Source organism: Opisthocomus hoazin, chromosome 18 (genome assembly GCF_030867145.1).
Source record: "Opisthocomus hoazin isolate bOpiHoa1 chromosome 18, bOpiHoa1.hap1, whole genome shotgun sequence".
In the NCBI taxonomy this organism is placed as follows: domain Eukaryota; kingdom Metazoa; phylum Chordata; class Aves; order Opisthocomiformes; family Opisthocomidae; genus Opisthocomus; species Opisthocomus hoazin.
The window spans coordinates 19,158,052-19,224,376 of NC_134431.1; the positions used below are offsets into that span (position 1 = coordinate 19,158,052).

Below are 66,325 nucleotides of genomic sequence, written 5' to 3' on the forward strand. Positions count from 1 at the left end.
TCAGCGCTGCTGCTCTCGCTCCTTCTGGCAGGCACTGCCCTGCGCCTCGTGCTCCGCTCCCCGCTCTCCCTGCCCGTGCTCTCCCTGCCCGTGCTCTCCCTGCCCGTGCTCTCCCTGCCCGTGCTCTCCCTGCCCGTGCTCTCCCTGCCCGTGCTCTCCCTGCCCGTGCTCTCCCTGCCCGTGCTCTCCCTGCCCGTGCTCTCCCTGCCCGTGCTCTCCCTGCCCGTGCTCTCCCTGCCCGTGCTCTCCCTGCCCGTGCTCTCCCTGCCCGTGCTCTCCCTGCCCGTGCTCTCCCTGCCCGTGCTCTCCCTGCCCGTGCTCTCCGCAGGGCCCTGCCCGGAGGTCACGCTGCTGTTTCTCGAGTTCTCTGTGTAGGAAACTGCGCGGGTGAGCGATCAGACACCGGTAAATCTGGAAAAGGATGCTTTTGACGTCTGCCCACGCACAGCACGCCACGAGCCCCTGGTACGTGCGCTCAGCAGCAGCCCTGGGTCAGTGCGAGCCTGGGATCGATCTGGCAGGGCTCGCTGTTGTTATAAAGACTGATGGGTATTAATTAAGCTGCTCTGCGCTGTGGACTGCTGACAATGGAAGCTGCTAAACCAACTGTAAAGCTGGCTCTGGGGATTGTGGGTTTCCGACAATCCCGGGCTGCAGTCCAGTTCCAAAATTTGAGGAGGGTTTGGTTCCTGCAGTTCTGACTAAATCCCTCCAGCTCCTTTCTAGGAGATTTTAGTTTGTGTTTTGGCAAATCCTGTTGCTAGAAATTAGCTTTTGAGGATGGCTCTGGGAGGATTCACCCATCCCAAACCAACCAAGAACATCAGTAACGTAACAAAGGCAGATGCTTCGTTAATGAAGTGTTGCTGGTCGGCATAATTCAGCGAGTTACACTGGACTGGGGAGTTGAGAGAGAGATTCTCTCCTTCCACTTCTCTGAGCAATTTCACCAACAGGAGTGGGCAAAAGCCTCCACCGAGCACGGCTGCTTGCAGAGAGGCAGAGCGAACGCAGCGTGAAGTGACACCGTGCTGGGCCTTCGTTCCCAGCCTCCGGACTGGGCTGGGCTGACCCACAGGCTGGCCGAAGCGTCAGCCCTGCCGCCGTGCCGACCGACTGCGCTGCCGTCGCTGCCGTATTCCCCAGGAAGGTGCCGAGCTTCAGCTGTGGGGGAAGCAGGCTGGACGGCCACAGCCCAGGCGCAGTCGGTGGCTAAAACCCGTTTCGTCTTCCCCCCTTCGTTTTCCCGGGCTTGTTTGAGCAGCCTCATCTAGTTGGAGGCTTGCAGGGTCATTTTCCTACCTGGGTGCTTTCTCCTTTCTCTTGAGCCGCTCTCTTTGGTGACACCAGGGAAGCTGCTTTCTGTCGATGTTCACCGCATCCCTTCGGCAGCGGCCGCTGACTGCTGGAGTGTCCCTGCCGGAGAGCAGCCCGGGTGCTGGTCCAAGGCAGCTCCCTCGCAGGGTGCAAGCCGTGCTGCCAGGGTGAGATTTGTCACCTCGAGGCAGGATGCAGTTTACTTGTATTCTTAATGAGGTGTTCCAATTTCCCCATTGAAGAAGTTGTACAGGCTGAGGTTATTCTTCCTTCTTTCTATTAGCCACAAAACAAGGAAGAAATGTTGTGTTCTGTAGCCTGCAAACCTCTGGACTGTCTCAAAACCCCCATTTGTCATAAAAGTGTGGTGGCGTTCTTCAAATTGTGATGGAAAAATTATCTTGTTTTTTTATTCTTTGATGTTGCTCAGCATTGGAGTCTGAGATGTATGCAGTTCTCCTAAGTTTTCCCTAAGCTTCTGGGGTTCTGAACATCAGAGAAAAAATATCCATGAATTTAATAATATTTAAGAAAAATATAGTATTTGTTTACTTTAATATTACTCTTCTAAGGTTCCTGCTGCTGTTTAACCTGCCATCTCACGAAGCTGCAAGCTCGGGGCAGTTCAGAATGCCAGAGGCCGCTCTGGAGTGTCTTTGCTCTGCAGGGGTTCGTCTTTCCAGGAGCCTTGCCACTTCCCAGCGTTTGTGTTGTGATAATCTCTGCCAGCATTTCTTGCAATGCTTCATTTTAATATATATTCCCTTGTCACTGCAGAACTGAATTCAGCCTTCTGGTAAGTGATATCTAAATCACTGCTGCAAGGAGAGAATGAAATATAGGTGGGTGAGAGAGCCAAAGGATATGACTGAACAAGAGAAGCTCGCACAGCGAGAAGAAATATCTACAGCTGTGTAGAAAATGTGCTGTTCCCTGACAGCTTCTGCTCGCTGCTGGTGGTGCAACACGTGCGTCTCGGGTACCACCACGGCCGGCTGCCTCTCGCCGTGTAACTGCGAGATGATCTGATCTGTGCGTGCCGCCACGTTGTGCATCTGCAGCGACTTGGGTGCTCACTGCGGTGGCACGTCTGATGCCGCTTGGAAATCCACTGCTGCACCTGCTCAGCAGCGATCCTGTAGTGTGTGCATGGCTGGAGCAGGGTCTCCGGACACTTCGGGGTGGACGTGCGTGGTGACTGCTTGGCCTTGTGCATTTGGATGAGGCTCTTTGACAGGGAACAAAAAAGGAGAAAGTGGATAGGTTGTCCCAGGCAGTGACAGCACACTGGGGCAAGCAGCGGAGTCAGCAATAAACCCAGTAAGTGTAAATCACCCTGCAGCACCCGGGGAGGGAGTGAGGAAAGCAGGACTCGCGCTGCTGGTCGGATGTGGGCAGTGGGATGTGCTGGCGAGGGACCGGCTGCCCGGGGCTCGGCTGCGGGACGGACCCCGCTCCCCAGGCTCTGCCCTTCGCAGCCCATGTTGCTCCCCGTCTTCTCCCCGCTGACCAAGCCCTGCGGTCACGGGCAGCTGGGCTGCGTGTTCTGGGGAAGACGATTTTTGACTTCACTCTGCCACTCCAGCCTGCTCAGAGCGGCTGAGCCCATCCCGGGTGCTTGGGACCCAGCTGCTGTCGGCACACCGTGTGCCATCCCCACTGATTGTGTGCTAAATAACACAAGAGCTCCTACAGCGTGGCTGTGGGGGGCTGCTGTGTAGAGTCCGAGCCCTCGGAAGCACGTGCTGAAGGAGCTTCCTGCCTGGCGAGAGCACTTTGCTCTTACTGCAGGAAAACACCTTGTGCAGTACCGAAGAGCAGCCTAAAGCTGTTCTCACTGCCTTCTGTGTTCCCACGGGAAAGCTAGCCCGAAACTCGCTGTGCTGGTAGCAGCTTTCCCCTAACTTCAACCCGAACGTATTGGCTGGTGTTTATTCCTGTGCCAACATCGTCCCTCAGTCCAAGCAGCCTCTGCCTCTGCCTCTCCTCTCCGTCGAGGACGATCATATCTGCTCGTCTTTGTTCCGCCAGGCTGAGCACACCAGCCCCTCTCCGGTCTCCCGGCCGTCTCGGCAGCCCTTTGCTGCATGGTTTCCACCTGAGTCCATCCCTGTCGAACATGGGTGACCAGACCCGAACAAAGTCCCCAGATAAGATCTTCCCAGGGCCCTGCACAATGGAAACTTCCTTGAAGCCCGTCCAAGGCGTCTGCTGAGGGGTGAGATTTTCATCCCTGCGGGATGAGATTTTCCTTTGAACTACGCGTTTCTGCTGCCCTCGGTTTGTTCAGGTAGCATAAGTATTGATATTAAAAATCATATTTATTGGTGGCTTTATACATTTCATTACAACTTCATTTTTTACAGTCAGTTTGTGCCACCCTTTACAGATACAGCTGAAATCAGTTTGAAGCTTGGTCTTAACAAAGTCAACATTTATCAGGTTTCTGCAACTTCTCCGTGTTGCTTTTTATCAAGAAAATCTTTTTCCAGTGTTGCATCGGAAACAGGAATGAGCGTTATCAGGCCCACAACTCCCTGGGGACTGGGAAGAGCAGCTCATTGCCCACCATAAGCCTCCTTGACTCTGTGCCCATGTGCTCCGTGCGCTGCCTGCCCGTACAGGGAGCCCCATCAGCCTCCTGCCAAAAGAAGATGCTTCAGCACCTCTCCCGATTTCCTAAAACGTTGCTTTCCTCATCGCATGGGGATCCCATGGGCCACCATCTCAGAGCACCCTTTTGAAGACCGACTGGGGGGAGAAAAAGCGGCATCTGAGTGATCCAGAGGGAAATGGCAACCGGTCAAGTCAGCGGTGACGTTACCTCGTATAAATCAAGAGAGGTGGCAGCTGGGTGTTGCTTCCAAAGAGCAAGACTGTAGAGGGATGACTGCTCGTGGGATGTGGAGGCTGTCAGGAGAAGGTGTGTCTGGCTGCACACAGTTTTTATATAAGGCCAACTCCTTCCATCTCAGTTGCAGGAAAAAAAGGAAGAACAAGGCAGAATCTCGACAGCTTCCAGAAGAGCCCGAGCAGACGCAAGCGCCCTTCCCAGCTGGCCGCAGCTGATGCAGGTAATCAGATCGCCTGTGCCTCGGAGCCCCGGCTGCGAGGGCTGCGGGGTGGCAGGGAGAGCCTTGCAGCTTGGGAGGGATGCGCGCAGCCTGCCGGGTGCTTTGGTCCACCAAGCTCCTCATCATCCGCCTAAGCCTGTCATTTCATAATTAAATTTATGTTAATAATTATTATTTAGACCTTTATAGTTAGCTTGTTTTTATCACTTGAGCTTTAGTTTGTTGCTTTTGAAAGTTAGAAAGAACAAGAATAATCCTCAGATGCTTCCCTTGGCAAAGACCTATCAAAACTCAGGCAACTTTTCATCATGAGGGTACAGCAAGAACGCTTGCTCAGACACCAGTTCAGGGGAAAAGCAGTTGGGCTTTCTTTTCAGTGAACATGTGGAATGTTTGGGGCAGTCACAAGGGACAAGGAAAGGGCTTTTATTGACCCACACTTGAAGCCCCTCCGCTTGTGTGGACGTGAACAAGGTCCTGCTGCCCCAGGCTCGAGCAGAGCCTGACTTCAGCTCGGTAAAGAGTTGAAGAGGGATTTCTCGCTCGACCTCTTTCCTTGTAAAGACACTGGGATCTCTTCTTAGAGGCTCTTCCCCCACTTTTCACTCGGGTGTCTGTCTTGCCAGCAGCGGAGTCTTCTGGAGCTGACGATGTTGAAGCTTTTTGGAATCGTCTTTTTCTGTGGCCTCCTCTCACCCTCCCAAGAAGTCTTGTCTGGTCTGTCCTGTGCCGTCAGTCCCGCGGCGATGCAGAAAGGTAACGAGAAAACATGAGTTATGTTTATTCTGAAAGCTACGTGGGGCTGTGATGTGGAGTAAAACCTCCTGAGCGTCTTGATCTGCATTTTATAGTTCCTGAGGGCTGCAGACTTCGCGTGGAGCGTCTGACAGCCATTGCTGGTTTTACAGGTCAGGGAAATCTCTGCTCCAGAACTGGGACACGTTTTGCACCAAACAGCCATACAGAATTTCAGGGCTACAGCTGGGTTATTTCTCCTTTTTGTCTCAGTTTCTCACTTCCAGATTGGAGCAGCTGATATTTGGCAAACATCTGCTGTGACGTGTAGCGGCTGTGTTAATATTTGCAATACTCTAGAAAAAAAAAAAAAGAGGCCTGTTTCAAGTTGCTTCTGTTTAAAGAAAACCCAATCAACCACAAACCCAAACAGACCCCTTTACAAATGGGAAACAAGCTGTGAGCTGAAGCACAGCTCCCACTGAGGGGTTTGCTGTTGTCAGTATGATATGTATTGTGTATTGTACTACCCGGACCGCGGTGCTGTGCAGCCTGCGCTGGGTGACCCTGCTTCGGCAGGGGGTTGGGCTGGGGGATCCCCAGAGGTCCCCTCCACCCCTGCCATGCTGGGATCCTGGGATTTCTGGAAGGGCATAATGGCACGGTAGTCTTTAGGTCAGAGGTATGGATTGCTCTCCACCGCTACCCCTCCTGGTTAATTCACTCCGGGCAGCTTTGGTTCAGCGCACGCTGTAAAACATCATCCCCTGTGTGATTCGGTTGCACTGAGGCTGCCGATGCCTTCATCAGGGGTTTTGGGGAGAGGTGGGGCTCTGTGTGGGACGCCTTTGCCAGGACAGGTCTGACCGAGTGGAGAGAGCTGGTTGCTGCAGGTGCCCGTCCTCACGCCGCGATGTTTTCCAGTGCTCTCGGATGCCATACTTCAAAACGGACTTCTCCAGCAGCACCTGCAGGGCCTCGTGGTCCCAAACATCATGGGTGGAGAGGGTCTGCTGAGCTCCCCCACCAGCATCACCGGGTAAGTGGAGAGCGAGGGCTTCTTTGTGAGTGCACCTTGACCAGCAATTCCGAAGGAGCAGAAGCTGAGCTGCAGCTGGCCTGCCTGGCCCAAGTAGTTATCCTCATTTTATTTTGATGCTGAAACTCTGGCCTGACAAATGTTTCCTCTGTGGTAGCAAGGTGGATGGTGAAAGCACTGCAGGTTGTGGGTGGAGAGGCAGAATGATGGCTTTGGTGCTGCTGCTGATGTCTGAGATCCTTGATGGCACTGAGGGAGGGAAGAAAGTGCCACAGAGAGAAAAAACGGACTGCTCTGTAAAGTTGGCTTCCACCCCAGTCTGATTCTAGGTTACCTTCTTTTGGGTTTCAGCTGCAGACTCTGTCTCTCATCCTGGAGCTGGCATCTCTTGCTTATAACACTCCTGCCTCCAGCTGGAGGTGGCCGTGGCCGTGTGGGCGCTGTGGGTTCCTCAGGGCGTGCAGCCGCTCAGCTGCTAGAAGATGCTTTTAATCTGTGCCAGCTTCTGCTGTTGTTTGCAGCCTACACCTCGCCGAGGTTCGGGTCCCCAGGCTGTCCGTGTCGCTGCTGCCAGGAATCGGAGTCCAGATGATCATCACCGCCAAGCTGGAGCTCAGGGGCAACTGGTGAGTGTGGCGCTTCACGGAGGCTGTTAAGGGAAACCCCTGTCTGCAGGCTTCCTCTTGTGTGATGTTTTGAATCTTTTAGGGTTTTTCTTACCTATAGTAAAGTCACAGCAGAACAGGCAGCAAAAGATGGCTTGTGGCATTTGTGATGAGTGGCAGGAGATGGAGGGGAGGTTTGCTGCTCTGGATTTGCCGAGTTTCTCTGGTTAGTGGCTGAGAGATGAAATATCTTCAACCTGTTTACTTTTTTTCAGCTTGGTTGGCCTCCTTTCAGACCTAATTAGTATCTTAGTGGACGTGAGAATCACTGCAAACATTAAATGCACAAACTTTGAGTCGGGCACGGTCCAGGTCGTCATTGAAGACTGCCTCTGCGTTCTCGGGGCCATCAAGATCAACCTCCTGGCTGGGTGAGTGTCTGTAGGTTTACGTCTTCCGTTGCCTGCGATCCTCTGCTCTTTACCCAACGATCCAGACAGTCTGCCAGGACACAGACGGGGCTCAGCTGACGCGGAGCTGGGTCTCAGGGAAAGCAGTTTCCTTCCCGTTGCCAAGGCAGTTGCTTCAGTGGGACTGACAAAAAAATTGGTTCTTGGAAGACGAGGGTTAATTTGTCCTGTTTGTCCGTGGAAATGTCAAGATCTGAAGTGTGAGGTCTGGTACCTCTTCCAGTGCACTTTCAGTGATCTTAGCTTGTGAATTGGTGTCCAAAGGGTGGGAGTAAGAAGGCAGGGAGTGTGCTAGGAGAACGGCACCGTTGCTTGCCCTGGTTTTGTACCGCTACCCGTGCGGCACCAGCACTCTGCCTTTAGCTGCTGCCGCAGCAGGATGCCGGGCTTTTGCTCTGCCCGCTGTGGTCTGTGTAATTCCATGCAGAAGTCCCATCTCTTGCTCAGTCTTATTAAATTCTTGGCAGAAAGAATTTGCTGCCTGTATTGATGAATGCAACAGTAAATTGATCGTGGGGAAATATTTTCTTTTATTGCTTTTGAATTACTCACTTTTCAGGTTCGTTGAATTTCTCCTAATTAATTTTTTCATTATGCATTATATTTCAATCAGTGCAGCAGCTGCTTTGAAAGCGACTGTGTGAGTGAACAGAGGAACACGACTCACCCGCTCTGGGGGTCATATTTTCCGTTTGAGCAGGATTAAAGCGATGGGGAGCAGGAATCGAGCTCCCTGTGGGTAGGGGGGAGCGGGGATGTGCGCGGCTGACCTCGTACAGTTCCTCAGAAGTGTCTATAGGCAGAACCTGAGCATAAATAACAAGATGCAGTACGAGTTCCTGCTGTCTGTGGCTTGCACAGTGTGCTGCTGCATGTTTTAACTCGACAGGCCAGAAATATATTGATTATCAGAAGTAAATGGCTCTGCGCTGCCTGCACACATCCCAGAGTGAGCTATTTAACAGCAGTGTTGAAAAGTTACACACCAGATTTCTCCTCGTTCTTCCACATGTAAATTGTTTGTTTCCCAGAACTAGCATGGACATACCTCATAACAACTCCACCTCCCCTTCACCACGGCACTGACGTAAATACCAGAGGGAGACGACCCAACCTGGGTTACACTGCGAGGGGCTCGCTCCTGTCATGCCATGATGTCTGCACACCCCAAGTGCTGATGCCCTCAGCCCAATCCTGCCCTCGGCGAGGCCAGCAGCCCCTCGCCCTCCCCGCCTTCTGCACAGCCCCTGCTCTTGCCGGGACTCGCTGCAGTGGTGTCCCTGAAGGGACGGCTGGGGACCGGGCAGTGTGTAACACAGGGGCTGGAGATCCTTTGGTCTCCTGCCCTGGAGCTGTGCTTGTAGTGATGGGGAGTTTTTCTCTTTTCTTTCCAGCTTGCTGTCACTATCAGTAGATGACATAGTGCTTACCCAGCTGACAGCGACTCTGCCCGGCTTGGTAAGCCTGAAGGTCGCCCTCCTTTCATGGCTGAAACACAGAAACATCAGGAACTCCACGTTACGAGGTCACCACGAGCTGCACTGTCTCTGTGCTGCTTCCCGGCGTCACGGCGCGTGCCGGTCGGCAGGGTTGGCTGCTGCCAGCCGGGTCCTGCCTGCAGACCGGTGCCCCAAGTGTCCCCCAGATCAGAGCAGTCCCCTTCGGTGCGGTTCCACCGCTCCAGGGACGCTCCCCTGCCCCAGGTCCTTCACAGCATCCCAGCTGCCGCCTGATGCCGCGCAGCCCGTTTTCCCTGGGGATTTAGCTGGAAAGGAGCGGGTCTGGGCAGGCTCCCTGCAGAGGGGTGGCGAGGGGGCTCGAGCGGTCACGTTTCTGTTTTGTGTTGCAGCTGTGTCCAGTAGTTGGTATCGTCATCAACCATGTGAACATCCAGCTCCTGAGCACGCTCAACGGTAGGCTTCTCGCGGAGCATCGGGTGCTGCCTCGTGTTCCCTGCCATCCTGCGGCGGGAGGTCCCTTTCCCAGCTCCAGCCCAGCAGCACCCGGGAGGAGCTGCGCTGGGGCAGGGCTGCGACCGAGCCTGGGATTCGCACCCGAGCAGGCGAAGAGGACTGCTCGCACCTGCGCCTCCGGACGCCATCTTTACACGCCGCCCTCGGGTTTAGCTCCGTGTCTTTGCTGCTCTCTTTGGGCTGTGTTCTAAAGGCAGACCCTACAAAGCTGAATTTGGGGGCACAAACTGAGGCACAGGAAGTTCCGTCTGAACATGAGGAAGAACTTCTTCCCTCTGAGGGTGACGGAGCCCTGGCCCAGGCTGCCCAGGGAGGTTGTGGAGTCTCCTTCTCTGGAGATATTCAAGACCCGCCTGGACGGGGTCCTGTGCAGCCTGCTCTGGGTGACCCTGCTTCGGCAGGGGGGTTGGACTAGATGACCCACAGAGGTCCCTTCCAACCCCTACTATTCTGTGATTCTGTGATTCTGTGATTCTGTGATTCTGTGATTCTGTGGGGGTGTTTTGGCTGTTTTGAGCAGCAGCAAGCATCCCACAGCACTGAACGCTTGGGAACTGGTTGTGGGTGTGAGGTCTGGCGGGGGGCTTGCGGGGTCGGGGGGGTTCGTGTTGCTGCTGCTGTCCTGATGTTGTAACAATATTTTTATCTCCGTGAAGCTGTGATCCCGGTCGGTGCGGCAGGAACCATTCACTACCAGCTGGCCAGCCTCCCGTTCACCTCTGGCTCGTTCCTTGGGATGGATCTAGACGTAAGTTCACACCGGGCAGCGGGACCCTGCGAGCAGGACTGCGGCGTGGTGCCTGTCAGGCTCTGCACCCTCATCCCACGGGAGCAGTCGTCTTCTCCCGGTACAACCCCATGGAGGAGCTGGGCTGACGACGTGTTCTGGAAACGCTAGCTAGACAGCTAGATCCTTACCCGAGTCACCACGAAGTGACTGTGCTTTTCTGCAAGCCCTCTTCTGCTCTGTTGGCAAACTTCTCCCGAGACCGCGTATCTGCTGTGTGTGACTGCTGGGGTGAGCAGCTTTCCTCCTCTTCCTCGCCCTGCCTGCAGCCTGGGCGCTGCTGCTTTTGGCCTTTGCTGTTCAGTCTCCGTGGTGGGTGAGTGCTGAACCAAGCTGATGGATGTAGTTTTTACTTCTGTCTCCCTGGGGGAAAAAACCCAAAGAAAATGGCAAAAACCAAACAGTGCTTTCAAACAGGAGAGCTTAAATAAGAGAAGGTGGCTGGTGAGGAGCAGCTGGGACATAAGCAATAAAGAACAGCCAGGGCTAACGACGAACACTGCAGCCGGTGCCGTCAGCGCTGCTGCTCCTGCTTTAGTGCAGATGCTTCACCCGGGTTGGCCTTTGCCCCCGCTGAGCTCCTCAGTTCAAGAAAGATGAGGAGCTACTGGAGAGAGTCCAGCGGAGGGCTACGAGGATGGTGAGGGGACTGGAGCATCTCCCCTACGAGGAGAGGTTGAGGGAACTGGGCTTGTTCAGCCTGGAGAAGAGAAGGCTGCGAGGGGACCTTAGAAATGCCTACAAATATCTGAAGGGTGGGGGTCAGGAGGACGGGGCCAGACTCTTTTCAGTGGCGCCCAGTGACAGGACAAGGGGCAACAGGCACAAACTGAGGCACAGGAAGTTCTGTCTGAACATGAGGAAGAACTTCTTCCCTCTGAGGGTGACGGAGCACTGGAACAGGCTGCCCAGGGAGGTTGTGGAGTCTCCTTCTCTGGAGATATTCCAGCCCCGCCTGGACGGGGTCCTGTGCAGCCTGCTCTGGGTGACCCTGCTTGGGCAGGGGGGTTGGACTAGATGACCCACAGAGGTCCCTTCCAACCCCTACTATTCTGTGATTCTGTGATTCTGTGAGCCCAGATGGTCGGAGCTGGTCTCCTCAGCAGGCGGGTGGTGTCGGTGCAAGCTTCTGCTGGAGCCCGAGGAAGGCTCACGCCCGGCTGGGACCCCCGGGCTGGCAGCGCCTTCGCCGCTCGTTTGCTCTGGGGGTGAAATCTCAAGGATGAAGTGAAGCAAAAAGTTTGGATGAAGCGAGTTATTGGCTAAGAAGGCCTCAGTTACGCTCTCTGGCCTTTATCAGCTCCTTTCGTCTATGGAATGCGGAGGGAATTGCTCCCTGTCCAAGGCTCTCCCGAAGCTGCTGGCGAGAGGAGGGCTGTGTCAGGCGGCACAGACGCTGCGCTCTCCGTCTCGAGGATCTGGGCATGCCTCGTGGCTTTGAAGGAAGGGTTTAACGCCCGCGTCACCTCTCTTCACAGGGTGCGGTGAAGCGGGTGGGAGGCAGCATCATCCCCCACGACTCGTCCCCTTCCACTTTGCCTCCGCTGCTGGACAACCTTATGGTCATGGGAATGCGGCCGAGCTTTCTGAACTCGGTCCTGTCCCTGCTGCTCCAGATGCCGTCGCAGAACTTCACCTGCACGCCAGGAGCTGTGAGTGCAGCGGCACCGTGTGTCGCGCCGGGGAGGTGATCTGGGACGTGCACCAGCCGGACCTCGGCTTGGCTCAGGGAGCAGCCGGGCTGTGCACGGCATCCCCAGCCTGCACACCCAGCCGCAGCCGGGCTGGGGCCCGTGCACGCGTTCGCCTGCGGGTGCTGCAGCCCCAGCGCTGCGTCCTTACCGCTCATTTCGGAAAGTGATGATAGCACGTGCAACGCTCAGCCGCTCTCGGCTCTGCAGGGGCACCCCCAGGGATCCCTGCTGAAACCAGCTGTGTGCTGGTTATGCCATGGGCTCCTGGGGTTCCGTAAAGTGTTTCAAGAGGTCTTTAAAATGCTGCTGGGAAAAGCAACTTCGTAGATGCAATGCGATTCTCTGGTGCACGCATTTTCTGCACCTCCGATCTGTACCTCCACTGGGAAATGTCAGGGGTCCACACGCTGGAAGACGTTGAGGGTCTCTGGGTTACATCTTCCGCTGCTGGTTGCTCTCACCAGAACGACTGCCTGGGAATTGGCCGGGCAGCTGGGGAGCGGTGGTGGAGGGCTCGGGGTGCTGCTGTAACGTAGGTCTGCGTGCGGCTGGGCTGCCCGTGGCTGCGCTGGGGACCGCGAGTGGATGAGGGCTCGGGGACTGGCCCCGGGACTGCGAAGAAGCTGGCTGGGGACAGGGACACAGGCGGAAGAGGGGTGACCCCAGCAGCATGGGTGTTGCTGAAATTGGCTGGAGCGCCCATCCGGGCTGCTTGTGCTTTTATTCCAACAGTTCTCTGGTGCCAGCCAGCTGCAAGAAGCCATCGCGACCCTTCTTCCTGCTGAGGTGAGTGGCCTTTGCTGGCGCTTTGCTGGTGTCTGTACACCTCGCCAGGTCCGAGGACGTCCAAGTGATGCACCTGGATGTGCCAGCACACTGCTCCAAAAGGTCTCCGGTCTTCTGCTCCCCTCCTCTTGCCCATACTGAGCATGCACCATGGCCGAACCGTGCCAGCACAGCTCGAGGCTGCCCTGCTGCCCGTCCAGGTGATGGGAGCAGGTGAAGGGACCGGAGCTTCGTGCCCAACCCTTGACAGCCTCTGCACGGTGCCTGCTTTCCTGTGTGCCATCGGCTGTAGCCTACCTTCTCCCACTCCCTAAGCAGGGGAACGTCTTCTCTTGCAGCTCACAGCCGTTGGCAGAAAGAGATGATAAATGTCCAGCATCTCCCATTTCCAGGGCACCACGGGCACCCTCTTACAGCCACAGCCCCCTGCCTGTCCACCTTTGCTTACTCAACCCCTCACTGCCCTCAGCAAAGAGTGCCGACTCGTGCTGCTGGACCTATTTGCTCTGTAAATTTGGCTTGTCCGAGGTCTGTGTGACCTTGGGGGAGGTCCCACAGCGTTCCAGGACTGTGGGATTCTGGTCTGGACAGCGTGTGGGGTATGGGTAGCCACCTCCATGCATCCCCAATCCCCACAGTGCTCCACCTGCCTTGGGACCAGTCCACTGAACATTAAGCTAACGTTGTCTGGGAACCCGCTCATCCTCTTGGAAGAAAACAAAGCCACTGTCCAGCTTGCGGTGACGATTCAGGTGTTCATCCAGGGTTCAGATGGGCTCATCCTCAACCTCCTGCTGTTGCAGGCCGTAAGTGTGCATGTGAAGACCTCAAACGGGTGAAGCGTGCAGCCAGCCAAGTGACTGGCAGCCGGGATGGGGACATTTCCACAGGCTCATCCTCTCCCTCTCTGCTTGCAGAACCTCAATCTAGACGTTGGCGTGTCGATTGCTGGAGGCAGACTGGTGCTGGGCTTGTCCCTGGGCAGGTAGGCTCTCCCTGCAGCAGGGGTGATGGGTGCAGACCCTGCTGCACCCCCAGTCCCTTCGCTCCCCTGGGACAGCCCTGGCTCTTCAGCCATACCGGGAAACTCCGGCTGTCCCTGAGCTCAGGGTACAGGTTTAGTTTTCTGGGGAGCAGTGGCCAGCAGAGAGCGGGGCCACAGGAGGGGCTGCAACGCATCAGGGACGCTCCTGAGAGTTTCACAGCTGGCTGACAGCGCAAGGTGGACAGGTATTGGTGACGTTCAGGAGACACTGCAGCAGTGGGACAGTTCCAGGAGACTGGAGGAACAGTCCATGTCAGTTTGATATCAAGGAGAAGCGAGGTAACCTGAATAATTGCAAGACTGTCAGCTTGACTTGGATGCTGGGCATTAGGCTGAAGTGTCTGACATTGGACATGAGTGACACAGGAGCAAAGGGAAGTACTGCCGTTAAGGCCAGTCGAGGTGTGATTAAAGATTGGAAAGCATTTCTAACGGTGAGAGGTTTGAGGATTTCAAGCCATTTAGCTTGTCAAAGAGCTAGATTTAGAAGCAGCACTGGCATATCTTGTATGCGGCGATATAGAGAATAGAAATGCATCAGAGAGCTTTTAATTCAACAGACAAAGATATAACCAGATTCCGCAGAAGTAGAAAAGAGAAATTCAAAGTGGAAATAAAGCATACATGTTAGCTACCGAGAGAGTTGTGCGACTGCAATGACAGATTAGGAGCTGCAGCGCGTTCTCCAGAGCTCGTGATCTTTACATCCGGGCTGGATGACTTTTCTAGAAGCTCTGCTCTCAGCTAGGCGGGAGCTGACTCCTTTCCCAAGATGGATAAATACCCGGGCACAGGAGAGGGAAGGGGAAGCCAGGAGCTAGCATGTACCCCGTTGCAGTGCTGCTTCATCGACAAGCAAATAAAAATTAGGTCAAGCTTTTATTTTCCTATTTTCTTTTCCCTGTTGCAAGCGTGGCAGTGCCTGCTGCTCGTGTTACAGTCCAGTGATCCCTGTACGGATGCCCTGGTGATGCCCCACCGGGATCCCACGCGCTGGGAGGTGGCAGGGGTCTCATGGCAGTGGCCTCTGAGCTCTGCCAGGTGCCTCGGCCTCTGACGTGCCGTTTGCTTTCCTTTCCCTGCAGCATTTCCCTCTCCCTGGAGTCTTCCGATGTTGGCATCAGTGATGTAAGTCTCTGGCAGCAGCCCAGGGTTTGCTGGGCGCGCAGAGCGGCCGAGTGCCGTGCCCGGCGGCTCTGGGGACGGAGGGAGACGCGGTCGCCGCGTGATGCTGTGACGTGTCCTGGCTGTGAAGGATTGCGTCTGCTGGTGGCCTCAGTTGTCACCTGCTCTGCTTTGCAGGACATAGCAATTCCTCTTTTCCTGCCTTTTTTTTTCCTTCTGCCTGTTCTGGTGATGCAAAGGTAAAGCCTCAAGTCTGTTTGTTTATTCACCCTGGCTCGGGCAAAGCTTACACGGAGCTCCAGCAGGAGTTTTACCTGGTAGAAGGTTTCCCAAAGGAAGCAGCAAATGAAAATCAAGGAGGAAAAGTAGATTTGCTTTAAAGAAAAGAGGAACTATTTGTCCTTCTGCTGCGTCAGTGGGCAGCGACTCCCGGTCCTGAGGACTGGCTGTCTCCCAGCCGCGGTGCTGGGCTGTGCTGGCTGCGGTCCTGTGCCCGTCAGCGCCGCTCACGCCTTTGTTCCTTCTCTGGTTCAGATCTCGACCTTGAAGCCGCACATCAGCAGTCTGGTGGTGGAGTTGTTGCTGCCCCTTCTCAACGGTACGGTGACCGGTGACCGGTGACCGGGCGGCTGTAACGTCGGGGTGCTTCGACTGAGGAAGGGAGGGGGATGGGTCTGCCTGACTGAAAGCGGGAGAGCTGGAGCAATTAGAGGGTCTGCAGTCCCAGTTTTGAGGCTGTAGTTGAAAGTCTCATCCTTATTCTTACACCATCCACCCCAGCTTCGGTCCTAGGGGCCCTGGAAATGGTTAGGGCCAGAGAATGTGAGGAAAGCCAAACCGCATCGTGCGTGGCGGTGCTGCGGTCGCCTGTGCCCCCGGAGCAGCGCTGCTCCCTTCGCCCTCCCCGCGAGCAGCTTTAGCGTGGGGTGGGAGCTGGGCTCGCCCCTCCGGCAGTGGGTAAGGACCTTTCTGTCCCCTGCAGCTGCTCTGGGCATCGGCATCCCTCTGCCAAACGTGCTGGGCATCCCCTTACTGAAGGTGCATGTCCGGATACTAGGGGTAAGTGTTCGGAAAGGCGATCTCCTCCCGCGATGCCTCTAGGTCCCTGGGGCTGTTCCTGGCAGCTGGCTCCTGCAGCAGGACCCTGCCAGCGGCGGTTTCACGTGCAAGAGCCATAGATTTTAAGCCTTGGAAGGCCAGAAAGGGTTGCTCTATCTGACCTCCCTCGGGTACAGACAACGCTGCCGAGTGTGCCCACCAGTGTTACCAAGCCAGGTGCGGAACGAGCAGTGTTCAGCCCCTCTGGGGTGGTCGCAGCTCCCCCGTCCAGGCTGCCTCTCTCTGCTGGGGAGCTCTGTGAGAGCAGCTCTGGTGTGGGGCCAAGGGGTCTGGCAAGCCCGTTCGAGTGGCATCGTTCAGTGTCTTGAATTGCACCGAACCCCAGCCCTGTGCATCCCGGAGATGTCCCAGGGGAGCTGGGGCGTTCTCCGACGCTCCCCGAGGGCTGCTGTGCCCTCCCTGTTACGAATCTGGCGCGAGGGTGTTTGCCGGAGGGTTTCTGCTCGCTGTGCGGTGCTGCCGAGCTGCTGCGAACCAGGACCCCTCGAAGGCGGGCAGTAACGTGGCTGCGTCGCTCCTTGCGCTTCTCCAGGGCCTGCTGGCGATTCTCGTGTGAGCTGGGGAGTGCGGGGAGGTCTCTCAGGGCAGAGGAGGAGGAAGAAAGATCAGCGAGGATGGAGCATCCAGACCGGCATTATCTACTTTTCTTTTCTGAACTTGATTCAAGATTCCTGGTAACATTGAAGAGACTTTAAAGTTAATTGGCACATGTGAGTACTGAGATGCTTGCATAAGCCAAAACCCGACGGGCAGCTCTGTGTACAAATATTTATTCAGAGAAATTAGCAGGATTTGGGGATCACCGTTATAGCAGTTGCAAGTGATGCTGCAGCGGAATTGTTAAATTCATTCTGAGGGAAAATTGTTCTTGATATGATGAAAAAGTGAACTTGTTTCTAAGGAAACATCACCATCCACGCTGGGAGGGGTATGAAGTGCCGAGCGGGAGCTCAGGGCACATTCATCATGTAACTCTTTTAATAAACATTCCTACTTTTTTTAGTGCTTGGAATGAGGTTCTGGTTTCTGATCCTTCTCAGGGAGAGGACCTGTCCTGCCTCCTGCTATGGGATCTGGTTCCTTTGTGACAACCGATATTCTGGTTTTCAATTTGAAAACTTTCTCCACTCAAACTTCCTGAGTTAAAAACACTTGGATATCCAGTGGCTACTCCTGGCGAGGGTAACCCGCTGACCAGCTGCTAATCCCCAGGCAGAAGTCAGTGACATCGCCTTTCCAAAGGTCATGAAGCAGTTCCTAGTAGAATCTGAAGGGAGAACACCGGAGCACAACCCTCTGCCTGCAACAGCCCACGGCTGCTCAGACGGGCGTGCAGTCCGCTGGGCTCTCGATGTCCCAGGGAAAAGAATTCAGGCTTTTTTGATTTCAGAAAAACAAACGATTCGGGGTAGAAAATAAATAAATCTGAGGTCTTAAATGGCCTTTCAGACACCTGCCTCTCCCAGCACTAGACGCTGTTACTGGTGCGTTATTCAGTGCTGGCGTCCCCAGGCTGGTGGTGGCATGTCACTGCTAAAGCAGGGGTGACATGCAGCAGCAGCCCAGCACCGGGCAGGTAGCGGGCAGGGCAACACCCTCTGCTGCATTCCAGCCTGAAGGTAGGAATGGTTCAATATCTGCCGGGCCAAAGCCCTGGGCTGCTGCATTCATTTCCAGCATCACCGTGAGACGCTGCAGAGGAATCACCGAGCAGAGCGGAGGATGCGCTGGACCCACGGGCAGTCCCAGTTCACCCAAACCGCCCGGAGCTCTCCCGTGCTGTGCCAGACGGCAAACCTGGCGTTGGGCACTGTCACCCCGCGGGCTGGCATGTCTTGTGTCGCGGCAGGAGGGGTCTGGGTGGGTTGAAGCACCCGGTAACGCTGCAGACTGGTGTTTCGGCGAGTCCAAAGAGCTCCTTTGGTTCCCAGCCCCGTGCAGGCTGACGGTGCCGGTGGGACCGTGCTCTCCAGAGGCCGTTCAGCTGCTGGTAACACAGTCCTTGCCCTGCTCTGGGCAGAAACGATGCTCTCAGCTGGTGACGGGGCTCCCCGCTTGAGCAGCGTGCTGCGGGCAGACCCAGCACCAGCAGAGCCACGCGGGTGAGGAGTCTCTGCGATGCGAGGGGTGAACAAGAGGAACGCCGCGGACTGTCGGGAACTTCAGAGCCCGCGGCTCCAGCTCTCTGATGCCGGTACGGCCACGGCACTGGCAGAGCGGGGTTTCGGGGAGCTCTGTGGCCCGGTGGGCAGGACACACAGCCCCGGTGACCGGCACTGGCAGCCGCACGGCCGGAGCGCTCACAGCTCCTTCGTGCCATCTCAGCGTTACTGCACTGACTGGGCTTGGCTTCTCCATCCACTGAACTGTGTCCAGTTCTGGGCTCCCCAGTTCAAGAAAGATGAAGAGCTACTGGAGAGAGTCCAGCGGAGGGCTACGAGGATGGTGAGGGGACTGGAGCATCTCCCCTACGAGGAGAGGTTGAGGGAACTGGGCTTGTTCAGCCTGGAGAAGGCTGCGAGGGGACCTTATAAATGCCACAAATATCTGAAGGGTGGGTGTCAGGAGGATGGGGCCAAGCTCTTTTCAGTGGTGCCCAGTGACAGGACAAGGGGCAATGGGCACAAACTGAGGCACAGGCAGTTCCGTCTGAACATGAGGAGGAACTTCTTCCCTCTGAGGGTGACGGAGCACTGGAACAGGCTGCCCAGGGAGGCTGTGGAGTCTCCTTCTCTGGAGATATTCAAGACCCACCTGGACGGGGTCCTGTGCAGCCTGCTGTAGGTGACCCTGCTTCGGCAGGGGGGTTGGACTAGATGACCCACAGAGGTCCCTTCCAACCCCTACTATTCTGTGATTCTGTGATTCTGTGATCCACCCTTTTTGCCCGCAGGTTGGCATAAAGAGCTTTGTTTGTACAAGGTTTCGTTCTGGCACCTGAGCAAACACCCTTTGTACAGTGAGCAAAGTTTAGCACCTTTCTTGCACGCTCTTTTGGCCAGCACTTCTGTGTGCATTCTGGTTTGCTGGAGGGGATTAGTTTTGCTGGCATGCTGCAGAGAAATCCGTGGTCTGTCACTGCCCCAGGGGTCTGTCTGGCTTGAGAGAGAAGGGACAGCGGGAAGCGTGTGGCTGGAGAGCTCGCTGTCCCGCAGAGCCGGGGCAGGGACTGTGCAAGCCTGGGACCACGGAAAAGTGGGAAAGTCTTCCTGTGTGCCTGGAAACGGCTTTTCCTCCCAGGGCCCGGCCTCAGTCGCTCTGTTTCTCGCACGGGGCTGAGCAGGAAGGAGCAGAGTAACCTTTTCAAAAGGAAAGAGCAGCATCTCCTCGGTGTAACTCGCTTCCTCTGCAACTCGTAAATCTAGTGCTCTGAATTGCTGGTGGGTTTAGGAGTAAATCCAGAGCAGGAAACTGTGAGTCAGAATTCATAAGAACTGCAACAATCCTGTCCACAGTGGGAAAACCTCTGAAGAGTCATTTTCCAGCGTGCCAGCACCCTGACATGCTGGAAGATCTCTTTATGGGTGAGCAGGGGGAGCGGGGTGCGACTGGCTGGCTGCTTTGCCCGGGCTGTGCACAGCTTCGGGCTCTCCAGCTCTTGCTCCAGGGATGTTCAGGGGAGGTTTATATTGGATATTGGGAAAAATTTCTTTACTGAAAGAGTGGTCAGGCATTGGAAGGGGCTGCCCAGGGAATTGCTGGAGTCCCCATCCCTGGAGGTGTTCAAAAAACGTGTAGATGTGGTACTCTGGGACGTGGTTTACCAGGCATGGTGGTGGACGGTTGGACTCGGTGATCTTAGAGCTCTTTTCCAACCTCAAAAATTCTGTGATTCTATGTCCTGATAAAGCTTCACCCCTCTCTGCTCTGCGGGGGCTGGTGAAGGGGTTCGTCTCTGTCTCCCCAGCGTTTGAACCATCGGCTGTCGTGTCCTGCTCCGTGTGCCTCCGGCACGGGAAGCTGTGCGTTGCCAGGCAGCTCCTCCCGCGGGACCCTGGGGTACTGCCCAGGAAAATGATGGATTTTGTTTATGCTAAAGACGCGAATACAAACACTTTTCTCAGCATTTCTTTTTCCAGGTGAACCCAAAGCCACAGCTAGGGCCAGCACCAGCCGTCTCCTGCGGATGCAGCTGTGCTGGGGGCCCGGTAAGTCGGGCAGCAGGAGGGAGCAGCAGCAGACCCCGCTCTGCCCCCGAGCCCGCGGCTGCTCCCAGGCAGGGGTGTGTAGGGGTGGGAGTCGGGTGCGCAGCTCCCCTGACCCCAACCCTATGCTGGAGACGCAGAGCCGTGCAGTCAGACCTAAAGCCAGAATACCCTCTGGCAGATAAATACATCTTTTTACTAGTGTAGCTTATTCCTTTTGGGAAACTGGTTTAAGATATATTAGCCAAAGAATAATGGTTGCAGCTCTACCAGGTAACTTTTATTAGAAGCAGTTCCTGCTATTGCCAACTTTGGGCACTAAAATCATTAGTCAGGTCCCCAAGCTGGGCATATAAACCTTCAGGGTTTTTTACTCCTTCTAATAAATCAACTCAGCTTGTTTTGTTTGCTTTCCTATTTCTGAGTCTCTGAAATATGAGGTTTTGAAGTGCTTTCCAGCAGCTCCAGAGGCTAGAAACGATGTGTATAGCTGCTGCAAGTGAAAGCAGATGTGTATATAATTAATTTGGTTTCACAGGCTTCACTGTTGCAGAGCTGACGTGAGAGCTGCCCGGTCCACAGCAAGGGCATCGGCACAGCGACGCGCTCGCCCCGTCCGGAGGCAGCTGCCAGCAGCACCCAGCAATGGAGCAGCTCGGGCGGCTTTAGGAGCTCCCTTATCAGCCCACCCTTCCATTTCGGGCACTCAGGTCTGCTGTGGGTTTTCCCCCCCCCTTTGGTGTGTTGAACAACCCCTCGAGCGCAGGGGCATGGTTGGTCAGCAGGGAAGAGCCTTCCAGCGTTGGCCAACGCAGCGGCGGGTGCCCTGGGGCGGGCGCGTAGCTCCGTCTATAGGAGTGAGGTCACGTTTCATCCAGCATCTTCTCTCTGATGAGCTCTGTCAGAAGTATGGTTTTGAAAATATAACTGCCTTCAAGTCTAAAATTAGAAACCATTGTGCAGATGGATTTTTTTTTTCCTTTTTTCCACTTCTTTCTGACCCAGGGAAAACCACCAGCTGTAATGTTCCCATAGTAACACGAGAAATGGAGGAAAAGCAGATGAAAGATCTCTTGTTGGTAGAGGCCATGTCGTTCTGCAGCTGAGAGGCATGGGGCTGGTTTGCATCCTTATGAACTACTGGAATTTTCATGCCCCCTGAATTAAATGTGAGGTCTGGACCTCTGTTCTGGTACCAGTTCTTAGCGGGACAAAATTTATCTGTCTTTAGGTACAAATCATTGAGGGGAAAACAGTCAATAGTCATACCAGATTCTGCAGTATGGAAGAGAAATGTTTAATTAAATTATGGAACATTGTTACAATCCATCATCTTTGTGCAACAGAAATACCAAGAGCAGGACTGGAAGAGAAAGCTGCTGGCGCAACGCCGTTATTATCCTAAACCTGCGCAAGTGTTGTTTTAGAAAGGCAAGAAAGAAGATTTTCAACATTTCGAGCAGTGACAAAACACGAAGCATGATTTGAGAGTCAACGGGACCATTTTGCCACTGTTTTACTCCAGACGTCGGACTTCAGCCCGTGGTGGTCTGCTCTCCAGTCCTCACCTGGAGGTTGCAGGGGACCAAGACGTAGTCCTGAGCAAGGGGAGGAACGAGGGCTGAGCAAGCACGCGTGTGGCTCACACCAGCCAGCACCGGGCTCTCCGCCGGCCGGCAGCCCCTCTGATACAGGTACTGCTCGTGCTGAGGGGGTGGAGAGGAACTACGCCTGTTTAAAGCCAGGAAACTTGGTTCTGTGGGTTAACGGGGCTAGAGGAGCCGGCTCCGAATTATCCTGGAGCCTGGAGGTAAGTGTCGCTCCCGGGCTCCCTTTAAATCAAACATGGCAGGGAGCGATGTAAATCTCTCATTTCTTACCTTGTGAATGACGACACTGACGTCGGTGTAGGTGAAGCTGGAGATGTGGGGCAGGAATACGCCTTCGCTCAGGACCACTAGAAAAAGAAAGAGGGAAAGTTGCCAGCTGGGTGCTGGCTTCGTCCTCGCCGTGCATCCCGTGAGGCAGCACCCCTGCAAAACTCACCGTTGAGCTGAGCCGGTACCTCCCCACGGACCGTGGGCAGAAACAGCTCCTCCAGTAAGTCAGCCTGCCAGAGGGAAAGCCACGGTCAGCTCGCTCGTGGCTCTAAAGCAGGAGGAGAGGGCAGGGACCAGCAAGAGAGGGGTCCTGATGCTCACTGCACCTCTCCTAAGCCCGCACGGACCTGCCTCGCCCTTCGGTACGGTGCAGCCAGCACCCAAAGGAGGTATTTCCCTCCCGACAAGCACTGCCCGGGACGCTTTAGGGTGGTCTAAGCTGGCTGGTGGAGCTGAGCGTGACCGGGCGGTTGGAGGACGGCGCTAAGCCATGGGCTCCTGCATTCAGCAAGTCACAGCCGCACGTGTGAGGAGGGGACGCGGCTGCGCTCGGTCACTCGGGGGGTGTGCAGCCGGGGGCACCTACCGGCACGGGGCCCACGTCGGAGGCAGCCAGGCTGAGCTCGACATCCCTGGAAAACAAAGAGCAGCGCAGGAGCTGCTTGTAAGGAGCTGTAATAAGCAGTGACTTTCACGTTCCCCCAGACACCACGGCTGCGCCCAGGGCCAAGCCAGCGGTGAGCTCTGTGCCGGGGTACATCTGAGCAGGCGGCTGGGACCCAATTCCCCCCCCCCAGGCACAGCAGCAAGGGCTCGAGGACGTTTTGGGCGCCAGGACCCAGGCTTGAACGGCTTTCGTGGGGCCTTGCTGCAGCGGGCAGGCTGTGCTGGCGCGGGCTGGGGTCTCACCACTTCCCTCGGGACAGAGCCCTGCGGTGGCCAAACTGTGAAAGCTAAGAAATCCCCTGGACCCCTTTGCCTCTCCTTCCCCTGCTCAGATGGGACTGTGCCTTTCGAGGACTCGCAGCATAGCTGGGTTCATTACTCTATCGCTGCTGCAGAGATCATCATCCTGGTGCTGGCGACGCTGAGGAGGAGTCCTGCAGACATGTCCTGTGAGGGGAAAAGAGAAGGCAGGGTCAGAGTGAGCAGACCGTCCTGCTTCAGCTTGGAACAGTGGGACCCGATGAACCTGTCCGTGTGCTGCCGGCTACGACGAGCTCCTCACGCCCTGCCCTGCCCGAGGGAGGCAAACGCTGCTGGGACCAGAGAGTCCAGGGAAGGGCTGCGAGGATGAGGAGGGGACTGGAACATCTCCCCTACGAGGAGAGGTTGAGGGAACTGGGCTTGTTCAGCCTGGAGAAGAGAAGGTTGAGAGGGGACCTTATAAATGCCTACAAATATCTGAAGGGTGGGTGTCAGGAGGATGGGGCCAAGCTCTTTTCAGTGGTGCCCAGCGACAGGACAAGGGGCAACGGGCACAAACTGAAGCAGAGGAAGCTCCAGCTGAACACGAGGAAGAACTTCTTCCCTCTGAGGGTGACGAGCCCTGGCCCAGGCTGTCCAGGGAGGCTGTGGAGTCTCCTTCTCTGGAGATATTCAAGACCCGCCTGGACAAGGTCCTGTGCAGCCTGCTGTAGGTGACCCTGCTTGGGCAGGAGGGTTGGACTAGATGACCCACAGAGGTCCCTTCCAACCCCTACTATTCTGTGATTCTGTGATTCTGTGACCGCGAGCGCTGCGGCAGGTAACGGCTAAATCAGCCCCCGCCACGGCTGCAGTCGGGCCGGGTCGCGGAGCAGAGGGCTCTGCCTGCTGCACTTCGCAGAGTGCCATCACCGTGCTGGCACAGCACGCTCACCACGTTCACGCTCAGGAAGCTCTGGAAAGCTGGCGATCCCGCCCCGACGTGGACCGTGAGGAAGAGCTTCAGGGTCGCCTTGTCTTCCTCCAGCACCACCCGGGGCGAGCTCCTGAACACGGCTTGCAGCGTCACGGGCAGGTCCTCCGGGAAGAGGGAGCCCATCTGCCGAGGGAGGGGGGTTACTCCTGGGCACGGCAGCGGTCCCCTGAGCCCCCGGGGTGGTGGGCAGCTGGGCGGGGGGCACTGCCCAAGCTGGGGTCCTGCCTTTCAGAGCGACGGCAACGAACCTGAGTAATCTTCTGTGCCACGGTGGCGGTGGTCAGCGGGGTCTGAAAGACAAAGCAGGGCTTGTGATCCAGCCGACGGCTGCTTGGGGCTGCTGCTCGGGGGCTCGTGTCCCGCACGGCGCTGTGGCAAGTGCTGTGCCACGTGTGGGTGCGGGCAGGACCCTCCCTGCACACCAGCTTGTGCCAGGAGCAGCATTCTGCTTACCCTTCACGGCAAATTCTCCGTGCATCATTAGACCGGCAAGATTTCTGGGAGCCCGAGGGTGAGGGGCTGTGGCTCCCACGGGCACTCAGAGACAAACTCTCCTTTCTCTGCAGGACACACAGCTCCTCCAAGCCCTTCATGGGGCAGGGCTGTCCCTCCAAACACACATTCTCTACTCCTTCCCTGCTGACTTGCTCTACTCACCGGGATGGTCATGTTGAAGGCTCCAGCCATTTCCAGGGCAAAGAAGAGGCTGGTGTAGAAGTGCTCGGAGAAAGCCAGGGTGAGGTGGGAAGGGCTGGAGCTCGCCGGCTCGGGCATGCTGAACGGCACGGGGCTGACTGGCAGGGGGATCGCCATCCCCACCACCTGGAAAGTCGTCTGCAGGGACACGGGTGAGGAGACAAGGAGTATGAGGTGTTTTGGAGCACGTGGCACTGGGACGAGGTGGCTCCAAAGACTCGGGCTGAGCTGTGAGTGCTGGAAAGTGAGGACTTACTTGCAAGGATATGGTGATTCCCTGCTCGGAGAACATGGGTGCAGCCAGGGGCAGGTACTGGCCCTGGCAGCTCGGCGTGATGGGGAACTGAGCTGCAAAACAAGCAGAGGGACGCTCAGAAAGAGGAGGGGGGCAATGACGGCAGGTTGGGGCTGGGAAGTGTCTGGGACAGAGAGCCGAGCAGAGGGAGCGGTGGGTCCCCAGGGAGATGATGGCGGTGGAGCTGCTGCTGCTGAGTTTCTGCTGCTGGGTGGGACCCTGTCCCATCTCATGACCTGCTCCAAGATGAGCCCCGAAGCCCTTTGTCTGTGAGGAGGCTGAAAGCCACTCACCAGTCAGAGACGCCAGCTGTTCATTTGGCAAAAGCAGCAATTTGGAGACTTCCAGGCAAATCTATGGAGTAAAGACCAAAAAGCGGGGTGGTAGATGAACAGGGGGGGTCTGCAGGCATCAGGCATCCCCCAAACGCCTCTGGTGCCGGTATCCCCGTCGCCTGGCCGTGTGGCAGCCAGGAGATGGAGCACGGCGGCGTTCGGAGACCACAGGGCTGCTGCTCCTCACCCCATGTGAGGGGCTGTGGGGGCACCTGGCAAAGCACCAGGCTGACTCAAAGTGATTTAATTCTTACAGAACTGTACAACTTTGTTTTCTCCTGTCTCACACCTTTACAGATTTGATCATACCTTATCGACGTTAATCACCTTGTCCACATCTGAACTAGAGGACTTGCTGGATGAAAACAACAGAACGGAGGAGGTTAGACGAGAACTGGCTCAGCTAAGGGTAGGTGAGCATCTTTTATCTGACCCAAAAGGCCTCCAGAGACAGTATTGTCATTATTTTATATCATCTATTAAGCTATGATTACAATTCAGAAGCCTGACATACTGAAGAATTGCCATTGGGCTTGCATTCAAAATGTTCCTGCTATGCTACTTGAAGAGATCTGCTCCCTTATGAGAGAACGAAACTCTTAAAATGGGGAAAACCAGCCCTGCAAACAGAGCAAAGTTTCTCACATGAAGACAAGTTTCTGTGTTACGTTTGTAAACTTTTAGGGCAGTGAGCAGATCTTAGTCCCATCCCCTTCCTGCCTAGGAATGCTTGTGCCTCAGTTTCTTCTTTTCCCCATTACCCAAATCCCACAACAAGTAAACCTGCAGGGTTGACCTTTCCATCTCCTCGGTGCTCTGCGTCTCCTCCACGGTGGGTTTGCAGGTGGAGGTCACCAGCTCCAGGTTCCCTTCGGGGTTCATTTCCACGTGCAGGTCCGCCAGGATGGACAGTCTCATCTCCTTGGTGGTTGAGCTGTGCCGGGGAGGAGAGGCAGAGGCTGGAGCCGGGGGCTGCTCTGGTCCCGCTCGCCCCGGCCCCCCTGCTCCTGCAGGCAGGCACTGGATGCGGCCCCGGCGCTTTGGCCGAGATCTGGGAGCTTGGGCTGCTTCCGGCCCCGTGTCCCCGGCACTCACGGGGCGGGTGTGACGCCGAGGTCCACATCGATGCTCAGCCGCAGCCCGGCGTCGGGGATGAGTGACAGGGACAGGTCGGCGACTTTGACGGAGTCAATCTGGTTCCTGCTGGAGCAGAAATGAAGGAGTCAGGAGACCGGCGCGACTGACGTGCGGTCCCTGGCTGCCCTGACAGCGGGCAAACCCCAGAAGCCCAGGAGATCTGCGCAGCTCATGGGTAGATCCGTGCCCCGGGGGTGGCACTGGGGCTGCTGCCCTGAGACCCCAAAGCAGGAGCCGGGAGCTCCTTTCCTGTCTGCTCCGGCAAACGCCCGTCTTGGTCTCCAGGAGGATTTCTGCCCTCGCTGGCAAAATGCCTTCCGTGACGACATTCAAAGGGCTCCAGCCAAACACCAGCACGAACTGGTGGTGCGGTGGCAAAGCCTGGGCAAGGCAGAGCTGCGGACTCACCTCTCTGGGGAGCCGAGAAACAGGTCCGGGACGGTCGGGGCCACCAGGTCCTGCCTGAGGACGGTCTCTGCGTGTGGCTTTGAAACTTCAGCGACTGTGAAACAGGGCAGATATTGTACGAGACCCTCTGGTGCTTGTGGTCTGACGCACAGAGACGGACAGACCGAAAGCCCTCCAGGAGACACACTTCCACCCCTTACCTCCCCCCCCAGTCACTAGCTATAGAGAGGGGATTATGCAATTAGTGCTGATTAGTGGCAGAAGCTTCTGGTGGCAGTGTCTGGTATGTCACCACCGGACCGAGCGATGCTGCTGCCTCCCCTCCCCGCTAACGGCGTGGGAGATGCGAGGTCCCCACTTACGGTAGCTCAGGCCTGATGGGGTGAGGATGCCCCCGCAGTCGGGTGACCTGATGGCATGAGTGGGGACCAGGAGGCTCAGGAGGATGCTCAGAGGGCCAAGCTTCGCCATGCCGGTGTCTGGAAGAGGAGGGCACCCACGGCAGCCTGGTCAGAGCAGCGTGGCCCTGGCCTGGCCACCGAGGCGTGGAGCCACGCTCGGGAGCCATGGATCTGCTCCCGGGTCTGTGGTCCTGAGCTTGCCGGTTCCCTGCGATAACAACGCACAGCTCTCGTGTAGCACCTGGGGATTTAAAAGCACTGACAGCAGGCTCAGCCTTGAAAAGCTCCTGCGAGTTGGAAGCCAGTGGTACTCACAGCGGTGCCGTGCCTGCTGAAGAACATCTCGTGGCCTACAGGTGTAAAACCAGCAACTAAACAGGAGCCAAAATTAGTTCAGGAATGAGTGGAAGTTATGGAGGAGGCTGAAATCAAATAAAAAGGTGAGGGTGTTGTCCGCCTGTCTGAAGACCTTTTGGGGATTGTTTATAATTTTTGTAAGGCTCTTACAATATTACGAAAACAAGTAATCCAGAAAGTTTAACCTGCAGAAAGCATACACATTTCTATCCGTCTTCGCAGAAAGTGGCCTTCTGATGAGCACTGACCCTTACAGAGACACCCCAAAGTAAGTACAAGCAATGCCTGCATCAAGCTATGGAGTTTGCAAATGCATCTTTACCTTTCCTGGCCAGTCTTCCCATCCTTCTACCTCCGGCCGTGTCTTGCTGTGGCTGTACCAAGGAGCTGTGCTGGCTTTATATATCCTCACAGCCAAGGCTGGTGGGGCAGGAATTGGCAAAGAGGGCTGGAAACCAGGAGGGTACATTGAGTGGACACTTTGTTTTATACACCTTTTTTATTGTTTCCCCATAAATTTGATTACATTGGTCGTTGACCTAGCGAGATGAAATACTGGGCCGCAGGTGCTGGGGCAGCTCGCCTTCGTTGTGGTGTTACTGAGGAGCACAAAGAAAGGTCTCTGGGTGGAGGGTGCCAAGAAATCAAACATTGTTAGAAAGCGAACATCGGTTTCTTTGCTCTGTTTGCTTCCAGACACCACAGGGACAGCGCCTGCCATGTCCACACCAGAGAGAAGCTGCTGTGGTGTCACTCTCCCAGCTGAGAAGCTCAGACCAGCAGGGATGGGACCTGCACGTGTTGTGCTGAAGGAGGTCTTGGCAACAGAGCACAGATGCCCTCCGTTTCCACCAGGCCTGGGTAAGTCTGTTGAGGGCAACAGAAGTGCTTCTGTTGGGTTCAGGGAGTCTTAGACCAGACAGCAGATCAGGCTTTTTTAAGGCATCTCCTCTAACCCCCGGAATGGCCCACGTGCAGCAATTTCTACCTCTCTTGAACCCACTCCCAATCAAAAGCCAGTGGCAATATTTATTACAACTGGTAAAAATAGTGGTGGGTGACGTCCACCCTCTTTGATAATGCCTCTACAAGCATAGAAAACGTTCATGGAAGGGAGTCACAGTCCCTCTCCTTCCTGTGCTTGGGGTCCATCATGTTCTCCTGGCTTCCTTTTGGCCTGGAGGACAGAGCGTGGGCTACCGGCAAATGCCATGTAAGCGCATCCTCCACGGTCTCGCCCAGCTCTCCCTCGTGCTCTATGTCCTGACTCCCCCCTCCTCCCCATATTTGTGATTTCAGCTTTGAGGCATGACCAGTCTTGCAGAGAGGGTTGCATTGCCCATTTTGGTCTGAATCCCTTGGAAAGGGGTAAGGTGTTCAGCGCTTGTTGAAACACCTGCGGCCGGGGAGGCTTCCATTGTCCTTTGTGCGCCGGCGAGGTGAGTTATGGGGCGCTGGTTCCAGGTGCATCTTGACATGTTTGAAGCCTTTGGCTCTCACCAGCGCTGTGCTGCATTCCGTTCCTTCGCAGCGACAGAGAAATGCCAAGAAAAGCAGAGCTTCAGCCACGTTGTGCATTTCCATTGAAGGCATCTAAAGAGCCGTGTCAAGAGGAAATATGAAGATATACGTCTGGCAGCCTACTGAGGGAGAGCAGGATTTACACATCGACGCTGAAGTACGCAGCCCATTTAGAGGGAAGAAATGTGTTCAGAGAGGTAAATCCATTGAGAATGTTGCAACTTCCAGATGAGTCCCCTGGGGCCACATGAAGTGTTTTGTGGCATCTGACATCGGTGGGGACATAGACACGACCTAGCAAAGTCTCTGAGAAACAAGTCTTTGCTGTGTTTTAGAGCAGCAGGTTGGAAATTGGCCCCTGCTGGGCCTTGTTCCAGCGTAGATGATATCAGCAGCTCTTCCCGAAGCAGCACTGGAGATTTATCTGTGGAGCGTTGTTATCATTTACAGCAGCGCAAGGGTCTGGGGACAAGCTGCCGGGATGAGATGGCACCACGCTGCTTAGATGTGGATTTTCCTCTCCTGAAGAGCTGTTCCGGACCTGATGATCCCTGCGGAGGCTTAATTAGATGTCAACTCACAGCATAATGACTGATCAGGTTACAAGCACAAAGGTGCCTTTCTGGCAGGGAGCATTCCTGACCGGGAGTTATCTATAAATCTTAGGCTCCTGTTAGGTAAGATGTAAATCTCCCTGTCTGGGCTTAGCAGAGAGCCACCGCGTACATCACAGGGAGGGAGGTGATGGCAGATTAAACCTCGTGACACATTTTATACAGAAATGAAGAGAAGCAGTAAATTTACTCCGTGCTGCAGGATTCTACAGGGGCGAACTCCCGGAGCCGCGTCCTGCTGGTGGGGTACCCGGGGGGGACGAGCGAGGACGCCGTGGTGGCAGGCAGGGCTGGTGCATGGGAGCCACAGCGATGGCAGCAGCGTGGCCAGCCCGGAGGAGAGCTTCGGGCAGCCGGTCTGCTCTCTGGTAGGATGCACGGCTCTCCCGCAGCAGGACAGGGACAGGGCTGGGGCTCAGAAGCCCGTTCTCTGGGTGGGAGACCTTTCTTCTCAGCCTCACCGCAACCCTGCTGAAATCAGTAAGAATATTACTGAGATTATCACAATTTCCACTGCATTATCCAGCATCTGATCGCGTGTTCTCCCCTTGCATTTGCGCAGGCTCCGTGAACCTTTGGGGAGCAAGGTCCCCTCACACCATCAGTCACAGTCACACGGGTGTCTCCAAAAGTGGAATTTCTGATTGCATGTCTTAGGTTTCTCCTCACCCCCACTTCTGTCTGTACCATGTAATTAAAGAGATCAGGATTTTCTTTTGGACTCCGTTGGCTCTTCCTGGGTGTTGAGCAAGAGCGCTGGCTTCAGCCTGCTGGGAGCACTTGCTTGGTATCTCAGGCTTGAGGGCTTACCTGGACTTTCAAATTTATTAGTGAAATTATTTATATTGGCCAATGTCAGAAACACTCGGGGATTAGCTTACACCACAGTAATTACCCAGCTATTTAATTCGACTGTTTTTCCTCTTTCTTGGTCAGGGTTTATATAAAGGCTGTTTCTCGGGTCTCTCCAGAAGATCAGCGCAAAGCTTGGGCAGCCTCTGGGGTCTCTCCAGGCCAGGTGACAGCAGGGCCCTTTCCTGTGGAAGTCCCCATCTTGGCAAGGTGAAGCAGCTCACGCCATTTCCCTCCAGTGCAAATGAGAAGTGCGAGGCCGAGCCGGAGCAGACCGATGGAGCTGTGTCGATAGCCCAAGGACAGGCTCGTCGTGCCTCCTGCCACTGCCATGGCCGACAGCCGTGAGGTCTCCTGCTGCTCCTGTGGCCGGGGCTCAGGGTGGCCCTGAGATCCAGCCGGCCATGTGCTCCATCAGGCAGCTCCAGCCCTTTCTCTGCGGCAGGTTTTAGGCATCCTGAGCCACTCTGGTGCTTGTGGGAGAGGAAAGATCAGCACCCCACTTGGGTACCGGCCATGGCATGGGTGGTGCAGGACACAGACATGTCCTGGTGGGGCTGCTCTAGGGTGTTCAGACGTCTGAATTTTGGGGAGCAATTCTTGCATTGAGGCAGTGTTTTGGCTCTGCCGGACTTGCGTGGAACCCTGCTCGCTTTCCTGTAACAAGAGGACGGTGTTTAGCCCCTGACGTGTGGTTTGGGAATCACCTCCAGCTCATTGTCTCTCTCTGTCTGTTGAAGCCCACACGCTCCCGTAAGCCTCTGGAGCTCTGTGAGCAGCCACACCGGATCGGGAGATGTCAGGGATTTGGTGCATTTTACTCCTTGGTGGCTGGCTGGCGTGGTCAGGCGGAGCTGCTGGTCCGGGAGCTGTCATCAGGATCGACCTTGGAACGATCGACCACGGTGAGTGCTCAGCCACGTTAGCGTCCACGCGTGGACATGAGTCTGTCGGCCTGTGCAGACAAGCAGGCAGCGGTGCCGTGCCCGCGTCGCGGTGGGAAGCTGCCTTTGGCTGCGGCACAGCCCGCGTCCCCGAGCGCATCCCCGGCTGCCGGGCGAGTCCAGGCGCTGCCCTTCATCCGCAGCAGGAGCCGCATCCTCGCGGTCTGCGCGTCCCGTGTGGGACGCTGCGAGCGGGACCCCCCGGCTGTGACGCCCCACCGTGGGCTGTCTCGCCGGCGTGGGCTGCGTTAGGGTGGGATCCTGGACATGCGCCCACTGTCTCCTATCTGCAATTGCCACGCCTGGGCAGCACGCGCCTGCCGAGCTCCGGCCATCACCCAGGGATGGCAAAGGTTGCTGGTAATCCAAATTTACAGCCCTTGAAGCGTCCTGATGGTGCCTGCGTGTGTTGGAATGGGAATATGTCAATAATGATGTTCTGTAGGGTTCGGTGGTGAGTGCTGAGCCCCCTCACCCTCCGGCACAGGGTCCTCTCTGGGGGGTTTGTGCTAAACTCCTCGTCCTGTGCAAATCTTCCAGCGGTCTCCACTGCTCTGAACGAGAGTGATGTTCTGCAGAAAATGGCAGAGGAAGCTGCAAAAAAAAAGCCAAACGCCAAACCCATCAAAGGCATCTCAGGGTGAGTGATGATCAGCAGCATTACGCCACGAGCCTGAACCTGGGAATGAGAAAATAAAAGCAGAAGGTTGGGAAGTGTCAGCCTGGAGGCAGAAACGAATCACTCCCCGCTAACAAGTGGGATATTAAAGCCGGTGATTTTCTGCATGGTTGTGTCTACAAATACATGGAGAAACTATAACTTAAAGGCAACAAAGCGCGTCGGCTGCTGCCTCAGCGCCGGCTGGACTGCTGCAGTGGCTCTGCGGCAGCGGGGGGGTTTGCTCTCAAAGCTGGGGGTGCCCGGCTTGTGTCAGTAACACCTGGAGGGAACCCCAGGATTTCTGGGGGATCAGAGCTGGCGCTCCATCCCGCAGATCCATGCAAGCTGAAAGCACGGAGGTGTTCTGAACACAGAAACGTTTTTTTTGTTTCCAGAATTAAACCGTGCAATCTTTTTGTTAGGAAGAAACATTTCTAAATTTAAACGTGGTTTCATATGGAAATTTTAAACAAGAAGTGGAAGAATAAAGATGGTGATGGCAATGTCAGCGGTAGGCGACTTCAACGTAAGCAGCCTGACCTGGCTGCTCTGCGGGCTCCTCTTCCCCAGCTCTTTTATTCTGTTTTGGTTTTTTTTTTTCCGCAGGCTAAAAGTGAAAGATCTCCGTCCCCCGGTGATATCGCTGGCGCTCTCGCCGGGCTCGGGGCTCTTCATGGCCGTCTTAGTCCAAATGACCATCACTGGGAAAAGGTGAGCGGGGCCGGCGCCTGCAGGGAAGAGCTGCTGGGGAGCTGGGGTGGGCTCGCTCGCTGCCGGGGGCTTGTCCTGTGGTGACCAAGCTTTGTTCCGAGCAGCTTCATCGGAGGAAGCATGGAAATGGCGCTGGCTGCAAACCTGACGGCCAGCAGCCGGCTGCGGCAGGACTCCGCGGGCATCCCCAGCTTCAGCGCCAGGAACTGCCACGTCGCCCTCGTTAGCGTTAAAACCAACCTCCCCAGCAGGTGAGTCCCGAAGCCAGCATTCAGAATTCCTAGGAGCTCAGCAGCAGCACTGTTCAGCCCTTCAGTCTCCAGGTGCGGGTTTCTACAGAGCACTAATGCTTCTCACTGTTCATTTTTTCCACTGAGAAAAACAAAACCTTTCGTGGACAAATTTAGGCCAGCTCTAGCTGTGTTCTTCCACGCCACGTCCATCTTTGGCATCAGCCCTCGCTGAAGTGCCGTCCTTCTGGGATCTCAGAGATGCTCTTCGGTGTGAAAAGCTTTACCTTTGTTTAAAGCCAGAAGATGGCATTCTTGAGAAAAGGTTTCTAAAGAGAGAAAACATCTTTTATTAGACATCAGGCATACTTTGGCCTAATCCACACCAGACATTTCTTCAGCACTTGACTTTCTTGCCTCTTGATCTTTAGTAACTAATTATTGCTGTGTGCATAACGATGGTGTGAGCCGACGTGTTGTCTCTGCCCAGCATGCTGCCCAAAGTCTTGAGCAAGTTTCTGGACAGCACCCTGCAGAAAGTGCTGCCGGGTCTGGTAAGTCCAATCCTCCTCCCATCCTCGTTTCCCAGAGATCATCTCCTCCTCCTCCTCCCCGCACCGCAACATGTTTCACAGTTTTGCCCCACAAAGCAGCTTGCAGCCTGGTAAAAGGGAGCATTTTGGAGAATTACTGGTTTCACACAGCCAACCACCGCAGTGAAGGCACTGTCACTGCCTAAAGCCTCCTCGTCCCAGCCCGGCGGTTAGGGATGCGATGCTCGGGCAGAGCTGAGCTCGACGCTGAGCACACTTGTTGCTGAAGGCTTGCCAAAGGGCGGACCTGCAGCCTCTTAACACGTGTCATTGAGTCCTCTGGTTTAGTCAGATACACGCGGTGGGGTCCGGCCATGTTCTTCGCTCAGCTTAAGGCAGGTTTACTCCAGAAGAACCTAATTCAACCAGGGACAGCAAAAACTGAGGCAAGCCCTTGTCTGGGTAATTAATGGTGGGGGGTCCTGGTGCTTCAGGGTGGGGGCTGTGCGGGTCTGGCAGCCACAAAGCTCTGCTCTCACAAGAAGCCTCCATGCAAGGTTTTCTCACACCTTTCTTCTCACCCTACAGCTGTGTCCAGCCATGGATGCAGTGTTTGACCTTCTGAATGCAAAACTCACCACCATGACTTGTAAGTTGGTATCCATCCATCCATCAGTCCGTCCATCCATCCATCCATCAGTCCGTCCATCCATCCCACCCACCGGTCTCCTTCCCTTCCCCTGGCAAGAGGAAAGCACAGCTCTGTCACCGAGGATAGACAATCTGCTGAGCCCCGACTAGGACCAGGCAGGGAGAAACCCCAGTGGGGGCCACACGAATATCCACCCCCTCCTCGGTGCAGATTAGGGAGCCTGGCACTGCAGAGGCTGGCAGGAAGGCAGGAGCCCACTGAAGCTGTGAAGGGCACATAGCACTGGTGAACCAGTGGTTTGGCACTGGTGAACCAGTGGTTTGACGCTGGTGAGCGCTCCTCCCGCGGCGTGGAGCGTGCACCTTCTGGCTAAGCATCCCTGTTTTCTTCCACGCAGCCGAGATCCCTCTTGGGACTGCTGGGACCCTCCAGTACGCTTTGCTGAACCCCCCAGAGATGAATGAAACTTTCATAGAGCTGGATTTGAAGGTGAGTGCTCCTGCCTGGCACCGGGTCTTGGGGCAGTGATACTTCTGACATCCATTTGCTTGGAGGCTTTGTCCTTCTCGGCCTTGGGCGGCGGAGACCTTGGGAGGGAGCAGACATTTGCTGGTTGCATTGTGTCTCCTAGCCACCTCCTCAGCTCATGGTTTCCTACGGAGTTTGTTGCTCTGCTTTGTTGCTGAAACTACAGAGCAAAGCATCCAGTATCTGCTCCAAATGCAAATCCTGGAAATGGACCTGTGCTCTCTGACACGGCTCTTCTTACTGGTGCTTTTAGACCATTCTCCACCAAAAGGAGGGCAAGGAGGTTGACCTTCCCACGGACCAACCATCTCTTGCTTCTCTGCCACCAAAAAGGGATGCTGCTACCCAGCTCATCCTGTCCGCAGACTTCTTGAGTGCTGAGCTCTCTGTTCTTCAGGCGTCCTTCAACCTGAACATCAGCAATAACATGGTGGGTGGTTTGGGCTTGAGATTTTCCTCAAGAGACCACTAAAGAAATCTACACCTATGTTCAAGGCAGATCCATGTGCTGTCTATGTCTCTTCCCTTCCCCGTGTTGACCCCCCCCACCCCAGTGAGTTCATTAATTCCCTGCCCCATCACACTTTCTCAACAGGTTCTGGAGCTTCCCCCGCTGACGACCACGATGCTGGGAGCCCTCATCCCTGAGGTGGGTGCACTTTGCTTGATTCTACTGCTCTGTGGGTCATCTCAGGCTACTTACGGCAGCAGATAAAGCTGCTCTCCATTCACAAAGACATGCTGGGTACTCTTTCCCCAAGGTCAAACTGGTGTTCTTTTTATTTTATTGGTAAAACTTTTATTAGCAATATTATTTAAGGGACATACTATTCAGCAGTATGGACCAGCCTGACTGACTCCCACTGACTTTGGTGAATGTCACCGATGCTGAACACCCACCAAGACAATCCTCACAGCAGTGACCTGGGATGGAAAGGGAATGTCACCCCTTCGCTTTGACTCTCCACAGATTTCCAGGCTGCTGCCTCCATCACAGCCGGTGGTGGTTGAAATGCGAGAAGCGAAAGCACCAGTGGTGACGATGTCCCTGGACAAAAGCTTTGTGCAGCTCTTCAGCACTGCCGAGTTTTGGGTTTCCCCTTCAGATTCTTCTGCCGAATCCCTCTTCGTCCTGGATGTCGTGAGTTGAAGTCTTTTGCAGTTGGCAAGGGCTGAACGTGGTCACCCTTGCCCTCAGCCAGTCAACCCGCACCAATACCGGGGCGAGAGATGCGGGACAGCGGGCAGGGACCTCTGCAGGGAGGATGCCTGGCCAGGGGGTCCTGCAGGGCTGGAGCGGTCGGAGGGGGCCAGGGTCCTGGTGGAGACTCCCTTTCCGTGTCCCCTTGCAGCACAGCAACCTGGAGGCACAGTTCACTGTTGCAGAAGAAAATCTGCAGCTCTCCCTCGCTCTGCAAAGGTAACTTGGCTGCTGGGCCCCAGTGCCACCACCAGACCGGAGTCCCTGGGCTGCTGGAGAGGCCACGCGCTGTCTCTCACCCGTGTGTTTTCAGAAGGAACCTTTCCTGTGTCCGCATGATGCTTTTATAGTTTATACTCACAGCTGTTTAAAAATAGATGAGGGTCAACGTGACATGATCCAGCTGACCTAAAACCTGTTTGGGTTTTTTGCTCTTTACGTTTGAAGAGCTGAAGCTGGTTCAGGATGGAGAACACACTCTCGGTGGGAAGCAGCCCCTTCCCGGAGGGAGGCTGCCGGGGGAGGTTTGCTGGAGGGCAAGGTCGGGGTGAGGAGCTTGCTGAGGGCGATGGGGCAGCTCGCCCGGGGCGGCGGGAGGCGAGCGACACCGTGCCTTTCCTCTCCCTGCAGCCTGTCTCGCGTGGCCTTGGCTTCCTCCTCCCTCGGGACGTTTGATGTGAGTTGGGCGGTCTGTGCCGTGCGTGGGGCTGGGGTTGCCGCCGTGAATCTCGGCGCTGGCGGTTTGTGTAACGCGGTACCAGGAATTCGCTCCCCAGAGCCCCGTCCTGCTGCTTTCATTATCAATAACAGACTTGCTAAAAAACCCCAAGAAAACCAAAGTAAATGCCAAAGATCAAACTGTTATTTCAAGCAACAGCAAATAACAAATCAACTGCCAAAACCATTTGCCCACAGGCATGAATGCTCTGGAAGGGGTCCCCGCTCATGACGCACCGTCTTCATTCACGGGAGAGTTTTGGCCACGAGTAACTCTCCCCAGTGTGGCACCGGCAGGGTGGGAGTGTGGGCTGGGCTGGGCTGAGGCCGTGTGTGCTTGGATGTTCAACCTCCTCATCTCCCTCTAACCCTGATGCTGAGGCAGAGATGCTTGGGAGGGCGAGTGCTGATCGCGTCTTGCAGCAGGGCTTTGGGCTCGAGGAGGGTGTCTGGGTGCCCGGCACCGACCGCAGGGCTGAGAGCAGAGTGCTGCTGGGGCTGGGAACAGTCTCGCCTGGGGCAGCTTTCATGGAAATTCAGCATTTGTCAGACGTTCCCATCCTGCTCGGGGGGACCCTTTGCAATTCTCCTGTGACGGGAGAAGGCGCTGGATGAATTGGTGGGGAGAGCCCGGCAGGCGCGGCTGCTGGCACGCAGAGCGACGGGTGGTTTACACCACTTCTCTGTGTTTCAGGAGCTTCCACTGAAAGGAGTTTTGGCAGATATTATTCATGTGGCTTATGTGCCATCCATCAACAGTAAGCATGGCTACGGCTCCTTCTGCGGATTCACTATCTGCACGGGGAAAACTGTTCTCATTTCTTTCGCTGTAGACTGTTGTTGTCTTTTTCGGAAGCGGCACTGCCTGGCTGACGTTGCAAGCCTTTCCTGCCCTCAGGGCTGTGAGTGACTCTGCCAGGAAAATCGCTTGCCGGCCGTTCTGCACCCACGGGGTGGGCGGTGGGAGCTGGAGGAGAGCAATGCCTCCCGGCCGGGGCTCCTGCGCAGGCAGGAGGGATCTGCCCGCACAGAACAGATCCGCTGCAGAGGACACAGGCTTCTCCTCTGAAGCCTCTTGGAACGGTGTGCCTGTCCTCAAAATCAGACCCACTTTGCCTTTCCGAGGTCTCCAGAAATCAGCATGTCCCTCTTTACCATCCCTAAAACCAGCCAAAGCGTCAGTAAGAACTCCACCCTGGAGCATCAATTTATCTGGTTAACTTGTATGGAAAGTATGCCAAAAGTAGAGATTTTATTCATGCCAAAATGCACAAAACCAGGAATTCCCACCCTGTTATTTTTCCTTCTGAGTATTCCCCAAACCCCTTGCCAGACCTTTGGCAGGCACGGGCAGGCAGGGAAGCACCGGAGGTGCCGGCAGCGCCTGCCACGGCCACAGTGCCTCTGACAGCGGCTCCCGCTCGTTCCAGGGGTGCTGCACGGAGGGGTCCCCCTGCCCGACCTGCTGGGCATCACCTACGGGCGGGCGAACATCAGCGCCTTCGAGGTAGGCACACTCGCGTGGCGGCTTTGCTGTACCCTGGGTCATCCCTGGAGCTGGTGCCGCTGGTCCGTCACAGCTGAGCGCAGAAGAAACTGCGAAATCCTGCCCGTGGGCTTTTTATTTCTGAATCCACAGAATGCTCTGGTGCTGGATGTGCCCGTCACGGAGACCTGAGGCACGGCTGCAAGCCACTGCCTCTGCGAGGACTCAGCTCTGCCCGAGGGAGCAGCAAGGGTGCTGGGGCTTCTGGGGCGTTTCTTCCTCTTTCCTTGATTTTTCAATAATTTTACTCCACAAGCTGTAATAAAAAGACCCCATCACCCCATGAGCAGACTCCAGCCTGCGGCACGTCTAGTGGAGCCAGCCAGGCATGGCTGGGCAGAGGTCGTATCTCTTGGAAGAGCTGGTCCCTAAATAAATCACGTTCCCAACAGCAATCGCCCGTGCATGAGCGTGCCGTGGGCAGCAGCGTGGGCTGCCGTCGGGGCGCAGCACCCACAGCTCCTGCGGGAGACGCAGGGGTGCATCCCAGGGTGCCTGGGCTGCGAGAGCAGGGGAGCGCGTCTGCTGTCGCATGGGGGGATGGGGACGGCTCAGAATGAGTTAGAGACAGGCATTTAGACATCTCCGTGTGCTTTTTAATATTTCAGAAGTGCCTAGCATCGCGGTTTATCGGCTGCATTGCAGATACTGATCTCAGGAGTAGAGTTCACTGATTGCTGGATAATTACCTGTCATTAGTAAGTCAATAAACAGCTTCGATCCCGATTTCATCGAGCTGACATGATTTGAACATTTTTCCCGGTGACAGGTAGCTGGGGGAGAGTTAAGGATATCTTTGAAAAGATTGTTGTGTTTTTAAGAAATTGTCCCCAGGAAAATCTCGCTGTGAGGGAGGCTCTGAGAGCTCCATTTGTTTTCTTGTGCGCGCTGCCAGCCCCAGCAGGCGTTCGTTCTGCGACGCCTGTGAGGAATTGTCCTCGTCAGGAGTCCCAAGCAATGACGGAAGCGGCCATCAACCCAGCTCCCCGTGAGGACTGGTGCTCACGGTGCCTCTGCTCCTCCTTTCGCTGCAGACATTGTCACTGCCAAGCACGGTTTGTTAGGAGATCTCCCTCCTCGTTCTTTCATTAGCTAATAAACAATTGAACAGCTCGAGTCTGAATTCCCTTAAGAAGAACAAAAAATGAGTTACAATGTCTGTGTGCAGCCCTCCTCGGAGAAGTTAGCGCTGGCAATCTCAGGGGGCACTTGGTTAATTTGTCACGAACCTCTTCACCTCGCTGCCAGGCTGCGCTACGGGGCAGCCGGGAGGTGCTGCCCTGGGGTGCTCGCTGGAGGTGCAGCCTTCGGACGCGTGCAGGCACCGGCACTGCCCCTGGAGCTGTACACGGAGCCCAGCAGCCCCGCTCCCCCCAGCAGCGTGGGGTGTACCAGTGTCTCGCAGTTAATGGTCCCAGAGGAATGGAAGAGCAAGCCAAGACTGTCCCTGCAGAGATGGTTTCCTCAGGCAGAAGGGCCACGGCCGGAGGATGCTGTCGAGGGGAAAGCAGAGCAGAACCATCTCAGTTTTTAGCCAGGGCTACCACGTTTCACCTTGCCTGCCCTGGCCAGAGCCTGCTGCCCTCTTGCTAACGTGAAGATCCCTAACGCTTCTCGAGGCGCGTCTCTCACTGCCTGCCCTCACGTCTCGGTTTCCAGGTGAGCGACAAAGCAGCGTCTGTTCACACCAGTCCTATTCTTCTCCCTTTGACCAAGTCCGTTCTGGTTTACTCTGTGCTTCTGTCCTCACACAGGGACTTGGCTTCGTGTTCTCGGGGCTTTGAAAGTTGCTTCAGCGAGACCTGCACATCACAATGTCGTTCCCTTTATGGGAATCTGCTTTGGTTTATCCAAAATATTTGTCAGAGAGCTCTGCATTCAGCAGCGGCTGGTGAGAGGCCAAGTTACTGTCATGCCTGAAAGGTCACTGCTCAGAAGCTATTCTCTGCAGTGCCAAAGTGCCCCTTTGCTGTGTGCTGACCATTATCAGCTCTGCCTTTATGGCAATTCGGGTTTCCTACAGTGACTGCCCAAAGTATAAAGTGATTCAGGAGGGATGATAACATAATACCATCTTGTTAACACTCTCTTCCACCTTATCAAATGTCACCATCTAGCCATGACAGCAAGGCTTTGTGTTTCTGAGACGCCTGGCTGATCAGGTTGCAAGGAGAGTGACAACTCCGTAAGTACCTTGGCACCTTTGCCATCCCTTCCTTGGCCTTTAGCAAAGATATATTTTAAAGCCGGAATTAATGTGTGACAAAACCTGGTTAATCTGCTGGAAATGCTTATTTCCAAGTTTGCAGAAAGTATTAACTCTGAGCAAGCGTTTTTCTGGGCTATTATTATTCCGAGCTGGGGAGCAGCCCACCCACCCCTGTCGTTAATGAGCACGTTGGGGTAGCGCAGAGTTCACCGCGGTGCCCTTGGCCGATGTGTCCTCCCCTCCGCCATGGACACCTTCGCCGTGCCCGCTGGGACGTGGTCCACACGCAGGGCCCACGGTTGGTCTGTAGCCCGCAGAGGAGGGTTCTCATTTTCCTGCCCCGAAGAGCTGCTGGTCCGGTGCAGCTCGAGGCAGCGGCTCTGCAGACCCGTGCGGTGCCGGTGACCAGGGCCAGGACAGGGTGAAAGGGAGACAGCCACCATGGCAGTGGGTGCACATGGCACGTTGGCTCAGCAGAAAGCTTTGCTCCTCTTCTCCTGCCTGTAGCAGTAAATGAACTGGCAGTAAATGAGCTGTGATGGACCAGGTGGGACACAATTTTTCAGCATGGAAAAAGCCTGGACAGCAATCTGAGAGGGCAGGAGTCTGGACAGAGCTGCGATGCGGAGGGGGAAGACCCTGGGCAGTTGCAGCACATTTGTTGCATGGCATGGTGTAGCAGGGAGGTCCCCTCTCTTGGTACGCCCACGCTGCGATCAGCAGTCCCTCCAGGACTTCAAAATGATCTCAAGCTGACAAGCTCTAGTCTGGGAGCTCCCTGGCTTCGTGGTCAGCGGCATCACCCTCTCAGCAGTGTCCCCCCATGACAGCACATCCCTCCTCCAGTCCTCCTGGAGTGCTCTGAGGCAGAGGTGATGGACTTGGAAATAACACTGTGCTAGTTAGACCAGTGCAGCATTTCCGAAACAGACGGTTTCTCTCTGAAGAGTCTGTCAGCTCAGGGTGTCCGAAAAGCCGTGACACCCAATCAATACGCCTTATCATGGTGTCACTGTTCCTTCCCAATTCAATACCTCCTTCTCCTCAATTATCAGATGGATTATGAGCCATTCAGGTCAGTGGGCAGGTGCTGTGGGCTTTGATCAACACTGGGCAAGGTCACAGTTTGTAGGCAAGCCAGGAGGGAAATGCTGGGCATGTCCTGCTGACCTGGATGGTGAATACCGGGCTCTGCCACTGTCTCGATGGTCTGCTTTTACACTGAGAAAGGTGCTGCCTGGTCCTCCACTTAGCGTCTGTGTGTGGCACGTCCCCACTGCATGGGCTGCCTGTGAGGGTAAAGTGCTCAGCACTGCAGCACCAAGAACTGCAGAAGTGCTTAGCAGCAAGGGGTGACCAGTATTTTGACACATTTTTCAGTCAAAACCTCATTTTTATTTGGAAAAAAAAAAAGTATTTTATCAGCGTGTGACTTTTCAGCCACGCGTGCACCTTGACACGAGAGCAAGCCCAAAAGGATGCTGTACCGAACGAGGCAGCGGTGTGGAGGCTGGCACCCAGAGCTGGCCGAGTCTGCCTCTGCACCTCCGGGCTGTTGCTCAATGATTTACCTAACTCCTAACATCTCTAGGGAAATATTTGCAGTGGAAGTCACCAGAACCCATACATTATTTGTTTTGCTCCCCACCAATTATTCTGGATGTCCTTGACAGCACTGCTTGCCTCTTTCCTGCTGTATGCGCTCTATATAAGGATGCTCAGTGCAGGTCATCTTCAGAAGACAGGGACATCGGCTGGAGACAGCCTCGCACTCAAGAGCTTGGCCAGGTAAGAGCAAATTTGTTCCCCAAAAAGTGTGCTCTCAGCTTCTGCTTCTGCACACCTGAATGCTTCCCAAAGGAGAACCCTTAATGTTCGTCTGTGAGTGTTGGCTTTTTAACAAAAATTGTTATTCTTGCCTGCTGCCTGCCTTAAATATGCTCCGACAGGTAAAAAGTGTGGTGGGTTTCACTACGAGTTTCTCAAGAACAGACATGCATGGTCATTGTATCTGCAGTCCTTGAAGAAGAAAGGATATTTCACGGTTTTCATAAACAATTATCACCTAAATTATTTTTGGTATAACTCTATTATCTGAGATAGCATTTCAGCTAAGGTGAATTAGATCTCTCACACTTGCTTTGATCCCTTTTTGATGTGCTATTTACATTTAAATAGATGCGGGCCAATGAAGATCATTATAGTTCTTTAAAACCATAAAGCTACTTCAAGTTGTAGGTCCCACAGAAATATTTCTCTGAGGCTGAAACTGTAAAAATTATTTTCTCCTTCTTACAATTCTAGCAAAAGATACCTTCACGCAGAGGGAAGACCGAGATGTTTGACGTCTGTGCAGAGATCATGACATTCAAACAAGGAGATGCTGTCCTTACTCGATACCTTGGTGCATTTGCCCTGTGTAGATGCCGTTGCTTTTCTTTCCACGAGAGCAACGAGGCTGGTGAAGGGTCTCGAGAACAAGTCTTATGATGAGCGGCTGAGGGAACTGGGGTTGTTTAGTATGGAGAAGAGGAGGCTGAGACCTGATCACTCTCTACAACTGCCTGACAGGAGGGTGTAGTGAGGCAGGTGTTGGTCTCTTCTCTCCAGTAACCAGCGACAGGGCGAGAGGCGATGGCCTCAGGGTGCGTCAGGGGAGGTTCAGATTGGATATTGGGAACAATTTCTTTCCTGAAAGAGCGGTCAGGCGTTGGACCAGGCTGCCTAGGGCAGTGGAGGAGTCCCCATCCCTGGAGGTGTTCAAAAAACATGTAGATGTGGCACTTCAGGACATAGTTTAGCAGGCATGGTGGTGTTGGGTTGACAGTTGAACTTGCTGATATTAGAGGTCTTTTCCAACCGTAATGATTCTGTGATTCTATGACTGGAGACGATCATGTTGTCAGAAATGTCCTGTTCTCCCACTGCTCACCGGCGCTAAGGGATTAAAGCAGGAACAACCGAACAGCCGCTTGCTTTTCACTTGGCTGCTGTGTCGGTTGCTTTGGAGCAAGTGCTGTTGACATTCTGGTTCCTCCTGCAGGAGACTGCCATCAGGAGTTTTGCTGTGCCCACCAGTGTGGTGAGGAGGTGGGAAAGGCTCCATTCCTCACTGATTTTGTCTTCCCCGACAGGCATTCCTCCATTTTCTTTCCTCCACCCTCCTCTTTCCTACCCCCACTGGCTTGTGCTGACTGTCCCAACATTGCACTGATGGCAATCACTTTCCACAGTTATCAGGACCGAAGATGTCTGTGTTCCGGGCTGTTTTCGTCCTCTGCAGCCTGCTGACCCCTTCACAAGGACTTGGAATCATGCCCTTGGTTGCCAAAGTGGATGTAGATGGTAAGCATATGGAAGAGAGAGGATTTATCTCTTTTTTGAGGCCAGTTCAGCTTTTTATGTCTTTTGACCATGCCCAGAAAAACAGAAGCTCGTCCAGATCCATTCAGCAGTAGTGGCAATGCTGGTAATTTACATTTACAAAGCACTTTGGAGATGGCAGTTCAGATACTTTATAGTGGCTGGTGCCACCTCCCCTATTGCAGAAAAAAGGGAAAAAGAGGGACAGTTGAGGGAAAGGAACAACCAGGCTGACACAACATGCTTGTGTGCTGAGTCCATAGAGCTCACAGTGACCTCTCTTTCCTTTTTTTTCAGATATTCAAGATTCACTAGCTAAACGTGACCCCCAGAAGCTTCAAGATGGTCTCCTTGGTGGCAATCTGCTCAGCGGTCTCGTTGGCAGAAATGGTCCTGTTGGCGGTCTCCTTGGCAGAGATCATCCTGTTGGCAGTCTCCTCGACAGAGATGATGCTGTTGGTGGTCTGCTTGGCAGAGATGGTCCTGTCGGTGGTCTCCTCGGCAGAAATGGTGCTGTTGGCGGTCTGCTTGGCAGAGACGGTCCTGTTGGTGGTCTCCTCGGAAGAAATGGTGCTGTTGGTGGTCTGCTTGGCAGAGACGGTCCTGTCGGTGGTCTCCTCGGCAGAAATGGTGCTGTTGGCGGTCTGCTTGGCAGAGACGGTCCTGTTGGTGGTCTGCTTGGCAGAGACGGTCCTGTCGGTGGTCTCCTCAGCAGAAATGGTGCTGTTGGTGGTCTGCTTGGCAGAGACGGTCCTGTCGGTGGTCTCCTCGGCAGAAATGGTGCTGTTGGCGGTCTCCTTGGCAGAGATGGTCCTGTTGGTGGTCTGCTTGGCAGAGATGGCCCTGTTGGCGGTCTCCTCGGCAGAGACGGTCCTGTTGGCGGTCTCCTCGGCGCAGATGGTCCTGTTGGCAGTCTCCTTGGCGGAGATGGTGCTCTTGGGGGTCTCCTTGGCGGAGATGGTGCTCTTGGGGCTCTCCTTGGCGGAGATGGTGCTCTTGGTGGTCTCCTCGGCGGAGATGGTGCTCTTGGTGGTCTCCTTGGCGGAGATGATGTTCTGGGTGGTCTCCTCGGCGCAGATGGTGTCCTGGGTGGTCTCCTTGGAGGAGACGGTGTCCTTGGTGGACTCCTTGATAGAGATGGTGTCCTTGGTGGTCTCCTTGGCAAAGAAGGTCTTGTTGATGGTCTCCTTGGCAAAGATGGTCTTGTTGATAGTCTCCTGGATGTTGTCCTTGATATTCTCATTGGCAAAAATGGTCTCCTTGGCAAAAATGGTCTCGCTGGCAATCTTCTTCGTGGAAATGGTGGAGATCTCACAGGGTGAGTGAGAGTGGGAGATGGATGTCCCTGAGCAGCCCTCAGTGGGTCTGGGTCACACTGGGGAAAGGAGGGTCTGGTCTAGAGCCTGCTCTCTGAACATATGGGGTCCCTGCTTTCCCTTCCTGGAGCAGGTACATAAACGAGGGTTCAGCTGTTGGGAGTTTCTGTACGTGCCTGACATGCAAATGTGCCTTGCATGTGCTTCAAGCTGCTCCTGGCTGGTAGGGATCCTTGCTGTCCTAGGGTGGAGGGGACCCCAAGACCGCTGGTCTGCAATTGCCTACAGGGCTGGGGGCTGAGGGGACAGGGCATCTGCTGTACAAATATGCTACTTAGTGCCTTTCCCTTGTCTCAACCATCCAGGCCGAAAATTTTGAACAACACCCTTCCCAAAATCAGCCTGCATTCCCTCCCAGGCGTTGGGCACCAGGTGGGCTTCAACACCCAGCTGCTGGTCGAGAGCACCAGGTACGGCGTGTCCATCACGGGCACGGCTCGGGGCGGGGGGTCCCCAGCCCTGTGGAACGCAGACGGCCAGCAGATCTCCTGAGTCACAGGCTGTGTTTGCCCTGGCAGTGCCCCGGGCAGGGCACTCTGCGTGCAGGTGGAAGCAGATGTGGACATGCTGGTCCAGGACAAGTGGGCGGCTCCCCAGAGCAGTAAGGACTGCGAGACTTCTGACATAAACATCCGTCTGAGGTAGGCATCGTCGGGAGGTAGCAGCCATAGGAGGTCGGCATCCATGGGAGCGGGGTGCTTATGGCCAGCACGTGGTCCCTGCCCAGTGGGAAACCTTGGAGCCATTGGCCATCACAGGCAGAGCTTTTGTGCCTGATGCCTCAGAGACCGAGCTGCCCGGCTGCTGGCCTTGGAGAGGAACTGCCCGCCTTTGTTTTAAAATCTGGGGTCAAGAAATAGCACCGGGCTGGATTCAGAGGGCTTGGTTTTGGTGATGTTTTAGCACTGAATGTGGCCCTGGATGGTGCGAGCAAGGCTTCGTATTTCTCTTGTGCTAAGTACTTTTATTTTCCAGCCATCAGTCTGAATCATTTTTTATTTCCTATTTTCCTGTTACCCAGACCCAAAGTGCCACTGCTGGATGAGCCGTTAAAACGCCTCCTTCGCGATCTCCTGCGTGAGACGGTGGGTCTGCAAAGCCGTCTTCGTGGGAGCCATCAGCACGGCGCTGGGTGGGCAGACAGCGCGGGCAGCATGGGCAGTGCAGGCAGGGCAGGCAGCGCGGGCAGGGCAGGCAGCGTGGGCAGCACAGGCAGGGCAGGCAGCGTGGGCAGCGCGGGCAGGGCAGGCAGCGTGGGCAGCACAGGCAGGGCAGGCAGCGTGGGCAGCGCGGGCAGGGCAGGCAGCGCAGGCAGCGTGGGCAGCATGGGCAGCGTGGGCAGGGCAGGCAGCGTGGGCAGCGGAGGCAGCATGGGCAGTGCGTGTAGGGCAGGCAGGGCAGGCAGCGTGGGCAGCGTGGGCAGCACAGGCAGCGCGGGCAGCGTGGGCAGCACAGGCAGGGCAGGCAGCATGGGCAGCGTGGGCAGCACAGGCAGGGCAGGCAGCGTGGGCAGCGCAGGCAGCGCGGGCAGCATGGGCAGCGCGGGCAGGGCAGGCAGCGGGCCAGGCTGCCCTCGCGGACGTGGCTGTTTGCACAGCTGCGGGCTCAGCCGGGGCAGATCCTCCCCGACAGGCACCGGCACCTCGCCTGCACCGTTGCCCGTGCCAGGCTCTGCCGGCAAAGAGGTTTCCGAGACGCGCGCTGGTTTGGCCACCACGTTGAGCAAGTCTTCCTGGGGAGGGGAAACCCGCCCCGGCTCAGAGGGGCCGCTCGCCGCCGGATGCTGAGCCGTGTCGGGGCGTCCCACCAAAGCCCACCCGGCAGCGGCTGCTGCCTGGCCGTGCACCCCAGCGGAGCCGGCTCTTCCCAATCGCGCTAACGCAGCGTCCTTCCGCCGGCGCTGCGGGTCCGGGGGTCTCACCGTCCTCTGCCTCCCCAGGGCTGCAACATCATCAACACCAGGCTCAATGCACTGAGCACCCTGCACGGCTCCGGGACCCGTAAGTGCTGGCACCCTCCTGCTCCTCCGCTCCTGCGTGACCCCTGCACGTGGGCTTGGTTGGTTTTTTTACATTGGGTAAATACAAATATTTTAACAACTTTCTAAAAACACAGCTCTCAACCCAAGCACAGCATTCAGTTTCTCTTGCCCCAGAGCAGCAGCAGTTTTTCCTGCAGAAAGCCACTTCAGGAACTGTTGCTTTTAGAAAAAACATTTTCGCTACAAACGCTGTGAGCAGGAGGCACCGCTGATTCCGACATCTCGTGGGACCACGGGAGCTGGGAGCATCCCCCTCTGCCTGCAGCTGAAAAGCTCTCCCCCCTGTGTCCCGCAGCCGCGCTCCCGCTCGGCTCCGTGGGAGATCTGCCCCCCTTTTCCATCGTCAGCGGCGACGCCATCCTCCTGGATCTGAACGTGAGTGGCCCCGCTTCCGCGGCCCCGAAACCTCCGACGCGGTGAGCCTGGGTCGGGCTGCGGCGGCTGCGCGGCGCGGGGTCCCCTTCCTCCAGCCGCTGTGCTGGCAGGTCCTGATGACGTGGTCTGGCCGTGGCCGTGCTAATGCCACCACTGGGTCTCTACCTTGCTTGTTGCTTGCTAATCCCTGAGGGTAGCATAAGCCAGACTGGCTTGACATTGCTTGATTAAGTGTAATTATAGCACTCTCAGAGTTGTTAATCGGAAAAGCTTTATCTCGCACAGGAGCCGTGGTCACCGCTCACAAGCAGGTTCCACTTAGAAGTGGTTTGCAAAAGCTTGGTTCGTGATTGACAGGGACCAAAAATAATGGCAAGGTGTCCATTGATCAGGAGACACGAGGATGTTTCGAGGGGAAAGCTGCAGCAGCTGCAGCCGTTGCCTGGGCTAGAAGGGTCCGAAGCAGCGAGATGCCTACGAAAGTGTTGATCAACCCTGCGGGAGCCTCTCTGCGAGCTCTGCGGGTGGGCAGGGTGCCCGGTGCGACCGCAGCCCTCCGAGCCCCACCAATGTCCCTCCCCTGCTGTCCCCTGCAGCTCCTCGCCAGGAACACGGAGGGCAGTGAGGTGGCCTCCACGCAGGGACCGTCGCTCGGTGCCACCCTGCTGCTGGCCGCTGGCCGCCCGCCGCAGCTCAGCCTCTCCCCACGTGCCCTCGGCGTCCTGCTGGAGACGGCCCGGGGGCAGGGAGCCTTCAACCTCAGCATCACCAGCTCCATGGTGGGTCACCTCACCGAGGCTGGGTCGGGGTCCTGGTCGCTCCTGGGTGACCCGAGGGTGCTCACTGCCATGTGCTTGCATCTGTTCGCGGGGTGCAGCCGAGCCCAGTGTGGGCTTTGCACCAGCTCTCCCGGCCACCGACGCCGCTTCTGCTGTTCCCGCAGGTGCCCGATAGCATCTCGCTGTCCACCTCTGCCCTTCTGCCAGCCATCCCCCAGGTCAGCCACCTCCCTCCTCCGCATTGACTTCTGACCCCACCGCTCGCCCCGGCCACGCAGAGACCCCTTGCCCTGACCTCCCCCTGCCCCTGCAGCTCGCCCAGGTCCTCCCCGGCTCTCTGCCGCTGGAGCTGCGCGTCCGGGTGGCCAACGAGCCGGTGGTGGCCGTGCGGGATGGAAGAGCCACCGCCACCCTCCAAGCCTCCATCGACGTCTTCAGCCCCCTCCTGCAGTCCTCGCAGCAGCTGCTCTTCTCCATCGACACGGTGAGTGTGCTCCCGGGTGACGAGATCTCCGAAACCGGGCGAGGGGTGAGTGTGGCTGTTCTCCGGCATCCCCTCGGCTTGTCCTGCCCTCAGCCGTGTAGTACTTGCACTTTGGAATTTACTACATCTTCAGAGCAGTGGTGCTCAGCCCTGTTAAACTGCCCATAACCAAACGCAAGTGAAGTATTTCAGGAACGGCTCAAAATAAAGACAGGAAGGGTGAGCCCTGGGGAGCGAGATAAACGATGCCATCAGTCAACGAAACGCGATTTCTAGGCACAGACAGGTGTTGTTTTCCGGAATGGGTTATTTACAGATTCTCTGGGTTTTCTCTTCAGTCTTGGGAGCTATGCAGGGAAATAACCCCATTTCTCCCATTGTTCCAATTTCAGGACGTCGTTCTGAGCATCATCCCATCGGTCTCCGACGGCAAACTGCAAATCTCCCTGGCTCTCGACAGGTAGAGCCGAGCTCTGCGGTCGCTGCTGGCGGGGGGGCTCTGCCGGGGGCCGCTCCCGGGAGCCCAGCAATGCAGGGCTGGTAGCAGCGGCCAGGGAGTGCGGCGTAGACGGGGTAGAGGTGTAACGGGCTGCCAGAGATCCTCTGCCTCCTCCCAGCCCCAGCCTCAGAGCAAGCGCGTGTCTGAAGTGAGGAGAGAGTTGTAAACAAGTTGCCCTATTTCCAAAATCCTCATATCTTCATGTGGGTGAGAAATTCTGGATGAAGCGAGGGTCTGAGCAGCGTTTGGAACGCTGGAGGAGGGCTGCACCCGGGGCACCCCGACTCTGCCTGGTTTTTCTCTCTTGCAGCATCCAGCTGACCCGGGCACCCCTGCGCCTCAGCCCCCTCAGTGTAAGTGCACGCTGCTTCGGGTCGCGGTGCTGCAGCGAGCGAGGTGACGGCCAGAGGCTCTGTGCTGGAAGCAGAACCGAAACGCCAGTCCTTCTTCAGTCTCCACCTTTCTCCTCTCGGCAGAGGCCATTTGCTGTCTGCCCTGTCGCTCCCCCGTGCCCCACGGCCGTGACACTCGGATGTGTGTGTTCACTTGCTGGCAGCTCACTGGGCGTGCGGGGAAGTGGGGAGGAATAATTGAGAAGAAATTACCCAAAAATCATGTCCCTCTGTATCCCCCCACCCTCAGTCCGGGGACAGTCTCCCCGAAGGAAGCGTCCCAGCCTTCGCGGTTCGTGCTCCGAGCATCCTGCGGTGACGGGACTGGCCTGACAAGCCCGGCTCTGCTGGTTCCTTCCCAGTGCCTGTTGCTCCCTTCCTCAGCCACCGACACTCGTCTCCTCCTCCTGCAGGTCTCCCCGCTCGCAGCATGGCTCAAGCAAGTCCTCGCGGCTGCATACGTACCTGCCATCAACGGTACGGCAGGGTCGGGTGCCCTCTTCGCTCAGTCCCAGCCAGATTTGGGGGTCTCCCCTCCCCTCGCTGCCTGCGTTCAGGGTTTCCCCCCCCGTGACGAGACGCTTTCACTTGCTCTTGCAGATGCCTTGCGCGTGTCGGTCCCTCTGCCCAACGTCCTCAGCACCGGCCTCGGGAACGCCAGGGTCGACATCACCGACGTAAGGGTCTCCTTTCCCTCAGCGCTGCCGTCCCGGGAGCAGGGGCTGCACCCACCCCGGGGCAGGGACCTGCGGAGCCCAGGTCCCACACTGCCCCAGCCAGCCCCGTTCCCCAGGGGCTGCTCCCAGCTTCCAGCAGGTCCCTCTGCCTCTGTGGGCCCGCAGGAAAACCTCTCCTGGGATGGAGGGAAAAGCTGGTGAAAGTCCAAATGAGAAAACTGAGTGGTTTTTGTGCTGCTTCTCCCAGGCAGAAGAATCTGCTGACCAGAGCTCTCTCAAAACATCCTGCCCGGGAGCATCCTCGACCCTGCTCGCTGTCTGAGCCCCAGAGCCCGCTCGTCTCTGCTCTCTCCATCTCCCTTTCCCCTTGAGCACTGCCCTGCGCTGTCGCCGAGGGGCACAGGCTCCGGCCGGTCCTGGCACCGGGGCAGGGAGCGCTGGTGGGTGTTAGGAGGGGGTTCTGTGGCCACTGCTAACGTCTGTAGTCGGGAAGCAGAGCTCTTTCTTAGGCATAAATGTTGCTCCCTTATTGCTCTCCCAATAAAATCCTTCACTGCCTCGGTATTTCTCTCTCCGAATATTGATGTGAAATGGGTTTCTGGCTGCCAGCACCCGTTTTTCTCCACCGTGCCCCCCACCATGCGGCCCCCGGCCAGGCAGCGCAGCGCAGAGGGGGGGCTGTCCCTGCAGCCAACACGCCGGCACCGTACAGAAAGCGTTTCTGAAGCTCAGCCTGCGGCACGAGGCGGGGAGCAGCGGCTCACACGGGACCTGGGGTCTGGCGCACACGGGTGCCCCTCATGCTGGGCTGACGGGGGGCACAGGAGATGCTCGCGATGCAACGGCAGCGCAGATTTAGCAAAGGTCTTGCTGACATTTCCCACTCCCTGGGAACCCTTGTTTGCAGCCGCTGCGGAGCGAGCAGCTCCTTGCCGGGGCCCGTTGGCAGCACGTCCCGCACGGAGCCCGGCGGGGCTGGCTGTGCCAGGCTCTGTCTGGAGCCAGCCACCGACAGACTGAGCTGACACCTCCGCACCGCGTGTTATCCCCTTGTTGTGTAGGATGCACCAGGTTGTCCCACGTTTTATCTCACAAAGGTGTCTGGGGTTGAGGACACCAGGGCAAAAGGGCCCTTATGGTCTGGAGCTGATGTGGATCAGCGCCTGCCGGAAAGCCGCTGGCAGCCGCAGGGATGGGTGGGACGATCCTCAGGAACTGCTTCTCAGGTTGAGCGTCAAAGGAGATCAAAATCTCCTTCTGCTTTTCTGGAATGTCCCCACGCGCTCGCTGGAAACCTGAAAAATTACCCCAATAGGGTGGCTTGTGCACGACAGCCCGAGTGCAAGTGCTAGTGGGGATTTGTCTGGAATAAGCTGATTCTCAGGCACGGCTCTTTTCCTGGCAGCAGCAGCTTCACGTTCTGCAGCCCACGGTGTCTCAGGCTCCTTCTCCTTTGCTTTAGCTCTGCGCTCTTGGGCAACAGCGCCGGCCGATAACTGGGCATCCAGTGACCTGTTGCTCAATGCTCTTCCCTGTATCACAAATCTTTATTTATATTGGAATATATTAAAACCACAAATGTTGCTTTATACACTCAATCCCCTAGCCCAGCTCTTACAAGTTAGGTATCTTTCCACCTTTTCCGCATCGGCTTTGCTATATAAGGACCCACCTTTCCCATGCGTGAAAGCAGAGGAGCCTGCGGACAGCTGTAAGGTCGCCCCTCGACCGAGAGCTGAGCGCTGCAGACTGAAGCCAGGCTTGGAAATTCAGGGTAAGGCCAGGTAAGGAGAGACCACCAAAACAGTGGTACAGGGTGCTGTGGGCTTGGGGGGAAGAGGTAACTGTAAGCTTTGCAGTATACTCTGGTGAGCAAGAAAAAAACGTGGGAATAATACCAACAGTGGTAGAAACACAGGTGAGTAATTCAAGTTTATATTTAGTGACTAGCCTGGAAAATCAGCAAAGAAGGTTGCTAGCACAAAATGAAAGCCTTTCTCTGAAGGAAAAAACCCATTCATCCGGCACAGAAGTTAGGGATTTTCTGTGCTGCAATATCCTTTGAAGGTGGTGGTTATTATTGTTACTGCTGTAAGGTTAAAACATGCCATTTTAAAAAGAAAGCTTTATTCCAGATGTGAGTTGCTTGTATAATTGCGGCACTAATTTGCATACCCACGTAGAGGGCAGTCGTTAGCGAGGGGAGCTCAGCACAGTCGATAGGGTAAGAGTAACGATTTCGTGCTGTAAACTTCACGTGGTGGCAGGGCGACCAGGGTGGCAGGGCGCGTGCTGCCCGGGCGCAGCAACCAGCGCGCAGCTGCCGGGGTCGTGCAGCCGCTGGCCCGGAAAGGGCCCGGCAGACGCGCGCGGACGCTGTCCCTCGCCGCGCTTTCGTCCGTGCCCAGGTCTGCTTGCTGAACGCAGCTTTGCCTCGTGAACGGCTTTGGTCCTCCTAAAGCTCGGGTTTTCTATTCACCACAAATTTTTCACCCAGCTTGAAATATCTGACTCCTCCATCCCCGGGGGGGTCGCCCAGCCTGTTTCCACTCTTTTCCCAGTGTCCGTCCCAGGTTCTGCCAGCGCCCACGGCTCTCCCAGCCGAGCAGGGGACACCATGCCACCGGCCCTGGGCATCGCCCTCTTGTGCGCCCTGCTGAGCCCATCTCTCAGCCAGCCAAAAGACGCCGTCCTCAGGCTCAGCCAAAGTGTCCTAAGCGATGGTGAGCCACTGCCTCCTCCTCCTCCTCTCAGGCCCTGGGAAACAGGAGCCGGTGGTCCCTGGGGGCGGGGGCCTTGGACCCGCACAGCCCAGTCAGCCGGGGAAGGGAGGGGAATTGCACGTGGAAGTGGCAGAGCACGAGGCTCGCGTGCAAACCTCCCCCTCCACACTGAGCCTGGAGTCGGTTTTTTTATGTAATTCCAATTTCAGCCGGCCAGGCTCCCAAAAGGAGAGCGATGCTGCTCGTGTGGGGGTTCGCCCCCCCCCCCCCCGGGAGGTGTGAGCCACGCCACGCCTCAGTCGTCTCACGTTTCGGATTTATCGGTGCCCATCCCCTGCGGCTGTGCCACACTGTTTGCCGTCTTCCCTGGGGTGGCTGGAGACAAATTGCCCCGAGCTGCTTTGCACGGGTCTTGACGTGGTGCCACCCGTCCCGGGTCCCAAAGCCCTGGTTCTGTTGCATCGCATACGGGGAAAAACTGACAGTGGTTAGGGACTGGGACGGGCAGCGATGGCAGCGGGGAGCACGAACCCCTCGACAGCCCGTGCTCGAGGAGCACAGCGAGCAGTGGTGTGGGCAGGGGCTGGCAGCTGCCCACCGGTGCCCGCTCGAAGGCTGCGGTGGTGGGGGGGGAGGCAGCTCTGCCTCGGGGGCTGACGGCGGGCGATGCTTCCAGCTCTTACAGGCTCCTTCAGGCAAGGCGATGCCCTCCAAGGTGTTCTCGGAGAGGTGCCGCTTGGAAGTGGACGTCCCGGCACAGATGGAAGTGGAGACCTGCTGGGTGGCCTCGGAGGAGGTCTCCTTGGTGGTGGCGGCGGTGGCGGTCTGCTTGGTGGTATCACTGGTGGTTTGCTGGGCGGCGGTGGTGGAGGGCTGCTGGGGGGGCTGACTGGCGGTCTCCTTGGTGGAGGCGGTGATGCTGGTGGTGGCTTGCTGGGTGGAGGGGGTGGTGAAGGTGCTTATGGAGGGGGGTCCAGAAATCCCCCCAGAGGCTGGCCGGCTGCTGGTGGTGACATCCCCATGCGTGACATCCCCACGGGGGTTGCTGGAGGAGCGCTGGGACAAGGAGGTCTGCTCGGTGGCGAAGGTGTCCTTGGCACAGCAGGGATCCTCGGTGGCCCCGGTGGCCTCCTTGGCAGAGGAGGACTTCTGGGCAACGGAGGGCTGCTGGGAGGCGGAGGCGTGCTCGGCGTCCTCGGGGAAGGCGGCTTGCTCAGCACGGTCCAGGGGCTCACCGGGTAAGGACAGCACTGGCCGGGGTCCTTGCGGGGAGGGGGCAACCTCAGAGCTGTTCGGGGGAGCAATGGTGATGCTCCAGTAGATGCTCAGATCTGGTTTGGAGCTGACGCTTTGAGATAAACGCTGCCTGGAAGTCCTGCCAGGTTTGCATCGCTGGCTGCAAAAGAGCCTCTTGAGCTACAGAGGAAAGTTAAAGGAAACAGTAGCTGAAAGGCACTCGCCCGTAGAGGGTGCACCGAACCGTGCATTGGCCCCGGGCAGCCAGTGCCACCACTGCCAAGTCGGTGCTCACTTGTTTGCCACTGTCCCATTTTAACTCTTATTTGAAGGCCAGCACGGGGCAGAAGCACAAGAACAAGAAATAACAAGGCAACCAGAACAAAGCTTCTGGTAAAACTGGGAAATAACTGAAAAAAACTTGGTGTCTTTTGCCATTTCTTGCCTAAACGGCCTCTGACTCACCCAGCCCCGAGCAGTGGCTTTGTGTGAGCGGCAGAGCCCGGGAGATGGGCTGCTGGGCTCAGAGCTGCTGCTCGTGGTGCTCCCCTCGCTGTCCCTGCAGGCTGCGGATCATGGAGCTGACGCTCCCCAGGGTGTCCCTGCGTCTGCTGCCCGGCGTCGGTGTGCACCTCAACCTCTACACCCGGGTGGCCCTCAACGCCAAGTGGTACGTGGGGCTGGTGCTGGTGGCAGAGCCGCCCATGCCCCCGGACCCGGTGGAAGCAGCGTCACAGGGGGTGTCTCCGGGGGGTGACACTGCTCCTCCTCGCCGGGAAGCGGTTGCTCCTCTGAAGGTCGCTCCCTTCCCCTCGCACAGCCTCCTGGGCTTGCTGGACATCGCAGTGGAAGTGAACATCACGTCAAGGGTCAGGCTAACCACGGACGGCACGGGCTACCCCAAACTGGTGACAGAACGATGCGATACCCTCCTCGGCGGCATTAAAGTCAGACTCCTGAGAGGGTGAGTGACAGCGGTGTCCTCCTCTGCCGGCGTGACCCACCTCACCTTTGCTCTTTGCCGGCCCCCAGCCCGTGCCTGCAGAAAGCACGAGGGCATTTCCCCATTGCACGGCTCAGTGCCGCGGTCGACTGCGACCCCAGCAGCCGCCGTCCCTGCCAGCGATGGTCACTCGCTGGCCGTGTCACGGGGGTGAGCAAAGGGCTGCTGGTGCTGGTGGTGGTGGTCCCTGCGAGCCCCTTGTGCAGCCATGGCAGGTGGACCTGCTGTCCCAGGGTGCTGCACGACCCCACAGCGGTCCCGTGTGCCGCACCCAGGGGTCATCCTAACTGGCCTTGCACGGCGCCTTCTAAGACGTAGGCAGGTGGTACGTAAATGGTAGAAACCACTCGGGCTGAGGCTGTCTCTGCTCATTTAAGGAGACTATACACTAGCAGATAAAAGGCAGCAATAAATTTCCCACTGGCTATTTTGGGATGCAAATTACACTTATCTCATGCAAAATCCGAGCATACACCACGCGCTTCGCTGCCGCAATTGCCTTGCTCCAGGAGGTCTGCGCGCCGCGCCGTTCACAGGGAGTTGTTTAACAGCACCCATTAACTTGCAGCAGGTTATTTTCATGGTGCTCCTTTATTTTTCCACAGCCTGCTCCCAATTGTGGATAATTTATTGGCAGGTGTCCTGAACAGACTTCTTCCTAATGTGGTAAGTCGGAAAAAAGCTCCACCCTGGGAAGGAGTAATGAGTCCAAAGAGCTGCAGTGCAGCTCCCCGCGGCGTTGCTCGCGTCCCGGTGTGGGAGCACGGCCACGGTGCCGGGGCTGCTGCAGCCACCCCCCACCCAGTGGCTTGGGGTAATGGGGTCACGTTCCACGTCTCCATCTGCTTGGGAGAAGCTGCTCCCTCCTGCAAAGTGCAAGGTCAGCGAGCCCAGGGCAGCTGTGCCCACGTGCCTGGGAGCTTCCAGCGATGCCCTGGACTGTGTTAAGGGCTAACTGAACCTCTCCTCCCTCCTGAGAGCCCCAGGGTCTCTCCAGCCATCCCGTATGGGCTCCTGGGACTTGGTCCTAATCCTTGCTTATCCGGTGAAGGGCAAGCTGCCCAGGGGCAGATGGAGAGCTGGTGCAGACTCAGCAGCACCGTGGGGTCTCAAGTGGGGGCTGCCATCCCACGCGCCTGCTGCTCCCGTTCCTAGGGAGAGCACGGCAGAGTCGGGCTGGGCTGCGTGTCCTTGCCCAGCTTCTAACACAGGTTCCTCACCATCCCTCCCCAACTCTTGCAGCTCTGCCCGGTGGTCGATGTGGCCCTGGGACTTGTCAATGACCAGCTGGGTCTCGTGAACTGTAAGTACTTGGTGGGTCCCCATTCCCTGCCTCTAATCACGGACAGAAGGACCCCTGGTGCATAAGGCTGGCATCGGTGGGGGCTGTGAGCTCTCGGCTCCACTTGCACCAGTGGCATGCACTGCTCGTTAGGCAAATGACATCTCCAGAGGCATTACTGCTCAGCACAGAGCACTCGGAGCTGGGGCCAAGCGGCTGCTCTGAGCCCACCTGCAAGCCAGGGCTCTTCTGGAAGAAGAAGAGCTGTGGGCAGGGAAGAGGGCATTTTCACCCAAGCCCAGCAGGGAATCACTGAGTCCCTTCCTCTCCCCCCAGCATTGGTGCCCCTGGGTTTGCTGAGCAGTATCCAGTACACTGTGTCCAGCCTTCCCCTGGTAACCGGCCAGTTCCTCGAGCTAGACTTGAACGTAAGTCCTGCATCTTCTCCTTCCATCTGTCCAGGGTTGGGGTATTTCACTTGGGTTCGGGAAGGTCTCCTTGGGCCATGTACACCTCAGCAGTGGGCTCCAGGGTCGCTGTGAATAGCTCGGGGAGGTCCGGGCTCGGTGCCCTGCTCCTGCTGCTGCGGCCGTCACGGGAGAGTGCAGTGGGGTTTGCATTTCATGAACTTCTGGAGAAGGAAGTGTCACGGGGCCTGGCTTGGCGTGGTCGTGCGTGCAGCGATTTCACGCTGAAGGAACGTGAATTTAACCGTAAAGGCAAATATTGCAAACAATTTGGCCTGTGCTTCCTTCCCCTGTAACTCCAGACTGCCGTTGGGCGAGTGGCAGGAGGCCTGCTGGACTATCCACTGGGAAAGCCAGAAGCTGTCACCACACCACCACGGGTCCCCATGCCACCCCTGCCACCCATGGCGGACACCAGCTCCTCCCAGCTGGGCCTCTCCGTGAACTTCCTCAGCTTGGCGCTGTTGGTCCTGCAGAAGGAGGGTGCCCTGGACCTGGACATCTCCACCGGCATGGTGAGTGGGGAGCATTGCCTGGCTCGGCTTTGGGAGGACTCAGGGGCATCAGCCGCGCAAACTGGTCCCACCGTGCCATGCCTTAGCACCTCTGCTCCGTTTATCAGCATCGCCGCTATCTTAGGCGAAAGATGCGGTGAGGGACCATGTGGCACAAGCCTCAGGAGCGTTGCTGGTGAAAGCAGATTCTGCTGAAAACGGCCATGCACACACGCAGCGTTTCTCTCTTCTCCATCTCAGTTTCCTGAGCTCCCACCGCTAACAACATCGACCCTCGGAGCGCTGGTTCCTGCGGTGAGTCCTGCTTCCCCCGTGCACTGCAAGTAACCCGGTCACAGCAGCAGCACCTGGGGCAGGGGTGGTCTCCCTGTCCCATCCCTGATGTCCCACGGACTTGAACGAGCTCTGCCTTATGTCCGACACCATGGCAGACCAGAGCCTGGTTTGTCACCCCGTCCTCTGCAGCTCTCGGGTCACGGACGAGCCTTGCAGCTGCCCCATCTGCCGAGGTGCAGGGCTGTCTGTGGTCCTCAGCCGGGGTGAGATGCTCTCAGCCAGGCTCAGGGCATCCACAGGGCTGAGCGCACAGCTAGCTTGACTTCAGCCAGCTGAGATACAGACTTGTTGGACTGGAGCAATTCAGGATCAGAGTTGTGCTCCTGCCAGCAGAAACTTTCCATTTGTGGATGTTGACAGGTTTTCGAGGCGTATCCCGAGCCACATGAGCTGCTGCTGAAAATCGCAGTCCCTGAAGCCCCGGTGGTGACCTTAAAGCAAAATAAAGGTGTGATCCAGCTCACGGCTACAGCAGAGGTGATGGTGATCCACCCAGATTATGTCCAGGAGTCTCTCTGCATGCTGAATATTGTATGTATGAAGGAACAACCCACGCAGAAATCCCTCCCGCAGTCTTCCCCTCCCCGCACGGCGGGCGTGGGGGTGCCCGCAGATGGGACCTGCACCCGGCATGGCATGGCTGGGCTGCAGGCTGGGTGAGGGCTGGAGGAGCCACCCCTGCCTTGCCCTCTCTTTCTGACCGCAGGACACCTCCTTGCTGGCCAAGTTTTCAGTTGAGGACAACAAACTGAAGATCAGCGTCAGCCTGGAGAAGTAGGACGCTGGTCTTCATCCGGGGGGTGGCCGGGGGTGGCCAGGGGTGGCGATGGATGTGGGACCTCCAGGGCTGCGTGACAATGAGGGCATCGACAGGACTGGGTCATCAGAGGAACCGCTTGGATTTTACTCACCTCTGCTTCCTCCCGCAGGGCTGGTCTCTCCCTGGTGTCTTCAGCCATCAGTGGTTTTGATGTAAGAACACGAGCAGCCCCAGCAACACGAGAAATGCACTGCAGGCAGCAAAGGGCTGATAGATACTGGGTCGGGAGGAATAAGGGCCAGTTACGGTGTGATGGTTGTGTCATGTTTTTAACAGCACCGTTCTTTCACCTCTGGAGAGGGATTTTTTTTTTGGTGGATGATCCATGAGCAGTTTTCAGAAAAAACCCTCACTAAGAGGGAGAGGTTTTGGGTCCTCGGTGAACCGCAGGACATCCCGCACGTGCCCACGACATCCCCTTGGGACGTGCCTGGGAAGCTCATCCCCGTGCCTCATCGGGGATGACAGAAAGAGTCAGGAGGAATCCTGGGCTTCCCGGTGGCAGGAGACCTGCAGACAGAGCAGGACTGGTTTCCAGAGGTGGTTACTGCGGGCAGCATTAACGCCACCAGGAAGGGGGCAGAGGAATGGCATTATTTTGGGACTAAAAATTGCCCGTAGAATGCTCAGAGTCCTACTTCTGTGAAAGTGGGAGTTTGCATTGGATGGGCACGGAGCTGCTGCACCAAGGGCTCGGGCTGGGTTCAGCTGGTGCGAGCGGAGCATCCCCACGCGCCCGAGGACAGGGGGAGGCCGGGCAGACCACAGGGCTGGGACCAGCACCGAGCAACCCCTCTCCCTCTCGCAGGTCTCGCCCCTGAAGATGCTCGTTGGCCAGATTTTCCATGTTGCCTTCCTGCCCACGATGAACAGTAAGGAAGCTCTTCTGCCTCGCCCACGTATTCGTTTGGGCTAGTCCGTACCCTGGACGGCGAAGCTGTGCAGGTGTGGTCTACCTTGCCACGTGGAACAGGAGCCGGGGGTCCGAGCTGCCCCGCCAGCGGGGAGGTTCCTTGCGGATGGCAGCGTTTTGCTGGGAGGCGAACCCCCACAGCACCAAAGAGGGGTCCCACAGCCCCCCCGCGGGGCTGCCCCCCGCCTGCTGCTTCGCTGGCAGGAGCAAGCGGCGACGCGCTCTGCCGACACGCTGCGTCCCGCTGCACGAAGCCTTTCTGGAACACCTTGCACCCGTGGAGGGAGGGGTTTGCACAGAGGGAGGATGGAGTCGGGGGCCAAGCCCCGGGCCCGTGGGGCTGAGCTGGCTTGTGGCCCACAGGTGTGCTGGGAGCGGGGGTTCCCCTCCCCAGGCTGCTGAACATCGATTTCAACCACGCGGACGTCAACGTCATCGAAGTAAGTGCTTCAGCCGCCCCCCAAAGCTGCCCCGCCGGCACTCGGCTCCGCTCCGGAGCAGGGCCAGCGCCCGCCGCTTGTGCGGGGGACGTTTGAGGGAAGGGAACCCCTTTTCTTCACCAGGACCTCCTCGTGCTGTCGGCGTGAGCCCAGGACACTGAGCTGGGAAGGGACCCGCTGTTTCCCCCATCCGCCCCCGGAGGGATGGGAACCCAGCCCGCCCGAGGGATGCTCCACCGCGTTTCTCTTTGTACCTAACAGCAGAACAGCAGCTTGGTTTTTGCTTGCAAATGCTGCTTCCCACCTGCATTGCTTGGAACAGAGGGAACACAGGTGGTTTTTGCCTCAAACGTTGTGTTTTGGACCCTTGTGGATGCTTGGAAGGATGTGGGTGTACTTTGCATTCTCATGCTTGGGTTTAATAAAGTCCATCCCTCTCTGCAGTCGCAGTGGGTGCTCGAGCCTGCAGGGCTGCGCGGCTCCAGTGAACCCCAGGGGCTCAGGACAGACCCCGCTGTGCTGGGGACCCCGGCCATGGGTGGGTGCGGGGCTGCAGCCCCCTGCCCAGTTGCCCATCCCAGCTGTGCCCACTTGACACCCAGCTCAGGGTGGGCAGAGAGCTGTCTGCCAGCACACGCAGGGGCCCTGGACCCAAAGCTATGGAGTCTCTTGGTTATCTTGAAGACCACTCCCTCCATCACCTGCCCTGGGCTTTATGGGGGTTTTGTCCCCGGAGCGCCGGGGGACATGGGGGGACTTCACCCATCGACACCGGTGAACTCTGCACGAACTGCACGGTTTGTTTATTCACGGGCTCTTTCCCGCGGTTCAGCTGGTTGTGGAAGCAATGGAGCCTTTGCTAATTTAAGGCTCTAAAGCCGCTGGTTGCTCCTGGGGTGAAAGGGCGTAGCTGGGGTGGCTGTGATTCTGCTGCCTTGGAGGCTGTCCTGCCCCTGTCTAGTCCGGATCCACCCTGAGAACCACCTGGAATTTCAAACTCAGGTTTTTCCATCATCTTTCATGTTCCTTTTCCCTTCCCCTCTGTGTTTATGTCCCCATTTTCTTTTATTTGTTGTCTCTCAAGCCCACTTTAAACTGCCAAGATCTTTCTTGGAGGCACGAGCCATCTCCTGCGTACTGGGCAGTACTCCTGGCGCAGCTGATGTGCCACAGATCCGCACACTCCTTAGTTTGTGAGAACTTTGTTTTTTTAAATCAGCTTTGTGCTGTTTCTGTATGTAATTAATTAACTCGTTGGGAGGTAACGGCTCACCTCTCACTGCCCTCAGACTCTCGTGCTCTGCTGAATATGACAGAGCATCCCCTTGAGAGGAGCTGCCCCGAACGGTCGGGGACCTCTGCTCAGCCAGAGACCGGGAGCATCCCCGTGCCCCGCCATCGCCCCTCGCCCCGGCTGCTCTGCGGTTGTCTCGCAGGGACCGCGGCGCTCGGCGGGTGCTCTGGGCTCTGCGCGTCCCACGGCAATTCGGAGAGGGGCAGAGGGGAGGGAGGAGGAGGAGGAGGAGAACGAGGGCTGACAGGTTTCCACCTCTGCCTCCGCACTGGGGCTGCCCTGGGCCGGATGCTGCTGTGGCTGCGCACCGGTGCCCGCTGAGGTCTCCAAAGCACAGCACCATCCGCACCGCAGCCACCGCCACGCCGGGCGCCCGCAGCACGCACCGTGCTGGTGACGTCCCTCCTGGCGGGGTCTGGGACCTTCAGCGAGGCCGGGGCTGTGGGGACGATTTGCAGCTGGGGGCTGTCGGGTGCCAGCACCCTCCTGCTCCACTCTGGGCCACTTTGGGAGAGCAAAGCGAGAGGGGGACCTCGCAGCAGCAACCACCCGTGCCACGGCCCATGTCGCTGCCGCCAGCCACGCTGGGTCCTGTGCCAGGAGCTGCATGGCACTGGGCTGGATGGGACCCGATGCAGAGCATCCCCTGCCCGGGGACACGAGCCCCTGCCCTGGCACCCGGGGGCTGTGGGGAGCTGCCTTGCTGGACCCTCGGACCCGGCACAGCTGCCCCAAGCGTGAAAGCCAGAAGGAGCACGAGGGGACGAGCCCCGAGGCGGGGGGTGGCAGCGTGCCCTGGCCAGGAGCGCCGGTGGGCACCGCAGCCAGCCCGCGGGGACGGGGTGAGCGGCTGGGCTGGGTGGGTGCTGCTGGCCACGGTCCGGCGTGCGCGCTCGGTGCCAGGCTGGTGCACGGTTCACACTTGGCAGCCAGCGAAGAGGAACTATTCCTGCTTCATCCTTCCCCGGCCTTTCCTTGTTCCTGCAGCTCGGGTATATAAGAGCTGCTCCTGCCAGCCGCCGCTGCGGGGCCGTGGGCAGCTGCGCCGCGCCGCCAAGGGCTCCAGGTAAGTGGCACGAAGGTACCGCGGCCACCGAGCGCCTGCTCCCATCAGACGACCCACAGCAAAGCGTAACTCTGCTTTAAAAGCAAGAATTTTAATGATGCTTTCCTCTGATTTTGGTAGAATTTAATCATTTATGAAAATTAATTTTTAAAGCTAGTAGAGCTCTTGCTTGTCAAATTCCACGTTTATTTTTGTTGTTGTTAGGTTTGTTCTAGTGACTAAGCCAGCAGAAATGACTAGGATTTTTTTCATGATCTTGGGGACCAGAATTCAGAACGATTTTCAGCTTATCAGCTCTCATCTCCGCTGGTATAAAACAAGCATTTATCTGCAAAGCCACACATGCGTTTCGCATGTACAAGATGTTCAGCTCGCTTAAACGTGTGTGACCAAGGAGGCACCAGCCCGACAGGTATCGTTAATAACTGCAGACACAGTTGTCTACTTTGTCACGCATTCTCTCCAAGAGCTCTTCTGAAGGACCTGAAAACCATTTTGGCATCCTTTTGCCACGCTGCGCACGTCTTGCAGAGACCCTCCAACAAATCCCCCTGATTTTATTTGACACAATTTTCAGGGGAAGCTGCTCGAGCCTCTGGCTTCCTCTCCTGCTCAATAACCACAGCTACAGGAGCTGTGCATCATTACATGCTGATCAAAGGGAAAATGCAAAAGACAGTCTAGTGAATTAAAGTCTAATTTAATTGTGCCAAGAACTGCCATAGAGGGATTTTCTTTAAAGTATCTGGAACAGAGAAAGAAGTTGTTCAGTCTGACCTAAATAATGTTATTTCTCAGTGCTGAACCCCAGATCTGCAGCCCGCACATCGTTTCTCTCGGAGGAGCCGAGCCGGAGTGTCCGGCTGGGGACAGGGGCTGCGCAGGCGGGTGCTCCCTTCCGCCGGGACCTGTGGCAGTGCTTCAGTGGGTGCCTTTCTTTATTCCTTTGCAAACACCTTTCTGTGCATAAACAAACACTCCACAGCCTTGCTGCAACCCCAAGTAGTGCAGCTCATGTGGGAACGCGAGGTCCTTGAGGCGCTTTCTTTTGACTAAAGGCGGATCAAACACGGGGAAAACGGCCTCCTCTTAGCCTGAATGGAGCAAGATGTGAAAAACAAACAACCTGTCCACGGAAAAGTGAGTCTGATTTTGGCTGTGCTTTGAGCTCTGATAACACAAGGTGTTCTTCGCAACAGGGAAAAGGGCACGACTTGGACACAGACCATTTTTTATCTGGCTGTGCCCCTTGGAGTGTTCTTCTTTCAGGGCCATTTCGGAGCGGTTGGAAGCCACCCGTCTCACTCTGTGCAAGGTCCTCCTGCCTCATCTCCGTCCCTCTTGCTCTCTGTAAAATGACATTTCCTCCACCAGGCTTCCCTGCCACGCCAGGCACCCGGCTCTGCAGTGGGGTAGCCCAGACGGGCATTGGAGACATCGATGGCTCTGGAGGAGCACGTCACCATGCTCCAGTTCCTCCTTTATAACCAGAAGCAATCTGACCCTTCTGGGTGGGAAAACGGTGTTGTGGGTCCGGGCTGGTCCCTTGGGGCTGGGGGATGGTGCCTGGGGGCTGCATGTCCAGGGAGAACCTGCCCCACCACCCCAGAGCAGAACATGTGAAGGATGGAGAGCCAGACCAGCGTCCAGGCTGCCAATTCTTGCATAGTGGGGCTGGTGCTTGGGCTGATGTGTGTCTCTCCACAGGTGCTGGGACCAGAGATGCTGCCTTTCTGGTGTGCCATCGTCCTTGGGGTCCTCCTGCCCCACTGCCAGGGCTTCCTCAACCTGGGCAGTGTCCTTGGGCTGAGCCCAGCACAACCCAAAGATGGTGAGCTCAGAGGTTTTCTGTGTTTGTCAGGGGAGTGTTGTGGCACAGGTGGCCGTGCGCCCACCTCAGTCCCAATGTGTCCTGTGCCACGTCAGGCTCATCGAGTGTCCCTCTGCTCATCAGGGACCTGCCTCCTGGCAGGCTCAGCTCCACGGGGAACCCAGCTTTGTGCAATGATGCTCAGGGCTCCCCGTGAGACCTCACGAGAAGGTCAACCTAACGTAGCTGAACCAACCTTTCTTGTCAATGAAATCTTTCCAACAGTGGAGGTCTGATTAATAACCGTGACTTCCTTGGTGCAGGTCTGCTTGGCACTGGTCTTCTTGGCAGCGAAGGTCTCATTAGCAAAAAAGGTGGATTGCTTGGCACAGGCCTTCTTGGTGAAGGTGGAGTACTTGGTACCGGCCTGCTTGGCAGAGGAAGTCCAAGTGGAGAAGAAAGTGGAAGTCCCCTTGATGCAAGAAATGAACCCAGTAGATCTGGGGTCCTTGGCACAGGCCTCCTAGGTGAGGAAGGTCTACTTGGTATGGGTGCGCTTCAGAGAGGGGGATTTCTTGGCAATGAAAATCAGAATGGTAACGGAGGTCTGACTGTTGCAGGAGGACAGCCTGGCAGCAGTGGTCTGCTCGGCACAGGCATCCTTGGTGGGGAAGGCCTCGGTAATGGTCTCCTTGGCAATGGCCTACTCGGCAATGGCCTCCTTGGCAATGGAAGTCTTGGAGAGAATGGTCTGCTTGGCACGGGGCTGCTTGGAAAAGGAGGTCTCCTAGGCAATGGAAGTCTGCTTGGAGAGAAAGGTCTGCTTGGCACAGGGCTGCTTGGAAAAGAAGGTCTCCTAGGCAGTGGAAGTCTACTTGGTCTCGATGGTCTTCTGGGTGAAGGAGGACTGCTGGGCGCAGGAGGACTGCTGGGTGAAGGAGTCCCTCACAAGTCAACACGCTTTGCCTGGTAAGTCAGAGCAGAAACATAGCGGTGGTGCTTGCTGCAGGGTAACAACATCAGAGGACGGGTTCCTCTAACGTGGTGCTCCAGGGGACCAGATCCTTCCTGTAATACAAACCACCAGCCTCAGGCTGGCAGCTTCCTTGCGGAGCTGGAATGGAGGAAATCCCAATCGGAGATGGGAAAAGTCTTCCGCACGGGAGTGAGGTGACTCTGTGATGGGCACCCTGAGAGGTGGAAGCTCCACCCTTGGAGATGGTCAAGACTCAGGAGGACACAGCCCTGAGCAACCTGACCCTGCTTTGAAGTTGGGTCTTCTTGGAACGGGGGTTGGCCCTTCCCCACCTTCACTTTTAATTGAGAATATCCACATGGGCAACAGGTCAAATGATGAACGGGAAGAGATGGGGCTGCAGGGTCTGCTCCTGCTGATCCTGCTGTCTCAAGGCAGGTTTGCTTTGATGTCCACCCCCCAGGCTGAAGGCGCTGAACCTCGAGAACATCCGAGTGTCATGGAAGGTCCTTCGCGGGGGCGAGGTTGTGCTGAACCTGTACTCGAAGCTGGTGCTGCGCTTGCCAGGGTGAGTGGGGATGGTGGGAAAGGCAGCCGAGCGAGGCCTTGGAGGCCTGAGGGTGCTGGGGATGATGGGACGTTCCCGGGTGCTGGAGATACATCCCCAAATGCTGAGCAAGGGACTGGTGAGGAAAGCTCTGTGCTGTGCCTCTCCCTGGGGACATTTCCACCTGTCCTCACTCAAAGGCGTGACCTCAGTCTGCGGTGGCTGGCAGAGGCAGCGATCCTTGTGTGGAAAAGGTGTTGGAAGCAAAGTGCCAAGAAGGCTCCATGCTGCTTCATGTTGACTTGTGCTTCCTCCTCCTGAAGTCAGAACTGTTCCGGAAACCCCTCGGTGCCTGCTTGCCCACTGGGACTTCGCTGGTGATCTGCTAACAGGACCAGGAGCCTGGCGGAAGTCCCACAACTAAAACGTTGCTGCAGCAGAGCCCAAGCTTGCAGCTCAGCCACAGGCACCGCTCTTCCGTGCTGCGCTGGTCCCCTCCATAACCCTCCAAACCACAACAGTTACTTCCTTATTTTTCAGGGTTTTTCGCTTTCTGAGCGGATCCTCGGTAGAAACGAACATCACCTCCCACGTCGCACTGACCCAAGACACCCCCGGCGACCTCAAGCTTGCGGTTAAGGATTGCAGCAACACGCTCGGTGGCTT

At 56.6% G+C, this 66,325-nt stretch overlaps 5 protein-coding genes across 8 annotated transcripts; 4 read left to right on the forward strand and 1 right to left on the reverse strand.

Annotated features, from left to right (window-relative positions):
- Window positions 1-162: 162 nt before the first annotated feature.
- LOC104330574 (BPI fold-containing family B member 4) lies at window positions 163-16,717 on the forward strand. 4 transcript variants are annotated; one of them, XM_075438359.1, is made up of 18 exons: window positions 163-2,637; window positions 3,349-3,535; window positions 3,810-4,391; window positions 5,018-5,147; window positions 6,051-6,165; window positions 6,687-6,791; window positions 7,046-7,201; window positions 8,635-8,698; window positions 9,090-9,153; window positions 9,870-9,961; window positions 11,479-11,652; window positions 12,427-12,480; window positions 13,119-13,286; window positions 13,398-13,465; window positions 14,611-14,653; window positions 15,185-15,248; window positions 15,633-15,709; window positions 16,302-16,717. In XM_075438359.1, exons 3-18 carry the CDS (start codon window positions 4,386-4,388, stop codon window positions 16,323-16,325), a joined length of 1,404 nt encoding a protein of 467 aa, XP_075294474.1. In that variant the 5' UTR covers window positions 163-2,637; window positions 3,349-3,535; window positions 3,810-4,385; the 3' UTR covers window positions 16,326-16,717. The 4 variants fall into 4 exon arrangements, with proteins under 4 accessions (XP_075294474.1, XP_075294475.1, XP_075294473.1 ...); XM_075438360.1 differs by having other exon boundaries at window positions 163-2,113; XM_075438358.1 differs by having other exon boundaries at window positions 163-465; window positions 957-3,535.
- A 4,716-nt stretch (window positions 16,718-21,433) lies between these two features.
- On the reverse strand, window positions 21,434-27,039 carry LOC104330573 (protein TENP). The gene is made up of 15 exons (XM_075438380.1): window positions 26,931-27,039; window positions 26,569-26,662; window positions 26,119-26,226; window positions 25,820-25,957; window positions 25,333-25,378; window positions 24,982-25,042; window positions 24,650-24,741; window positions 24,355-24,531; window positions 23,946-23,987; window positions 23,656-23,820; window positions 22,840-22,907; window positions 22,381-22,426; window positions 21,961-22,024; window positions 21,795-21,871; window positions 21,434-21,512 (listed from the first exon to the last, which is right to left on the reverse strand). Exons 1-15 carry the CDS (start codon window positions 27,037-27,039, stop codon window positions 21,450-21,452), a joined length of 1,350 nt encoding a protein of 449 aa, XP_075294495.1. The 3' UTR covers window positions 21,434-21,449.
- A 4,070-nt stretch (window positions 27,040-31,109) lies between these two features.
- LOC104330572 (BPI fold-containing family B member 6) lies at window positions 31,110-38,168 on the forward strand. The gene is made up of 16 exons (XM_075438485.1): window positions 31,110-31,218; window positions 31,798-31,897; window positions 32,525-32,629; window positions 32,734-32,880; window positions 33,350-33,413; window positions 33,981-34,041; window positions 34,442-34,533; window positions 34,826-35,002; window positions 35,168-35,221; window positions 35,543-35,713; window positions 35,925-35,992; window positions 36,404-36,449; window positions 37,185-37,319; window positions 37,596-37,722; window positions 37,921-37,997; window positions 38,130-38,168. The coding sequence occupies exons 1-16, from the start codon at window positions 31,110-31,112 to the stop codon at window positions 38,166-38,168; spliced, it is 1,572 nt and encodes a 523-aa protein (XP_075294600.1).
- Window positions 38,169-45,122: 6,954 nt separating this feature from the next.
- LOC142363526 (BPI fold-containing family B member 4-like) lies at window positions 45,123-50,691 on the forward strand. The gene is made up of 14 exons (XM_075438486.1): window positions 45,123-45,147; window positions 45,343-45,394; window positions 45,503-45,625; window positions 46,006-46,069; window positions 46,582-46,776; window positions 46,924-46,984; window positions 47,225-47,400; window positions 48,344-48,397; window positions 48,493-48,663; window positions 49,056-49,123; window positions 49,473-49,515; window positions 49,968-50,031; window positions 50,155-50,231; window positions 50,479-50,691. The coding sequence occupies exons 1-14, from the start codon at window positions 45,123-45,125 to the stop codon at window positions 50,551-50,553; spliced, it is 1,248 nt and encodes a 415-aa protein (XP_075294601.1). The 3' UTR covers window positions 50,554-50,691.
- A 2,157-nt stretch (window positions 50,692-52,848) lies between these two features.
- Window positions 52,849-60,120, forward strand: LOC104330571 (BPI fold-containing family B member 4-like). Its single transcript, XM_075438388.1, has 16 exons — window positions 52,849-52,954; window positions 53,631-53,762; window positions 54,006-54,192; window positions 54,756-54,860; window positions 55,011-55,154; window positions 55,799-55,859; window positions 56,436-56,496; window positions 56,812-56,903; window positions 57,245-57,457; window positions 57,698-57,751; window positions 58,154-58,324; window positions 58,500-58,567; window positions 58,723-58,765; window positions 59,422-59,485; window positions 59,890-59,966; window positions 60,090-60,120. Exons 1-16 carry the CDS (start codon window positions 52,849-52,851, stop codon window positions 60,111-60,113), a joined length of 1,602 nt encoding a protein of 533 aa, XP_075294503.1. The 3' UTR covers window positions 60,114-60,120.
- Window positions 60,121-66,325: the final 6,205 nt, after the last annotated feature.

Bases quoted from the DNA above. Each gene is read 5' to 3' on its own strand.
- LOC104330574 (XM_075438359.1), top strand. The intron at 12,481-13,118 runs GTGAGTGGCCTT...CAATCCCCACAG, and splicing joins CGACCCTTCTTCCTGCTGAG to TGCTCCACCTGCCTTGGGAC. The intron at 15,710-16,301 runs GTAAGTGTTCGG...GCGCTTCTCCAG, and splicing joins TGCATGTCCGGATACTAGGG to GGCCTGCTGGCGATTCTCGT.
- LOC104330573 (XM_075438380.1), bottom strand. From the start codon at position 27,039: ATGGCGAAGCTTGGCCCTCTGAGCATCCTCCTGAGCCTCCTGGTCCCC. The intron at 26,663-26,930 runs GTAAGTGGGGAC...CCTGTTTCACAG, and splicing joins CCCATCAGGCCTGAGCTACC to TCGCTGAAGTTTCAAAGCCA. The intron at 21,513-21,794 runs GTAAGAAATGAG...CCCCTTGCTCAG, and splicing joins TCAGTGTCGTCATTCACAAG to GACTACGTCTTGGTCCCCTG.
- LOC104330571 (XM_075438388.1), top strand. From the start codon at position 52,849: ATGCCACCGGCCCTGGGCATCGCCCTCTTGTGCGCCCTGCTGAGCCCA. The intron at 58,325-58,499 runs GTATGTATGAAG...TTCTGACCGCAG, and splicing joins CTCTCTGCATGCTGAATATT to GACACCTCCTTGCTGGCCAA. The intron at 59,486-59,889 runs GTAAGGAAGCTC...TGTGGCCCACAG, and splicing joins CTTCCTGCCCACGATGAACA to GTGTGCTGGGAGCGGGGGTT.
- LOC104330572 (XM_075438485.1), top strand. From the start codon at position 31,110: ATGTCAGGGATTTGGTGCATTTTACTCCTTGGTGGCTGGCTGGCGTGG. The intron at 31,219-31,797 runs GTGAGTGCTCAG...CAAATCTTCCAG, and splicing joins CCTTGGAACGATCGACCACG to CGGTCTCCACTGCTCTGAAC. The intron at 37,723-37,920 runs GTATGCCAAAAG...CGCTCGTTCCAG, and splicing joins CTGGTTAACTTGTATGGAAA to GGGTGCTGCACGGAGGGGTC.
- LOC142363526 (XM_075438486.1), top strand. From the start codon at position 45,123: ATGTGCTTCAAGCTGCTCCTGGCTG. The intron at 48,398-48,492 runs GTCAGCCACCTC...CTGCCCCTGCAG, and splicing joins TTCTGCCAGCCATCCCCCAG to CTCGCCCAGGTCCTCCCCGG. The intron at 49,516-49,967 runs GTAAGTGCACGC...CTCCTCCTGCAG, and splicing joins TGCGCCTCAGCCCCCTCAGT to GTCTCCCCGCTCGCAGCATG.